This window comes from Castanea sativa, chromosome 8 (genome assembly GCF_040712315.1).
Source record: "Castanea sativa cultivar Marrone di Chiusa Pesio chromosome 8, ASM4071231v1".
Classification (NCBI taxonomy): Eukaryota; Viridiplantae; Streptophyta; class Magnoliopsida; order Fagales; family Fagaceae; genus Castanea; species Castanea sativa.
In genome coordinates, this window is record NC_134020.1 from 17,639,508 (window position 1) to 17,711,596 (window position 72,089).

The 72,089-nt window shown below is 35.8% G+C and overlaps 4 protein-coding genes and 1 pseudogene across 5 annotated transcripts; all 5 read right to left on the reverse strand.

Moving 5' to 3' along the window:
* Positions 1-12,736: 12,736 nt before the first annotated feature.
* LOC142607075 (zinc finger protein GIS3) lies at positions 12,737-13,770 on the reverse strand. Its single transcript, XM_075778492.1, has one exon. The coding sequence runs from the start codon at positions 13,670-13,672 to the stop codon at positions 12,935-12,937; it is 738 nt and encodes a 245-aa protein (XP_075634607.1). The 5' UTR covers positions 13,673-13,770; the 3' UTR covers positions 12,737-12,934.
* Positions 13,771-24,013: 10,243 nt separating this feature from the next.
* Positions 24,014-31,458, reverse strand: LOC142607660 (chaperone protein dnaJ 15). Of its 2 annotated transcripts, XM_075779228.1 has the most exons (12): positions 31,348-31,458; positions 30,858-31,064; positions 29,802-29,925; positions 28,219-28,301; positions 28,031-28,142; positions 27,853-27,957; positions 27,656-27,709; positions 25,709-25,798; positions 25,475-25,583; positions 25,221-25,369; positions 25,079-25,132; positions 24,014-24,580 (listed from the first exon to the last, which is right to left on the reverse strand). In XM_075779228.1, exons 2-12 carry the CDS (start codon positions 30,986-30,988, stop codon positions 24,344-24,346), a joined length of 1,248 nt encoding a protein of 415 aa, XP_075635343.1. In that variant the 5' UTR covers positions 30,989-31,064; positions 31,348-31,458; the 3' UTR covers positions 24,014-24,343. The 2 variants fall into 2 exon arrangements, with proteins under 2 accessions (XP_075635343.1, XP_075635341.1); XM_075779226.1 differs by having other exon boundaries at positions 30,858-31,422.
* Positions 31,459-37,925: 6,467 nt separating this feature from the next.
* On the reverse strand, positions 37,926-52,145 carry LOC142605943 (topless-related protein 3-like). The gene is made up of 8 exons (XM_075777370.1): positions 52,035-52,145; positions 51,662-51,838; positions 51,393-51,521; positions 51,205-51,300; positions 40,454-40,636; positions 38,845-38,906; positions 38,638-38,728; positions 37,926-37,988 (listed from the first exon to the last, which is right to left on the reverse strand). Exons 3-8 carry the CDS (start codon positions 51,435-51,437, stop codon positions 37,926-37,928), a joined length of 540 nt encoding a protein of 179 aa, XP_075633485.1. The 5' UTR covers positions 51,438-51,521; positions 51,662-51,838; positions 52,035-52,145.
* A 1,327-nt stretch (positions 52,146-53,472) lies between these two features.
* Positions 53,473-56,593, reverse strand: LOC142608098 (ABC transporter A family member 7-like; annotated as a pseudogene).
* A 3,128-nt stretch (positions 56,594-59,721) lies between these two features.
* Positions 59,722-60,270, reverse strand: LOC142605944 (serine/threonine-protein phosphatase 7 long form homolog). The gene has a single exon (XM_075777371.1). It carries the CDS (start codon positions 60,268-60,270, stop codon positions 59,722-59,724), a length of 549 nt encoding a protein of 182 aa, XP_075633486.1.
* Positions 60,271-72,089: the final 11,819 nt, after the last annotated feature.

Genomic DNA, 72,089 nt, shown 5'->3' on the forward strand with positions numbered 1-72,089 from the left:
AGTTCCTGATTGATCAATTCCAACCTGTAAGTGCTACTAAGTACCAATGTGCTATATATATGCCTATATTAGTGCCAAAGCAAAGACCCTATCAAAATCCCTTGTAGGGACCATAGGAAATATTGTCTGTCCTCTTCATTAATTGTAGAGTTGTAAAAAGCTATTGTTATTGAGCCCTATAGCACACAAAGATTAGTACTGTAGTGCATATATGAGATTGAGATTGAGATTGAGATTGAGAGGATACAAAAGCAAAACAGCCATGCTCTTCTTTGTGAGTACTTTCCGACTCTATAAAAAGGCATTTTGGGATATATGAATTGCGGAACTTCACGTCCTTTGTTGTGTTGATGTCAAGGTAAATTGATCAAGCTCTTAAAAGAGAAGAGTGAAAGAGCCTAGCCCTAAAGATGCGATACTAAAAATGCTTTCACTTTTTGGTACTCGATCGTAGCTCTTTTATTCCTCCTATGTTGTTGTTTGTACGTACCAGCTAGCGAAGAATATATATGCAAAATTGTATGGCACGTCACAGCAGTAGGAAAAGCTCTTTGTTGTGAGTGACACGACACACTGCAATCCCGAGTGTACTTGCTACTCCTTTTCCTTTGGTAGGATTTCATGTCAATATATTTAGCTATCTTTTGGCCTAGGACTCTATAACGATACCGTTCTCAAGCATATTTGAATTGATGCCAAATGACACCGGTCACCATATGTAAGAACAATATATCAAATCATCCAAAAGTTTCTCTACTATTTTACCGATCGAGTTGTTGATATAATTTATTTTAATAAAAGTAATTTTTAGCAATCCATTTTATACAAATAAGGTTGTTCTAATCACAATTTATCATTTTTAACTTTTAACTTTTTATATCAAATAAATTAGCACCTTAAATTTTGTAGAAAATATAGTGACCCCAGCATAACTCTTGTGAAAATTATGTATCCATCTATTCATGACTTGATTATTAATTAAGAAGAGCTATAATTATTAGTTAAGAAGAGCTAGATTACATATTTATGTATGTAAAAGATTATTTACATTCTAGATTATGACAAACTAATAAAAAAAATTAGATAATTACCTATGTTTGAAGGTATTTATTACCAACAATTTTGTAACTCAATTGATATTTTTTAATTTTTTCAACGAAAATATTAAATGTTTATAGCTTCTTGGTGATTCTACCGTTTGATCTTTAAAAAAAAACATAGGTGAGTGCTTATCTTTATGTAGATAGTGACTGACAGTTTCGTTTTGCTAAATTCTGGCTATTGCCATCTAGGTTTTTACCACTTTAATCACTTCAACATATGATGCACCATACATGAAACATAATCACATGATAACAGTAGCACATAGCAACAAAAAATAAAAAATAAGGGTTAGGCAAGAACACTTTAAATTGCACTTCCAAGAAAACATAGCAGCAAGGAAGATAATTATTATGTAGTCCAACAAAGTGAGCGTGGATAATTAAGCATCATATAATGTCTTAGCTTGTAAAAGAACTAAGACATCGCTAGCATTATTTTTGGGGTGAACCACTTGAATCTGTTTAATCCTAAATCCCTAATACTACACACGAAAATGGTACTCTCCGCACGTGTGTTTATAATTAATTGCTAGTTCCAACTATTTCCTACCTATAATTGATCATAACCTTTTACATGGAACATCGATATTTAATGTGTTCAGATGCTAAAATTACCAGCAAATTTATAACCAAAAAAAAAAAAAAAACCTTATAAACTGATGAGATAACAAATGTATATACTTGATATCACATTTTAAAATTTTAAAAATAAAAAATAAAATAAAATAAAAACGTACCTAGTATACAATTCTTCTACTTTTGTGAAGCTTATATAATAACATTTGTTGATCCTAACATCGCTCTAAGATTTCCCAAAAAATAAAAACATCATCGCTCTAAGAGCAACACATAATTATTACATAGTACACATGACGTGATAATAAGTGAGTGCAAAGGCCACGAACTTTTAAAATGGGTAAACCACTTGCATCTATATATAAGTACAGATCCCAATACTAGTAACAGATGATACTTCATCTCTGGTTTCACTAAATTCCAATAGCATCTGTTCAAAGAGAGTATTCATGACACTCAAAATTTTTGTTTGTAGTTTGTACTAATTAATATATGGAATGTGCTTCTTTAATCATTATATATGGCAAAAAACTAATTGCACGCTAACATGTGCACAGGTACATCGATCCCCATATGGTTTAAAATATAAACATGAGATCATTAACTTTTCAGTAAGCCACTTGCATCTATTTTAAAAATTTTAATTCCAATACCTGTAACAATACTCTATGGTTTTATTAAATTCCAAATATTCCATTATTATTATTATTATTATTATTATTATTATTATTATTATTATTATAAACAGTATCAGCATTGATTAACAATTAGACTGCCTCCCATCAAAAAAAAAAAAACAAAATTAGACTGCCTTTATTAGAGGGAGGCGACGTCTAAAACATTTTTACAACATTTTGACAACAAATCGCAGACGGTTAATTGTTATTAGTTCAAATTTGAACCTAATACTAAGATTACTTTTTTGCCCAAATAATAATAACCAGTAACAACCTGCAACTTAAGATTTGTTGTAAAAATGTTGTGAAAATATTATGTACATATCATTTCTCTATTAACATATATATAGCACACCTTAATTATCTCCTACCAATCAAACTCTGGATTTGAGGGAAGGAAAATAAAGTAGAAAATGTTACAAATATAATAAGGTCGCTAGCTTCCAGTTGTAACATCATCCACCTTTTTCATTGCAAGTCGTAGCACATAATTTGGGCAAAAGCCTAGCTACGCAATTAAAGATGAGACTCAATTGGTTGTGTTATGCTTCAAAGTAAATTTTTTAACATCAAATCCGATTGCATATCTTTTAGTAAGGCCAACCTTTAACCAATCAGAAGGGATATATATTTATATATTATAACAAAATCAGAGATTAAAGAAAAATTAAAAAGAGAAACTGACTGCCTCAATGAGAAAGCACAACATTCAATATATATATATATATATGGTCCCGATCGACCACTAAGGGGCAATTGATTAAGTTGTTCAATCATGTTTGAACTTTGAACACGCGAACTACTTAACTATATATATATGACCAAAATTTCATTGGGTCATGGTGACTAAGGAATGAAAGGATGGTTCAACCCTAATCACTTTGCTTTTAATTACTTTATGCAATTTTATTACATATACATATATATATATATATATATATATATATATATATATATATATATATATATATAAAGCTTCTTTTAGAGGATGATTTCCACTAGAGACCGAGTTTAAGATAGAGATTTGATTGGTTTTGGGAAGTGGATGTCCATATCAATTAATCGAATTCATGGGTCCAACTCACAGCTAATAATATTATAATTTAAAAAAAATTAAAATTTAAAAAAAAAAAAGTTGTGGGAATCAGTTTTGATTTTCTCGGTTCCTCCTTACCAACCGTCGAGAGTTATACTTTTCTTTATGTACTCTCATATGTCAAAAAGGCCCCAAAAGAAAGAAGAAAAAACAAACATATTCAAGTGCACAAGTTTTCAAATATATGATTATGTTCGCACACCCTACTTTGATGCTCTAGATCTCTCCTTCAATTAATGAAACAACAGTCATCAAACTCAAAATTTTAAAATGCATTTATCATTGTTTAAAAAGGAAAACCAAATGCATCTATCAATTTAAAAATCTTGTGTAAATATATATATATATATATATAGGATTGGTTTATCAGATTTTAAAAATAAACTGTTGTACTTAAAAACAGCAAATTTTTTTTTTTAAGTTAGTATATTAAACAAATAAATTAAATAAGCTGAAAATAGAAGTGTAACATACAAACTTTAGGTCGAATCCTAATCCCCTAGGCCTCATTAGCTAGCCAAAATCATTTTTTATTTTTTTTATTATTATTATTATATAGGGAAATGTTAACCAGCACCGCACAGCACCGTGCGGTGCTGGTTAATGTTTCCTCTTTTGTGTTTAACTTAAAAAGAGGAAAAAAAAGCAGTAAAAAAAATTCTTAAAAGAGATAAAAAAAAAATTGCCAAAAATTGAAAAATTGTTAAAAATTAAAAAAACTATACAAAAAATTACTCAAAATATGTTGTTAACGGGCAACTTACGGTGCACGTTAACACAACCCATATATATATATACAGAAAAATTAATTTAGGTTAGACCAATGATATGAGCAGGCCATCTGGCCAATGAAACAGCCAAAGCTCCCTTTTATGCTCATTTCCATGAAAAAATAAGTTGGTGCTTAAAGCACCGACTTTATGCAGTATTAGCATTTTAGCACTTCTAAACTCATCACTTTGCACCGAAAGAAGGAACCCTTTTTTTTTTATAATTTTTTGACCATTTTGATGAGTTTATATATATATTGGTGGGAATAATTCTAGAATTATGCAATTTGGTGCTTGCTTGGCATGCATTAAATACATATATCTTGTTTTCATGGCTACACGTAAGCTTTGTTTAACCCACAAGAATGAGTTTAGTTGCTGATTTGTAAGAAGCACGTTTGTAAGATTAATTGTTCTCCCCATTATATCCCCCAACAAAATCTCTCAAAATCATTCGTGTTTGGACAGCAACCAACTCTTTTTTTAAACATTAACATCAACCCTCTTAATTATAGGAGACAATGAAAGCTTTTTCTTCTTCTTCTTCTTCTTTTTTTTTTTTTTTTTTTAATGTTTGACTTAACACTACATATATGTCACCTCATCCAATCAAATTACTGAGTTTAAACTGTTGGGCAAGACTGGTCTGCATGTGATTGGCCCCACATTCCTATCACCTCCAACTCCAACTCCAATATGTTAATGTTTGGGTGAAAAGAAGGCACCAACAAACTATCAAGGGGGTTAGTTGGAGTTATTGAGGACTAGAAACCTTGCAATGATGTCTCACCTTACTAGAATGGAAAAGTATATATAAATAATAATAATAATAATAATAATAATATCTTTTTCTTGCATCTAGAATTATTTTATATACTTTTTTTCTCCTTTCTTTTATAATTAATTTCTCTTCTAAAAATCAAGGCAAATATCATTTGAATTTTACTATCGTTTTGTCACCAAGTAAAACATTTAAAGAGACTTATACCAAAAGATAAAAATCATTGCAATCCTTACTAATTAAATGCTTAACTATTCATTTCATTTATTGAAAGAAAAGGAAGAAAAAATTACTTAGCAAGTTGAAGAAGCCAAACCAAAGGACTAGCTACCACATTGTCAAGGCATTATTAACCTAAGTAATTTTTTTCTGTCATCTTGGTTTTATACCTCATTCTCATGTCCAAGTCTTTACCCTATACTTATTACATTTGTTTATAGTCTATAACATTGAGATTGAATAACGAATGCACTCAAATCTTTTTTGAAAGTAATTGTTTACAAAGTCTAGATAAAAGGAATAAGTGATAGTAATTAAATAAAATGCTAAATATTTTACACTTTATTATATATAAAAAAAAAATCTATAAACTGACATGATAATTAATGCTCAATGACCATAATATATATATATTTTTTTTTTTTAAATTTTAAAATCGGCACAATAATGTTCAATATTTTTATAGTAAAATTTGTAATATGAGTAACATTTAACATTCTTTTCAACAAATTTTTTCAATGGAGAAGAGGAAAATATTGAAGGAAATTACATAAACCACATATATGGCACGTAATTAAGTTAAACTGTAATTTTGTGATTTTCATTTCTATTTTATATGAGCTTTCAAAAACTAACATATTAGACCCACAATTCGTTGAAGACTTTAAAGTTTGAACACAGAGGAACCTAAAAACTTAAAAATAACCATGAGGATTTGCCATAGAAATTGGTCAAAGTAAAAAGATATTTTGGAAACTTTGGGCGGAAATGAACGTGTTATTGCGATTTTATACTCTTTGGATTTATTTATTATTTATTTTTCTTTAAAGTTAGTATCCAATTTGTTTTAAGATGGGTGATTGAGACAACGAGATAATCACAAAAATAGAATAAATCTACCTCAAAAAAAAATTAAGAAATCCTAAATTGTATTATCGCAAAAATAGGATTTTGTTTTAGGTTTATGTTAAGCACAAAATTAAGTTAAAAATAGGAAAAATGATAAAAAAAAAAAAATATATATATATATATATATATATATATGTACACACATATATGCACACCAAAAAAAAATCTTAAAACTAACGAGACATTGTTCTAACTTTTAATCCAAAAATTATACTAGAAAAGGAAATTATCATAAAAATTAAACTTGAATCAATAAAGTAGTGTAGATCCTAGAAGTATGGCTATAATTTTTTGTTATCCTTATATTGATTCCTTTCATGTCGTCAAATTTCGTTCCCTTTTTTTTTATCACTGACTTCGAGGATTTTGAACTCAGTCTATAACTTATTGTCATTACACTTCAGTTTTCTTTTGTGGTAAAGTAGCAAATGTATTTTTAGTTTTTACCTTCTAAACTTCTTGGGTCTGTGACTTAATAAGATTCCTTTATTGAGAGAAAGTTATCAGTTATGAAAAGTCACCCCAAATTAACCAGAATTAGTCCTACCCAATACCCCCAGATTTCATGCCTTAAGCAAGGTTATTAAATTTGATTCATCAATATTTATTTTATTGCAGAAAGTGTACGTTCGGAACGATTTTTGCAGTTTCGTCTAGCTACCTTCACATCAAATCCTTTTTCTTTTTTTTTTAAGAAAAAATATTTGTCACATGCTACTTGCATTTTCTCCCTGGTATTACGGCACCTTCCAGCTTAAAAATAAAGATATAATTATATTGCAAGGCTTCTTCTTGTAATCGACATCGTATTAGAAAAGTTAACACTTAACAAACAGTATACAACTGGGATTGGCTAAATGATCTTCATTATTTAAAAAGTAACAGGATCTTCATTTTGTTTCCGTGGCCCGATTAAAATATCAAATCCATCACATTACAGATACTAAAAATTAAATGAGAACTGTATAGTAAATAATTTTTTTTTTTTTAAAGCAGTTTAACGAATGAAAATTAGCCACATGTATGTCGTTATACAAGTTTCTGTTCGTTGTCCCAAAAAAAAAAAAAGTTTGCCATGTTGAAAAATATTTTAACATTTAATTTCAATTCAGCAGGATTATATCACCAAATGGCGATGTCTTATGGTACAACAATTTCTATCTTGACTAATACCGCTCATATGATAAACTTTAATTAATTGTTGTTTGGTGTTGACAGGAAATAATTTAATAACATATAAAAAAATAATTGAATTTCTATAACTTTTTTTAGTGATGAAGAGGAGCCAAACCCCATATTACTTGTCATATGTACAACTTTATATCTCTAGGATAATTAAGCGCCAATCCCTTGTAAGCTGACTAATCCTCATAATCATCAAAGAACTTAGACTGTACTTATGTTATATATTTTATGAAAATTTTAATGGGATTGAGATGGTATTAGAACTAGGTTTGGTAGAATATTTGCTTCTTTCTTGAGGCATGTTCCCCATCATCAAGGGATGATTACCATCAATGTTTTTATATTCATTATATATATATAGCCTAGTTAATTTATTTCCCATGTTTCACTATATATTCTTGAAAAAACCTCATGACCAAAGAGATGAGTTAATTCTCTTCATAGATTCGAGCCAGAGGAGTAGGTGATCCTTCTTGTCCTACTCATATCCATCATTCAAAAGAACCAAGCATCATGCATGCATGTTATGTTTCCTTTGGTGAGTGACAATTTATTGTGCTTAGAGCACTGGCATTGGGAGTGTAAAATGACTAAAACCCCTCAAGTTGCTATTTTACAATTCAAACCGTTAAAAGCATACCACAACCAAGTTGCTAGATGCAAAAAATTATACCCACTAGCTACAAAAAAAAAATATTAATCTTGTAATTATGTGTGAAGAGAAAAAGAGAGTAGGAGGAAAGAGGGAGGGATCGAAGAACGCTTTTTATTATTTTATTAGGTAATTTGTATTATTTTATTAGATTGTATACAAAAATAAAAACTGAAATGTAAGATGAGTTGCAAAATGGATTGATAAAGTAGATAAAATAGTGTTTAAAGATGTAAAATAAGATTTTTTTTTTTTTTTTGTATTCCCCAATATTAATACTCTTATAGCTTAAACTAGACATCGATGGAGGCCCCCTTGAAGTTTTAATTAATATTTTGTCCTAAGCTAGTCATGGGAATGGGCCTCTAGACTCTAGTTGCCTAGATGGGGATGGCGATGGCGATGGCGATGGAAATGGAGAAACCCACCTTGTCTCGCCTAATTGCTAAAAATCCAATGGCTAAAGCTAAAGACAAGATCACAATAATAGTGTCTCCACAACTTGACATTTTTAGGGGTAATAACTACATAGTGTTTTTTTTTTTTTTTTGCTGAATATGACTACATAGTGTTAATGATGATAATTTTTGCTCTTAAATATATCACTTTTATATCATCTATATCAAACAACACCTAAAATAAATATGTAAAGTACAATGTTCTTTGTTGGATGACAGTACTACTATCTAGTTTATAATTTCTTATATATGCATAGATATAATTAAGAATCACTACAATTATATATATATATATATATATATATATATATATATATATAAAAGTATAATTAAGAATCACCACAATCATATACCTTTTTGAATTTTTACCAACTTAAAAAAAAAACCATTATTTCATTTTTTTTTTTTAAGAACTTTATAAGGATATTGTGGGGGGTAGGAGGACCAAGGGTAAAGTAGATTTCAAAGAGTGCACCTATTCAAGGAGAGTAAGAGAATCAGGACAACTATTATTCTTTAAAGGCCCGAGGACAGGGGAGGAGCAGGGACTGAAATAGGGTTGGTGGGAGGAAGCTTCTTAAAAGAGATACCTTCCACCTCCGCATTGAATACTCTGCACCAACCTCATCAGCTGCATTAATGTGAAAATGACCCCTAACCCTAAATAATAACTTCATAGCTAGCAATTTCATCTATCACCTTCAGAAGGGTCTTAATGGGACAAGTATTTTAAGAAATGCCCTGAAACGTACAGTAGCAGGGTTGGGATGTAAAAGAATGAACTATAAAAAGAAGAAGACCCTCCAAAAAAAGGGGATGGATAATTTCTAAGTGAAAAAGAGGCTAGTAAAGAAAATACAAGATCACATTGTCAAAAACCTGAACTAATCTTACATACAAGAGACTAATCCTTGGACTTTTCCGAGGAGGAGGTTAACCTTAATTGTTGTTCCAGTTACACTTATTTGCTACTTTGGACTCTTCAGTCTGAGACCTAACCATAACCTTATCTTGCAACTGATACATATTCTTACTCTCTTACAAACTCTGTTGTTCGGGCTAAATTTGAAGGGTAAGGTACCACTGTTCTAAGTGGACTTGGACCCTTACTTTCAAAAACCTTACAAATATCATTATTTAGAGTGTAATTTTTTTTGGTTCCATTTTAATACCCAAAAAAAAAATGTAATTTATCGAACTAGTTACAAATTCTTAGTTCTTAACATTTTTTTATTATCCTAAAAAAACTTTTTTTTTTTTTTTTTTTTTTTGTAATGTATACAATTAATGAATTTAGATCATGTTTTTTCTTTTTTCTTTTTTTTTTTTTGAAGAATTTATGAAAATTTATTGGTTATGAATCTATTTAAAAGACGATTAATTTTAAGGAACACATTTTTTTATGGAGGAATCTATTACATACATTTACAGTATTACATAGAAGGATAATAAATTTTCCCGATTAAGAAAAAAAGGTTAATAAATTATATATGATTCTTATTATATTTCCTAAATTTAGATTTATGAGTTTACATGTGAAGAGAATTGACACAAAATTAAAATATAATTGGAATGATACTTGGCACAAAATTTAAGTGTATTTAATATTTAAAAATACTTTGCTAAAATTAGAATGTAATTAGAAAGATCCACAATTAAAATTTGTTATTTATTTTACATTTTAAGTGGATAAAATGGATTCTAACTTAAAAGTCTCTCTGTTAGAATTACTACAAAATGTAATTTGGCCAATTAAAAACGAACTATTATTGTAAAATAATCCTTTTGACATTGTCATCAGATATTTCATTTTGATGATATATTATTCTTCAATATATATATATATATATATATATATATATATATTATATATAATAGGTAAAGCTGAGAGAAAATCCAATTAAATTTCAAATTAGAGTTTAATTTTGTGCCGTGTGTCTCATCTAATTTTAATTTTAATTAGAGTTTAATTTTGTGCCACATGTCCCATCTAATCTAAGTTTTTTAATTTTTATACTAAATGAGTTAATTTAGTGTAGAAAACAAAGAATCCAATATAAATAAACCATAAAAAACCTAATCATATAACTAAAAACAATTCAAATTTATAAGTCATTTATGTAATATACCATGAATATGTAATATATATATATATATATATATATATAAAAACCAAAGTTTAAAGAAAATTCAAGTAGAATCAAAATTAAAATTTTCTTTTGTTAGCTTTCCATACAAATTAAATTGTTTAAATTTTTGTTTTTTTTTTTTCTGAACTAAAGCATGTTTTTTTATACAGTTTCTATTTAGATATTTTTTATGTGAATATATGGAACGTAACAAATTGTAGTTGTGCTGAACGATCCCATGCATCTATCCTCTTTCAGTTTAGGAAATACTATTTAACTAGTTTATTATTTTAGTTTGTGTTGTATTTAGTAGAATTTCACAGACAACAACTATGAATTGATATTGTATATATAGTACCCAATAATGATTTTCAAAATCATATACGTAATAGTAATGTAATAAAAAACTTGACATAATCAATATCATAAAAATTGTGAGGAAAAACAATTTTAGTACCTCCAAATGTTATGGTCAAACTATGTTTTATATGTTTAATAACCCAAACCAACATCAACAGCACAACTACAATTCATCATTCTCGTTACATACTAGTATAGATGAATGGTTAAGACTTAATATTATATGAGTATGATACAAAAAATATAATAAAAAAAAGTTTGTGTACCATTGGAAAACCCTTTGACTTGCTTTTGCAATTTCCATGATACGTTTCAAGTTTCAACTAAATTCTCTAGAATCATGGGATATATCTGTAGATAAATGAGTCTATGATTAAATAAAATAGATAATACAAGTTAATATTCGTTAGAAAGACATCAATGGATATTCTTGTTCTAACATGCAGCTGTTAAGCTACGAAGAAAAGAAATGCCAGTGGGTTCCAGTTAGCTTAACTGGTAAAGTCTCTGATGGTTGAATAAGAGATTTGAGGTTCAATCTCCGCCTACACCAAAAACCGATTAGTGTATTGGTCTGATAATAAAGAGATATCATCAAAAGAAGACGTCATAGGTTGAAACTCTCTCTCTCAAAAAAAAAAAATGCCAATTCATTAAATGAAGTTTATATTGCGTCAAAAAGTTTAGTAGGCAATGAAATGCTTTTAGTATGCCTCGAACGTCGACTTTTTGAAGAACATCTCACTCCAATTTTCCACGGGTAGAAGACTCACTTCAACAAATACAGAATTTAGTTCATTAATGTGAGATTAATTAATATTGTAAATCTCAAATTACAGAATTTTAGAACCATTTACAACATCCAGAAAAACTTAGCAAACATTATCAAATATTCCTTTTTATTCATTGTACTTTTTCCGATCTAAAAGGGAAGCTAAAATCTCACATGTATAAATTCCCTTTGTTTTTCTTCTTTTCCAAGTATCTGTCTTTTCTTCTTCTTTAATTTTCTTTTTTCCTTTTCTTTTATAGCAACCAAATGGCGTATTAGACTATTAATTTATAACAAATTTGTGAGACAATTATAAACATTTAGCTCTCATTTCTACCTTGAGTTCCATTAGCTCAACTAGTAAATTTTTTAAATAGTTGAATAAGAAATCTAGGGCTTCATCCCCGCCTACACCAAAAACTTATTGATGTATGATGATAAAGAGCTATCATTAAGAGCAAATGCCATAAGTTGAACTCTCTCAAAAAAAAAAAAAAAAAAAAAAAAAGATCTCCTTTCTACCAATTAAGAAATTAATGCATCAATAGTCTAGACTGTATAGAGACTACATAGGCTATCTCTAATGAGTTAAGTTGTAGCTTAATCTCAATTTCTCCAAAAAAATTATGTGGTTTCAAAAGATGGGAAATACTAAACACTGTGCATAAAATCATAAAAATTAACATCTTCCTTTTGTTCATTTTGTTTATATAGTTTACTTTTTGGGATTCTTTACAAATAATGTAATTAATTAAGTAAATTAATTAGAGTAATTATTTATCTTTCTCTAAGTGTAAATTTGAAAAATTCAACTTTCAAAATTAAATTCTATTGAATGGCATCAATGCCATTGGATTATTGTAATGTATTTTTGTGAATTTGTCATATACGTCATCTCTTTCATAACACGTAAGTCCCACAACTGTGTAAAATTTACATGTTCTAAGAGGGATGATACGCACACAAAATGCATAACATAATTAGTGTGAGGGTAAGTTTATAAGAAATAAAGAATTCAAAAGAAAAGAATGATAAAAATTAAAAGAAAACTGCAAAAAGTATGGTTAATGATCAATGTGCTATCCAAATCACTTCCTTAAGAGAAAAAATAAATAAATAAATAATTGTGGAAAAATGTACAAGATCCGATTTGAGATGATAAACATGAAGCTTGTGAGTGGAGCCAAACCCAAACCACTCGGTAAACCTTAAATCATCTATTCAAGTCAAGGCAAGCCGAGCCGAGCCTAAGGTGCAGCCGGAGCAAGGCTGAGATGCAAGTCCAAGCCCAATGCTTCATCAAAACTGGGCCCACCATCGCCTTTGGAGAACCTACTCAACGATGGCCCATCAACCCTATTATGGGCCCGGGCCTGTACTACCTGAGAGCCCATAGAAAATGCAGACGAATCCCCTACACCACCACCATACGAAAACATCCCTGCTCCTCCTCTACCACTCGTACTATTACTACTATTACTACTAGAAATAACACTAACAGCACCATTACCATTATTTGTGAACACGCTCCCATGCGACACGTGGAAGGGCGGTGCGGCGCGTGGGACATACACCCATGAAGGCTGAGCTGAGCCACCCGGGACTACGACGGAGCCAGGCGGAGCGAGGAGGTGAGGTGGCGGAGCGAAAGCTGAGATGATGGGGTTGCGGACGTAGGCAACGGCGGCGTTTCGAGTGGCTTGTAACTGGGCACGTTTGAGTTGTTGCCTCTCTTTTTTGTGAGCGTTTTGGTGCCCACCAAGTGCTTGTGAATTTGCGAACTCTCGGCAACAGTACTGGCACTCGTATTTCCGGTCACCAGAGGGAGGGAAAGAGCTTGATTCCGATGACCCAGATGGGGATTTGGTGGATTCTACGGGGTCTTCATCTTCTTGGACGTTGATACCAAAGAGTTTTAAGCGTGTGGTGCTGGTGGTGGTGTTAGTGTTATTGCTTGGTTTTGTTTGGTAGTCTAGCTCTGCCATGTGTGTAACAAAGAGAGAGAGAGAGAGAGAGAGGGAGAAAGAGAGAGAGATGGAAAATGAGGATGTTAAGAGAGTTGTTGCATGTGTGGGGTATATATACAAGATAAAAAGGTTTTGATAATGTGTACACAGTGTAGAGGCAAGAAAGAGAGATAGAAAGAGAGAGATGGTTGCGGACATCCCAAGGAGAAGAAAGTGTGTAATTTTGGGAACACGACCCGAGAACACTCGGGGGGACCCTTTGAAGAATATTATACTTGATTTGCCGATTCTTTCTTTCCATTTTCTCTTTTTGTTTAGGGTTAAATTGCCAGATTACCCTCTTCTTGATTTTTAATTTTGGTCTTAAATATTTGGTTGAAAAACTATTTGATCATAATTATACATTGATCGGTAAACGTATTGTTTATTAATGAAGTGGGTAATGGGGATGGAATGTGATGCATGTGATGAGAGTATAGTACGGGTCGAGGTATAAAATGATTGGATTTGTCTACTCGAGTCAAAGCTGCTTCTGGTTTTTTTTTTCCCCTTTCTTTTGTGTTTCTGACCAATCACAACATATATAGTATTACTTCAAAATTCAGTGAACTTCGACAGTTTGGCAGCATCAAAATTCATATGAACCGTTGAATTGGCGTTACTAACTTGGTAATACCCCCTCCGTGGGTCTAATTGTACCATTCCATACCCACTTCTTTGTTTTTTTTTTGGTAAGTATACATAACATACAATGCTTATCACCTATGCAAAGCAGTATCATTTTTTAACTGACAACAGTGAGAGGGAGAGGTTGATTCGATTGGAGGGTTTTTTTTCCTTTCTCTGCCTTGTCCACTAAGTTGGGGAACTTGATGAAATTAGGTCAGAAAAAACAATGGATGTTATGGGCCACTTGCCGTTTTCTTACTTTAATTTTATTTTGGTCCCTCTTTTTGGAGGAATAGGCCACTAGCTTCAGTCATGGATGATACAAATTTTGGTAAGATGATCTATCAGAAGTTTAGAAAATTTCTTGGTTCAAATAAAAAACTCGAACCTAGAATAATCTGCTCTACTCAACTCAATTGATGTTGGCAAAAAAAAGAAGAGAAAACTCAGTTGATCACACCTCCTAGCCAGTGCATGCAGGACACGTAGCTCTTTTATAATGCTGCTCTTGCCAGGCTTGAGGCTTCTCCAAAATATTGCTTCAGAGCCAACCTTCCATTAAGTTTTTAATGAAAAATTCTAATGACACAATTTTTATGTCATAACTTTTGCTATAATTTTGATACGATTGATTAGGAATGACTGAGAAAATTTGGTAGGTTTATTTGAAAGTATTATTCACTACTTGTCAACACTTTGGTAGCCTGGTAACAAAGGCGGGCCAACATGCCTCCGGTTTAAGTCTTCTCACAGCTAGCAACGTCTTGTAACTTTGGCTGCTTACTTAGCTCATCAATGGTATGGCTTTTTAGTCCGGAAACAATTAAGGTATTACTACAGTCACATTCAAATAAAAAATTACACTAATTGTCCCTTTTAGCATTTATTTTTACCAAAAAAAAAATTATTCATTTCTCACGGTCATTTCAAGATGTGGTTTTATTTATTTATTTTTTTTTAGAATGTGGTTTGATTTTAAAAGATCTGGTTATTACACATTTATCGAAAATAGGGTAATTTTGTAATCTCACACGGGGTAACCTCAGACATATAGTGGAACAAACTCCAATGAGACACAGTGAAACTCCCATAATCTCTGTTCCCACTGCAGCTACTAGAAAATGTCCAAAAACTTCACAGTTGAGTTCTCTCGCATTCCCTGTTGTAATTTTATTTTCCATTTTTAGTCTCCACTCACTCACTCTCACTCACACACTCTCTCTCTCTCGGCTCAATCTTAGGAGCCGACACCGGTACCCACTAACCACACTACTATTCTCACTCTCACACTCTCTCTCAATCACAAATAAAGTCAAAGCATCCATGCATGCAGCACTTTCATAGTATCCATTTCCAGGGTCCTCTCTCTCTCTCTCTCTCTCTCTCTATATATATATATATAAACTGAGAGTAAGTGAGAGAGATAGAGAACTCAGATCTAACACCGTCTGTCCCACTATTAATCACTTCTGCATGGCCCATGTGTCACCATCGTATTTATCTTGCATATCTTGAAGTAGATACGCATGTTTCAGTGTTTCACATTACAACACACCCTTTCACTCTTTCTACTATATAAATGATGGCAGTTTTGTTAATAAAGTCAACAAGGGAAGCTAGATCGGCCATAAAAGACAACTAATATTTAAGTTATTTATACTAGCTTGTTTGAAAGGGTATCATATATATATAATTTTCATTCTTATGTATGTTTGAAATGAATGTTCAGGTGTGTTTACAACTTACAATTTGGACCCCACCATTACGTGTTGATGATGATGAATAATTGTTTAGGATGTTTGCGTGATTGACGTTGAAATCTATATTTCTATATTGGTTTTCTTTCTTTAGGAGAGATCTCTCCGAATCTTACTAACTACGAGAGAGAGAGAGCTTTGTCTTTGTAATCTCCCACTTAAAGAGCATAATAATATGAATTGTTGTTATTTCAAAAGCTCTTTCCAAAGTCTTCATCACAACTCCAAACATGACCCACCTTGTCCCCTCTTTCTCATGTGTCTTCTATTCGAACTCTTCTTATTACTTAGTCAAATTTTCCCATATAATCAAATTCCCATCATCCCCCTTATCTGGATCATCTTTGGATTGGAGGTGAATGCTTTTACCATTTTCGACCGTTAGATCGGATAATTAATCATCAATACCACCATCAACAGGTGCAGTTCATTTTTATATACTTTTTTTATTTTTATATATTTTATAAATGCAGTAATATTTAAAATCTCTATCGTTTATTTCATAATAAATTAATAATTATTCATTACCATCAAGTTAATACATTGGTATTTTTTCAGTTTAAATATTATAGGATTTAAAATTTATCAATAACATTACTATTAAGTCAAAATATCTTCTTTTTCTTTTTGTGAAATAAAGTTTATAAATTGAGTTAACTAGAACTCACACACACACATATATATAGATATCAATGAAGCTTAATATAACATGTAAAATTAGATGTCAACTTGCCGATCAAATGTCAATTTTTATATATAAATATATATATATTTTTTTTTTATCTTTTATAGATTCAATAGGATTTAAAACTTATGGGATCTATCTCATGATAATTACTCATTACTATTAAGTCTAGGCTTCAGTTGCATCTTTTTTCTTTTTTTTTTCTTTTTTTTGTATAGATATAATTGGATTTAAAACTTGCACCACAATAGCTAAGTAGATTACTAGAACTCACATATAAGTTATCCTTTTTTCTTTTTTTTTTGAGAAGAATATAATTTATCAATATATTAAGCTATATAATTGGTAAAACCAGATGTCAACTTGCGGATCATGGCGGCCAGCGGGTGATGCAAGCTTATAGATATTATACTTTTTTTTTTCTATATTTCACTAAAATTTTCAAATCATCAAAATTTGTTTAAGCAGGTAAGAAATGGGATGGTTGTGATGACCCATTCATCTATAATTAATGTGGGACCCAAATTTTTAAGTCCCTAACATGGGATTATTGGTGGTCTGAAATCATAATAATGCACATAGATTTAGGACTTAGATTAGGATCTCCATTAATTAGTATTGAAAAATGTTTACTACAAAACCTAACCACCTTTTTGCTTTTTGTTGTGGATCCAATGATTTTGCTAGCTCTTTGGGTCTTTCTCACTCCTGAGATGAGAAGGTTAGGGGGAAAAAAAAAGCCCAGTGTTGGGGCCATTCTCACGCCACATGGGGATCAAGTAGTTGGTCTTAGCTCAGAAAGAAATTAAAACGCATTGAAGTGACCTTCTCAAAATTAATGTGTGTAGTCATAGTGTCATACTCGTAAAGGTTAAAGAGTTGCTATAGGGGTTGTTGGGAACAGAGGTGGCCAAATAAATCTAGTTCTAATTTTTGGCTTCATTATATGTATATATGAATTGTCTTTCATCCAAGGCTTTTAATGTAAAAAAAAAAAAAAAAAAAGGCTAATGTCAAGAAATTTTTCACTATATATATATATTATATATATATATATATATATATATATATATATATATATATATATATATATATATCTCATTACTTTTTATCTAATTAATTATACCTCAAATGTGAATTTTCTTTGATTCAAAGGGATCAGAAAAAGTGAGGGGTCAAACTCGAATTAGAGTTTAAACTTATTAAAAAGTATTTTATTTATTAATTTTCTAGTTTGAAAAGTCCTTAGGTTTTAAAGCAGTACAGCTGAGCTGAGTAAGTTAGAAGTTGAAACATATATGCTGGGTAGAAGAGGAATAGAGTGGGAGCAGTGTGTTATCAATTTGTTTGAGAGTGGATGAACATAGATGATAGATAGGGGTCAAGGTTTTCTTGCGAAACACATGTGAGGAGGGTTCATCTAATTGGTCCCTCACTGTTTGAACAAAACTCATGTAGGTCCCGCGCACATTTGAGGCACATTGGGACCACATGTACCAGTTTTGAGGCAAATTGGACCCTACATTGAAAACCTATCTCTCTTTCTCACACTTACAAAAAAGAAAAGAAAGAATTGAATTGATGTATATAGTATAGGGTGGTGAGGGAATTGTCCAATCACACTTGCCCAATCTTGTTGATTAATAAAAACAACTGTCTTCTTATTAAGAATGGATTTTTTTTTTTTAAGCTTCTTTGCAAACTTTGTAATGTTTTCCACCATCTAATATAATACACTTTTAGGAGCCTTAATCATGCTTTTCTTTCTTTTGTTGTTGATTGAAGTGATGCCGATATTATCGTTTTAAGATCGCCCAAATCGTGAGGATGGCCCACTAAGTTGTGCTTATCAAGGAAATTTAGCCAATGATACAAAAAATTTATTATATATTAACTATAGATTATTTGAGACATGATCCTATCATATTAGAACTCCATTAACTTTCTAATCATCCTTGTTTCTTTTTGCAACCATTACTTTGGAAGGATCCAAAAAGGATAAAAAGATAACCCTCAATGTGACTTAATTTTCAAGTTGAAATCCCTTTTATAGATATGTTCAAAGCATTTATAAACAATCCCAAAAAATGTGGGTCTGACTCAATTAGCCCCTCCATGTATTCCAAGTGACACTACCTACTCCTTTTAAAATAAAAAGGTGGAGGTTGGGTGGAGTTAGCTTTAAGTCATGTGAATTGTGAAGTGACTCTCTCTCTCTCTCTCTCTCTCTCTCTCTCACCCCTGCAAGTAAATTTAATTATATAGCATCAAATAATATTAATCTAACACAAAGAGAGAGAGAGAGAGAGAGAGAGAGAGAGAGCGCTAAGCTTAGATTACATCTAGAATGTCTACAATAAAATAAGGCATATATAGCTATGAATTCCATCCAATTTTAAAATACACAAATGGAAGTACCCGTGAATGTGGTCTTGGTCAATCAATAAGACAAACTAAATGTGCTTTGGCTTTGCTAATAAAGTGAGACACTCGGACGGCTACATAAACACCCACATTACATCTAACCCAAAGCCACACATAGTTGGGGAACACCTGCACATGATATGACAAAAACATTAAATTTTTATTTTGCTTACTACACTATCAGCCCTCTCTAAGCTCTAGTTGCACAACTTCTCATGCCACATGGGTTATAGCCAATTAATCTATCCATATCAACCAAATATATTCTCCTTTCTAATTTTTGCCAGTTACCTTGAGAAGAGATGTTTGAATTGTTCACTTGCAACCCCAAAAATAGATACTAAAAATAAAAAAATTAAAAAAAAATTTCTTACAATAAGTGGGATAAGATTAAGAAAGATTCAATTTAGATTTTTATAATAAATAAATAAATAAATAAAGGTATTGGAATTACAGAAACAAAATAAGAGTGTAATTTGGTGGACATACATAGAACTAGCTAGAGGAACATAATCAATTTATAAGTCGGCCTTTATATTTTTAAGCTCTATGTGGAATTTCCATAAACTTTATGATCTTTTTCGTGGATGTCTGTTACTCTAGATTTTATTTCTCCTAATAACATGCCTCACATGAAGGATGCAAGGACATTATGTCCTTTTTACTTCGAAGAAAAAAACTAAAAAACAAAAACGGAAGGGGCTTCACTTTTGCTACATTTCGAGGCAATAAACCTACCACTTGGGACGGGGCTGCCTGCAAAGTCAGCTTCCACATGTAGAAACAGTGGCATGGTAGACATAAACCCATTGAAAGTGAACCAAGGAATCTAACTTAAACGCAATATATATATATATATATATATATATATATATATAGAAGGAAAAAAAAAAAACAGTATTTATATGCATGTGGGACTTGGTCTTATAAGGAAGAGAGTTAGGCATTTCCTTAATCTACATCATGTGCTTATTTTAACAAAGAACCTTAGATAAACAAATCCCAGAATTCTGGAGGAATTTGTCCCTTGGAAAAGTCCAAGTAGATACAAAATGGTCTTAACCATAAACAATAATGGGTTCAGATTCAACACAAGTCAAGACAAGTTGTTTTGATTTTAAATGCAGTTCAACTAAGTTGTATGTGTCTATCAAGCTATCTACTTGTTTTTTTATAATTTGCCCAAGGTGGCTAAATTAGTCCCCAAACGGATAACCTAAGACTGTTTTCAAGTCTATTATTAGAATTTATTATTGTTGCGTTTAATCTATTGTGTTGGTATCATTTATAAGAAACAATGTCTTGTATCAATGTTTAAACAATTTGGTGGTTACAGCAATGTCTACCATAGACAACTTGTTTATGAGTTACTAAAATTGGCCACTTGATGTATAGAGTTTTAAATTTGATAGAACTAATCATATTGTTGTAATTTGTATATCCTGTAATGCATGACCCAATTAAGAAAATGGTAGCAACAATAGCAACGGTATCAGTCATAATTTTATATGCACATCTTATAAAACTTGACTCTTACAAGCGTATAAATCACATGCTTATTAGAGACTCACACAAGATATACCATTTCAACCTGGAGGATGTGTGGTTGTCACATAGAACAAGCGGACCATGATAATTGGTCAAAAGCGACAATCAAACTGAGATTAACAGTGATCAATTTGGAAATTCTCAAATAAATATTGAAAAATGGGTGGTCTTGGCCGTTGGATCCTGCCAAATTCTTCATCAATATCCTAGCCCTAGGACCCACTTCAAATGGTGGGTCCAAATTGCTTTCACATATTAAAATTTCTTAATTGAAATATCATTAGAATTAATTTTATATTGGGAAACTGCTAATAATACAAGCCTTTTATAATATTTACACTTGAACATGATTGAGGTAGTTGAACGTCTAGTCAGTGATCATTAAAATTTAAATTCATAGGTAGAGACAAATTGTTTAGTACATATGCCAAAATCAAGTTGGATTATATAATGTTCCATGTGCACGTTTCACTGGAAAATTTTAAGATATTCCACCTGTCCAACCACGGAGAAGAGAGATCCCTTTGATGAATTATTATTATTATTATTGGTTTTGACAGGACATAATAATTCTTTACGTGTCTAAATTTTATTAGGAATTAAAATATCCTTCTGTGAAGTGAAAGGTTTATGGATCTCCTTTCAAATTACTTAATTAGCAAGAGAAAAAAAAAAAGATACAATTTTTTTCAAAAACAAAGTTTTTTTTTTTTACTATATATAATTATATATCATTTACACAGGCATTTGCAAATGCAATGTATTAGATGGGCTCTAAAATAAATCTAATTTGAAAACAGTAACAAGCACGACTTTAGAGTGAAATCTACAATTTAATTTAATAAAATAGAACCCTTTTCTTTCAAGTTTCAATATGACAAGGAATACATTTATTGAGAACCACCAAATTTATATGGCCGAAAAGAAGTGAACCGCTAAACCAAAACCATATGCGAGGACTTTTATTCATAATCATTCGACGACACATGGAAATGATTTTCAAGGAAAAGGCATCAAGAAGAAAGTGACTTGAGCTTGACTTTCATGAACATTGCAATGAAATACTTCCATCATCAATATTCAATAGTCAATAGCGTCTTAATGCACCATGTGGTAATGACTGAATTAACATATTATTTAATTTGTAATTTCATATATCAACACTTTAAGCAACTCGATCACAAAGGCTCCAGTAACATAATGGTAAGTTTTCAGCATACTATCTTCACCCCCTAAAATACGTAACCTCATATAACAATCTTTCAATATTTTAAAGCTTTTTGCCATGGGCTTGACTTTGGGAAAAAAGAATCTGTTATTAATAATTTTCCATCATCAAACATATGACATAGATACAAACCTTACATTTGATTTGAACACAAGACACCAACAAAAAGAACCGGCTAAATATGCCGCCTTAGAGTTCGTTGAATTAAATTCATATTCATCCCCCAAAAAGTTTAGAAAAAAAACGCCTGCTACAGAACATTCAACTTGGGTTACTTAAGAGTTGCAATCATATAACCAAATGTAAAAGTGATAATACTTTTTGACATTCAATCTTACTCTATTCTTCTACAACGTACACAACTCTTCTAGTAGTGCCTTGGTAGTTTTATAAAACTATATATAGTTGATATATAACAAAAGTCATAAATGTTAAGAGGTTAATTGTTTAATAGTACTATCTCGTTCTTCAATGATAGAGAACTTGAGTAATCAAAATCCCCCTCCTTGCTATAGAGAGAGAAAAAAAAAAAAAAAAATATATATATATATATATATATATATATATATATATATATATATATATATATATATATCATAAACACTTATGCCTCTTTAATCCATTTCATTTTAGTTTATTTTTCCCCTCATAAATATTCAAAAAATCCATTAAAGATTAATTAAGATAATTTTCAAGTTTCGATAACCAAAATAAGTAAATGTTAAGGTAATTTGCATAATTCCCCCTATAATGTGGGGATGGTTTAAATTAAAAGCCTTAAATTTGAAGAAGTTTCAATTAAAACGATGATATTTTAAAAACTTTCAATTTATTCGCTCAGTGAGCCACTATTGAAAAAAGTAGAAAAATTTTAAATGACTTGTAATTATAACCAGTCTAAACACCAAAAATATTTTGATGTGAATCACAGTATTTTAGCACCAAAAGAATCTTACAAAATGGCTTAAAAAGATCCCAGCAGATAAATACAATTGGATTACTGCTGATTGTTTTTTTCCCCTACTAAAACACTACCTGGTAACCTGGTTATGTGACAAATTTTTAAGTACTCCAATAAGTCACAAATACAACTTAATTTTTTAGTTACTTTTATTTAATATTTAACTGTAACTCAATGATGAATTGCTTTTGCAAAAAAAAGTAAATAAATAAATAAATAACGAAACAAATTGAAACAACCTAAGAATCGAGAAATTATTAAGTCCACTAGAAAGACTGCGAACGTAGTCCTTCCTGACCTCCCGACCAATAAAATGTTGTCATTTATGCAAATGTGACATCATTTGATAATTTTTATTTTTTATTCCTTATGCTGATTAAGAAGCTCACACATACATTCGCATAGATGATATCATCTCGTTGATCAGAGAAGACCATATTAGCAATCCTCCTGGTATAAATAATAATTTATCCTAAGAATCAGAATGCTAATTAATGGCTTATTTAGACTAGAAAATAGAGTAAAGTTGGCCAAAAATTAAACTACAATTTCTAATCAACTCTACTTTACTCTCCCTCTCGCTCCTTTAATCCAAAGGAACCATAAAAGTTCTAAAATTTTAAGGATTAGTTTAAGATAAGAGTATAGGATGAATAATGTAATTTACCCTAAATGCTAGGATAATTATCACAGACGTGACAACTCATTGGTTCCCCCCACCCCCCCGCGGCAGGTACATAGAAGGACAACTCATTTGTTGGTACTGGTCTCCACGACGATGTAGAGATGACGCTTCTAATTGCGACTGCCCATATTAGCAAGTCATGTACCGCCTATTGGATCAGGTCCATCGGGACAGTCCGTAATTATAGTTCCAAAATTTCCTAATTTCACATCCAATTATTTATAGAGCATATTCTAAAAATTGGGTGATATTTCGGAAGTGTCTATACTCTATAGAAGAATTATTTTCGTTTGTTTTTTTTTTTTGTTGTTTCATAAATGTGCTTTTCTTTCAACAAAACCGCAAATACTTGTCAGGTTGAGATTTAAAACATCAGCAGTAAAACTAGTGAAGAATTCATTCTTACAACAAAACCAAACAAATGAACCTATAATTTCAATATCAAAATTAATATGTTCAGAATGCTACATGAACTTGGATGAGTATCTCACTTAATGGCATCATGAGTAGTACAAAGATATTAATACACATACCTTTAAATTTCACATGTTTTTACAGAACCTAAAACCCAATGATGAGTAACCTCGGTGGAAGCTAGATGACAGAAAAATTGGGCATAGCATACAAGGAAAGCCTTTGTATGCGGCACCCCAAAGGCCCAAACATTTGAATGTATGGATGGATTTTCAAACACATATAATACCAAAGAGAAAAAATAACCCAAACACCTTCTCAACCAAGCTTTTTATCAGCTCCTTTCAGGTTAAGATTAAACCATTTCTTTTTACCTGACTTATCCTTGCCATCAGAGCTTCCATCATCCACTGGACTCTCAGCCTTTGAATCTTCACCCGCAATTTTGCTACCACTCCCATTACTTAAACCACTGCCACTCCCACCACTATTGACTACCTTGGTTACAGTGAATGAACAATGAATATTGTCTCGCTGTTTCAGTAGGTCATCCACCTGAGTTGCAAAATCCGAATGAGGTCCAATGAAGAAATAAGAGAAACACCATGTAGTGTGACTTGAGTAACATTGGTACCAATGGTAAAGCATCATTTCAACCATTTAATTACTAACACCAAAAATACGGGAGCAAAGATGGAGAAATAAGAAAAACACACAGCTTATTCCATTATTTGGAACTTAATCATTAAAATTGTAACTTAATATTGGAAATATATATATGTGTGTGTGTGTGAAACGGAAAGTTTCAAAATTTGAGCTAGATTGCAGTGCAGGTTAATGAAAATATAAAATAAACAATAGACGTGTCAATATCAAATATGAACATAATAAATTTCCTGCCTCATTAACCCTTAGAATAAAGAAGTCTTATTATTCTCCTACCATGCTGAACTTGCACATGTGCATTTTGTGTGTGTGTATGTGTGTGATAGAGCACTCACAACACCCTTTGTGAAAAGGGAATTATGAGGATAATAAGAAGGTATAACTTACAGACTGCTTTTCCTGACTGTATCTGTTGGTCACTTCTTGAAAGCGCGCCAATGCCTACAAAATATTACATCAAAATTGTAAGCTGTATCACCAACTACCTACTATTCAAAATAATGACCAGAACAGGCAGAAGCATCTCCACCTTTCTGTATTCTGTCTCAAATTGCCGTAGCTCATTTCTCTTTCTTAAAATCTGAGCCTCAATCTCCTTCAGCTTCTCTGTTGTGTCCTCATATGTCTTTGCACAAAGAGCCTCAATTGTATAGGTAGCAGTCTTAAAAAAATTATCTCCTGAACAGATCACAGAGTAAGTCATGTAACAAATTGGACCCACAAGTTCTAATACACAACTAGCCTATAATAAAAAGATGAAGGAACAATATAATCAGTTCACACCATAAACAGCGAATATATGAGTGCCGGATTTTAGTTCTGAGACCTCACAAGGTTGAAGACCTTCCAACCTTTTAAAGAAAGCAGCTTCAGGGTCCTTAGCCATTGCTAGCTGCAACAGCAGAATGATTGATATCAATACTTCAGAAATGATAAGATGGAAACTTTTTACCCACATCCCAACCCACTCAAAATAATGATGATGACAATGATAAAGAGATTGCAGTAAATGCTTACAGCATTCACAGTTGAATCCATTCTGTACACTTGAAAATGTAAGAAATACATCCCCGCAGATGTCACCTTACCAGTCTTCTCACTGTCTTCCTGTACAAACAGATACAGTATCCCATGTTAATTCTAGTCATGCACATAGTCCAATTGCACAGGTGTTAAAGCATTCCATTGTAATTGATAAAACAGAACCGGAAAGTAACAGGTACCTGAACAACAAACTAGGGAATTTATGGAAAACTTGAAGGTAATCAATCATAAAAATAGCAAAAATACAATAAACTTCCAGGATCAGGAAGCATAAGCACTATAATCTAATAAAAGTCAAATTAAAAGCCTGAAAGAAAGTTTCCCCTAAAAAATTTTCACTAGACAATTTCCAAATAAAAAAGGAACCAAAATGCAATCTCAGAAAGTGTTATTCTCCATACACACACACACACACACACACACACACACACACACATAAATCCTATAATCAAAAATTCAATGAGCTCCACTGCAAGTAACATCTCCTTCCTTCCCTCGTAAGAGTAAGATGGAGAGTGAAGTCATGGATTCTACCTAACAAAAGAGAGTTTTTGAAAATCCATATTATGGGATGCTACTTTTCCATGAAATGCACTAAGAAAAGCACTTTCCCTGGGTGGCTAACAGGTTTAAGGTGTACTGAGAACATTTAAACTATGTACCTAAATGTGTGTTTGAGTGTGTCATTAGTTCCCTACTAACTTGACACAGAATAAGAACATCTACATTGTAGACCACTCACTCTATCATTTGCTACGAGTGTAGATAGGTGGAAGCTTTTACACCACTCAGCAGCAATTTGCTTCTGTTTTTCGTTGTGGGGGAAGGTGGGAAGTATCTATCATTTATTATCTCTATTTGACTCCAACATTAGAGTGACAGAAACTTGATCAACACAATTATTTGATTTTTTTTTTTTCAAAACCCACTTCCAATTCCAATCATCAACTTGATTTTATTGCAATTCACCATTCAGCTATCACGAAAAAGAATAAAACAGTACCTAACTATTAGACAGAACGCTTTTCTATTCATAAATACTGGTGTCCTCCAAATTCAGCCCTCACTCTCTCAAACACCACCTAAATTACAGTTACCAAACCAATATATCTCTAGTACTTCATAAATGAAACCTTTGACTATCTTTAATAAAGGCTATTGAGGAGTACATCAGAATTTGTACACCTAATAAATGACACTGAGCCCAAAGGCCCTAAGACAGAAGTTTTAACTTCTTTCACTTGACTTCTCTGGAGTCCAAAATTAATTTCAAACTTGTAACCCTTAAAAACCAAAACATATAGTATGTCAGATATCCTACTCCACCAAAATTCACAGCTCTGTCAACACTAAGATTCTCTTTGATACTTCTACACAAACAAGAAAAGGAGCCCAAAAACAAGTGCAGATCAGTTATAGTATTGAAAACTTTTGCTTTTCTGCAATTAGGATAATCTGTAACGTGAGCAGAATGCAGGCACATGCTCATCCAAAACACCTGAAGACATTTAAAATAATATCAATGAACTCGACCTCCTGGAAATTCTGCAATAGTATAAACTGTAACATGGGCTAGATGCAGGCATATTCCAAACCAAAACACCTTAAGGCATTCAAAAGAATATTACTGAATTCAAGTTCTGCCGCAACAGGCCATGTAGCATCAAGTGAGTACTGAAAATATCTCTATACTACATACTACTGGTCTAAACTAGCGTGTTTTTTTAACATGCTACCAGCCTGCAACACCAATATAGCAACAGAATTCGTAAAACTACATTTATGAAAGAAAATTTGTGTGCACTTCAACAATTTTCCCAAGAAAGAAGACAGATCAGTCACAACTTATACAGTAAATGGGACAAGCCATGAGATTAACAGAAAACTGGATTGATGAAGCACCAGATAAAATGTACATACCTGTAACGCCAAACCATAACCTAAATTCCCCCCATCTTGTTCAAAATAGAGTAACTGGAAAATCAAGTTCTAACGTTAAAATTTGAAAAAATAACACTCTGAAGTAAAAGCGTACATGCACACGCAGAGGTAAAGATGCGTCATAGGCATAGTCATCCCAAATTGCACAATAGACCTTACTGAGAATCATTTCATACCTTGAATTTGCTCTGTGCGGTTGAAGTAACTCTTACTACAATCCCTGCCTCGGCTTGTTGCTCATTAATTGTAACACCAAAGAAGTGGGCACACTGCTTTTCTACCTGCAGTAGAATGTAAAATAAGTAATATGACACCAAAGAGTATAGGTCATTAGGACAGAAACCAAGTAAGCACCTTTCCACTAACTGATGTGCCAATTGGAAGAGGTCTGATTGTAACAGTACCATTCAGAGCTTCTTCAAGAACATTAGCGGAAATTGTAGTCTTAATTGGGACACCCAGCTTGCTATAAACAAACAAAATGAGGGGTTATAAAAGCTCAAGGACACTGATAGCTCCTAATCTACCATGTAAGATACCACCTGAATAAAGCCGCAAACATTGTATTGACGGTACCAAGATTAGATAAGTCAATTTCCATGTCCATGCCTTCAGTGTCAAGAGCCTGAACAATTTATTATAAGATTCCAGTACCATTAAAATCTGATAAACCACCAAAAAGGATTTTAGTGGGGAATTGAAAGACAAGGGAAAGTGGAATGATGCAATTGAAAGAACAGAACTTCCAGCTTAAATGCATCTTTAGATACAAAATAAGTATCTATACGCTATTATAGAGAGAAGCCAAGTAGACAAATGAAACAAATATATGGAATTACTGAATCCTAATAAAAGTAGAAAACATTGACAAGCTTACATGCCCTGAAATACCCAAACAAGACAGATAAAATGAAAGAAATTACTTTTATCAGTGAAGGCATGTCAGTAATCAGCAGCATTTTAACTTCCTAAAAAACTGAAACACTACCAAAACATGTATGCAGATTTTGAAATTTACGACGTTCAACCTGCGCCTGTGTCAACATATGACATTTATGTCGGCACCCACAATAATAAACCTTTATCAAGAAATGTTTCTCTAGTTATTGGCTATGGATACCCCCAAATCCTTTCAATCCCATACCAATGTGAGTGATATCCTAAAAAGCACGGACACAGGTACAGATATGACACAGCGACACAAATTTTTTTTAAAAAAATAGGACACGGGTACGGCACGACACGTTTATTAAATAACTATTATAAATATTTTTATTTTTATTTTCTATATATAATTAAGCATTTATTTTTCGTATAATGTTAAACTAATATATATTAAATTAAGAGAAATAATGGATAATAAAGCAAATCCATGACTATTAAAGGATGTTTAAAAATTAGAATACAAACCAAGAATAAACATATTTATTAATTTTCAAGTGCACTATTACTAAAGAGCATGAATGCTCTCTTTGTTTTGTGAAAGAGTATTTGATTCCTCTTGTTCTAGTATCCCAGCTGTGTCCTGCAAATTTTTTTTTTTTTTATTTTAAAAAGGACATGGCTGGGACACGCATGCAAAAGTGTCGGAGGCATGTCAAGTGACCGACACGGGTACAATATGGGTATGTCACTCCAAATAAAGTGTCCGTGCTTCCTAGGTGATATCCTAATGAACTTCTCTCTGTCATGATCGTGGATCAAATATCAATTATAAAAAACACATTCTTGCCACTTATTTTGTTCACTAACTTTCAATTTGCAAGTTTCAGTGCCAGCATATTGAAAATATGTAATCTCTATACATAAATCTATCTTGTTAGCTTTAATATATGCAATAGTTCATTGTTTTACTTCAATAAAAAAAAGTATCACACTTCTATCAGTTTAAGAAACAGAAGATCTCAATGATATAAGGGGACTTCTAAAAATACAGAAGAAAAAAAAAACAAAGAAAGATTGGATAGTATAAGTATTCATTAAGACAAAGACTAAATTTAAAATGTTTCTTGAATTTGTTACAGTTGATGTTACTCCTTCCTGCTATTATTTTCATACACATGCATAGACACCACAAAACTTCACATAACTGGACACAGAATAAGAAGAGTGGGAAGAAAAGCACCTCAAATCCTGAAGTGTCATATTGCCTTCTCTTCTCTGGGTCAGATAAGATGCTATAAGAATATGCAACCTCCTTGAAGAGTTCTGAAGCTTCAGGATTGCTGGCATTCTTGTCAGGATGATACCTGTTCAATATTGGGTTCCAAAATCACATTGTTTACAAAAGATCTATTGGATAAGCATCACCATCATCAGTGAAAAAGTGATTGCACAAACTTAAGTGAGTATGAATGAGATAAACCACATTCAACAGATAAATAGTGATAGAACTATAGTTAAATGACTATTTTCACCATTTCCTAGTAACTTGAGTTTTTGGGACAATTGGTAATTTAACAAATATATTTAACAAATAGCATTGAAAACTATCCTTTTGTTATACATTTCTCTCTTTTTTTCCCCCCCTTCTTTACTCTACCCAAGCACAACTGAATAGTAAGGGAGCATTACTTATTAAAAAAAGGATAATATGGGACTGTTTTCTCTTTTCATTGAATTTCAAATGGCACCACACATTTCACAAGCCTTTTTGAAGTTATGAATCCATTATCTTCAACTACACATCATCAGCTAGCAACAGAACTGATGGTACAGGATTACTTTAAGGATTCCATAATAAAACTTCAACTTCAACTTGTGACTAATAGCTGCATTGTGCCATAGAATATCACGCAGTTTAGTTCACGAATTGCTCCCTAACATTATAATTAGAAGTACCTAGATATCTCAAACAAGTAAATTCAATCTCAATCCCATGTTTTCTTCCCCCAAAAGAATTAACAAGAAACAACCAACCAACCAACCAACCTTCAAGAATCACAGAAACCAGTTGTAATCAGATTCTATAAGATTTCACAAATCAAATCAACAATCTTGTTCTTGCACGATAATAACCTAACTTTGAGCTAGAAATTAAGCTCCCAAAGCAATTTTGTTTCAATTAAAATGTCCCTAAACACATACCAGGCTTAACCAACCACAATTCAAAACACCCATTAAAGAAAAACTCAAAAAAAAAAAACTAAAAAAATGAAAAATTGGAAGAAATGAGACATACTTGAGAGCGAGTCTCCGATACGCGGTTTTGATTTCTTGATCGGTGGAATCTCTGGAAACGGACAGTACCTCATAAGGATCTCTGCGATTTGCTGGGGCAGAAGTTCCTTCCATCTTGGAGCCCATTCCCATTCCCCAACTCTCTCTCTCTCCAAAATCTGGAAATTTCCTATCTTATTTCTCGGTTCGTCCAATCATGGAATGAAATCTAAAACATACCCACAATATAAATAGCAATAATTACGAATCCAAAACCTAGAAAAAGAGGTCAAAATTTGATTTCTTTTTTTTCTTTTTTCTTTTTTTGAATTTCCAACAAAATACACGCAATTCAAAGCATTATCGGATCGCTAATATTTTCTCGGGAATCGAATTTAGAAACACGACCCAACAACAATTGAATATCTATGAGCAAGTATCAAGGATCTAATCGAAGAAGAAAGAATGAAAAATGAAGGAGAGAGAGAGAGAGCTAGGGTTTTCGAATTTACAGAATGTAGAAGGTGTGGAAATGAACTGATTTCTCTGTCTTCTTTGTAAGTTCGGTTCGTCACTTTTTTTCTCTTTCTTTTTTTAATATTTTTTTTTTCAAAGGCTCTCCTCGGGCGTTTTTTCAGAAATAACTAAAACATTCAAACTATATCGTTAGTAAACAAAGGTTTGAAACAAATTTGGTTTCTAACAAATCGAGTTAATTGGACTCGATTTTTGGCTTATAAATCAAGTACATTGTACTCGATTTTTCCATCGCGGCACGGGCTGAGCTGGACAAGGAGTCCACATAGGCACAAAAATCGAGTTCAATGAACTCGATTTTTGGCCATAAAAATCGAGTTCAATGAAATCGATTTCCAATTTCCACATCTTACCATGTGATGAAGGTCACGGGCGCACGTGATCACTTTAAAGTAAATCGAGTCTACTGGACTCGATTTTTGTTCTCCACCGGTTTTCGGGCACGTGGACATAACTCGAGTAAAGGAGACTCGATTTATTTGCTTCTAAAAATCGAGTCTACTAAACTCGATTTCTGTGAATGGTCCCCAGCCCATCCACGTGTCATGTGGGTCCCAACTGGGACCTTTTTCCCCCTTACCCGGCTCACACCTCTTATGCTCTCACATTTTCCCTTCTACTCTCACAGCAGCATCACTCACACAACTTACCTCATCACTCACACAACTTGCCTCTCATCACTCACACAACAACAATCACACTCAACTTTCATCAACTCTCAGGTAATATTTTTACAATATTGATAATATTTTTTGTTAGTTAAATATAGTGGTTATTTGCTAGGTTATTTTGTTAAGAAACAATTAGAACATATTAGGAAAATTTTTGTTTTTTTGTTTGTTAGTGTAAATATTGTGATTAATTTATTTGTTAGTATATTGTGGGTAGTTTGTTAGTATATTGTGATTATTTGTTAGTTTTTTTTAATTATTATTATGATTAATTATTGAAAATACTTAGTACTAAATATTGTGATTAATGTTATTACAACATATTTGGAAATATATATTTTTTTTTTGTTAGTGTAAATATTGTGATTAAATTATTTGCTAAGTTTTTTTTAGAAAATTAATGTGATTAATTATTGGGAATTTTTAGTACCAAATATTGTGATTAATTATGTTATTACAACATATTGGGAATATTTGCTTATTTTTTGTTAGTGTAAATATTGTGATTAAATTATTTTCTAGGTTTTTTTTAAAAATTAATATTGTGATTAATTATTGGGAATATTTAGTATTGGGGAAATATTGAGTACCAAATATTGTGATTAATTATTTTATTAGATATTGAGAATATTTTTTTTGTTAGTGTAAATATTGTGATTAAATATGCTAGGTTTTTTTAAAAAATTAATATTGGGAATATTTAGTACTAAATATTGTGATCAATTGTTAGGAATATTTAGTACTTTTAGGTTTTTGTCATTGGTATGAAATGGATTATGAGTTTGATACCTAAGACGCCCATTACAGTCTTTTTAGTATAAATTATTTCAAGATATAGTTGTTTCAGATTTGTAACAAAGATTTCAATGGGTAACTAGTTGCTATAATATTTTTGTTCATCATATCTTATTTGAATGGGTTTTGAAAGTCATGCCTCTAGAATGATTTGGATGTGAGTATATGCAAATTTGGTTGAGGTTAGTATTGTTGGCATGTCATACCCAAAGTTTTGTGATTGATGTTGATTGAGAGTTATAAATTTGTCACTAACACAATTGCACTTGATGATCTATAGGTTGATAATGATCTATATAAATATATACTACGGTGGATCCCTTAGCAATGCCAACCCTTATGACGGATTTCCGTTTCAAGGTTCGGGTATCCAGTGCTGTTATATGATGATACGCCATAAGTTAAAGACCTTGAGTGATTTGAAGATAAAAATTATGGAAGAGCTGCAACTGAACCCTGCTTTGCATGACATACATATTACTTTCCGTTTTCCACATGAAGTCCTCAATCAATGCATTAATTACAGATATATGGCGATAACAGAAGACAAACATGTGAAGTTCATGTTTCACAGGATGCGTCAATGGGAATAAGTAGCAAATTTTGAGTTGTACGTCACTTTGGAGCCGCGTGCAGAAGTCGGCGCAGAGGATATTGTACAAACAACTACATCTCTACAATTTGCAGTCCTAGATGATCAATGCACCACGTTGGGAGGCTATACACCCCCTTTTCAAGAGACACCAAGAACAGTTGAGAGCAAACCTGGCAATAGATATGAAGATCAATTTTGTACACATCGAGGTGAATCCTCTACAGTTCTAGTAGTTGAAGATGAAGACGAACACTGTGTTGGGGAAGATCTTGACGATAGAGATGAGTACGAAGAGAGGATTGAGTGAGGTGACTTTGATAAGGGTGTTGATGACCATGAAATTACTCTCAATCCTAATGTTGATGATATGGATGAATGTGATGAAGATAATGCAAACCCTACTGTTAGAGTTCAGCATGTTACAAATCCAACCCCTGTTTATGAACCTCCCGCCTTATCATTTTATGAAAATACTTGGGAAAATATGGTTGATCCTGAAATTGGTGAGCAAGTATTTGCTTCTTCTTGGAATGCGGACATGAATTTCTGTACGGGGTTGATTTTTGCGAATAAAGAAGCGGTGAAACGTGCATTAACAATTTATGCCGCAAAGCATAACAGAAACTTTATGACTAGTAGGTCGACCAAAAGTAGACTGTATGTGAAATGCATGGATGGGTCATGCAAGTGGTACGTTGGAGCAGTCATGAAGCCTAAACAGGGAACATGGATGGTCACATCTTATGAGGGTCCTCACAGTTGTATGACCCTTGGCATGGCTCTTGATGGTAGAATGATGGATTGTAATTTTCTTGCAGCAGAATTTATTCCAACGTTGCAAGAAAATCACACGGCAATAATTCAACACCTTAGAGATTACATCAAAGGGAAGTATTATGAACATAAGCTTTCTTACTATAAGATATGGGATGCGAAACAAAGGGCTATTGCAAAGATATTCGGCGATTGGGAAGAGTCTTACGAAAGGCTGAAAAAGTTGTTGTTGGCATACTTGGATCAAGAAGCTGGCACCCGGTACTGGTATCTCACTAAACCGAGGGAGGAAGGTGTTATAATATTGCGATATGTATTTTGGACTTTCGCTCCTTGCATTGAAGGATTCAGACATTGTAAGCCAGTAATCAGTATTGATGGGACCCATTTGTATGGTAAATATCGAGGGGTGTTGATGATTGCAATGGCCACCGATGCCAACAACAAGGTTTTGCCTTTCGCCTTTGCTGTTGTGGACAAAGAGTCAGGGCCTAGTTGGAGGTGGTTTTTAGAATGCGTCAGGTTTGCATTAGGGGATGTGATAGCAAATAAGGACATATGCATAATTTCTGACCGACATAAGGGTATTCGAAACGCAATTGCAAACTGGCCTAGAGATGATCATGGACGAGTACGAGTATACCACAGATATTGCCTTCGACATGTTGCTAGCAACTTCAACACGCATTTTCAGGACGCCACTTTAAAGTCATTGGCCTTGAAAGCGGGGTATGCTACTCAGGAAGCTAAATTTGAGTTGTACATGCAACCTATCAAGGAAGCCGAGATTGAGGCCCTTAGAAAGAAATCAGCCACTGAACAACAAGTAAGTGAACCTGACCCATCCATCATGCCATACACATATCTAATGAAAGAGGATATAGAGAAGTGGACCCAGCTACATGATGGTGGATACCGTTATGGGGCTATGACAACCAATGTCTCAGAGTGCTTCAATAGAGTACTCAAAGGTGCCCATGGCCTGCCCATTACTGCACTGGTTGAATTCACTTGGAGCAAACTTGTCGCGTATTTCCATGATCGACACAAAAAAATTACTCATGATCTCTTCGAGGGCAAGGTGTGGAGTAAATATGCCTTAGAAATTTTTGATGCAAATCTGAAAAAATCTAAAACACACCAAGTAAGGCCGTTTAATAATGTCCATGGTGTATATCAAGTAATGACTGCGTACAACATCCATAGCTCTGGAGGGGGACAACATAGTCATGAAATAAACATATTGGCCAGAACATGTGGTTGTGGAAAGTGGCAAAATCGAAAGATCCTTTGTTCACATGCGATTACAGTTCTTCAGTACTTGGGGCAAGATGCAAGTGCATATATTGACCCATGTTATAGTTTGGAGAATGCCATTTGCACCTACTTACACCAATTTGTGGTGCCAAAGTCAGAGTCATTGTGGAGGGATGTGGAAGGTCCAAAGTGGGTGCCTGACTCAGACCTGTTGCGGGCCAAAGGTCGACCTGTGAAGTCTAGGATACAGAATGAGATGGATGGGGTCCGGCGAAAAACCGGGAAGCCGAAGGCCAGATTCTGACTTGAGGGAGATTCAACAAAAGCAGAGCTGTGGACTGTGTCATCAACATGGGCATAACCGTAGAAGATGTCCGCTTTCCTGTGGGGCTTCGGCAAGCAATACTAACCCAACCTAGGTAAGTGATGCTTTTATATAAAATTTCATGATTGTATCAATTAAACAAGTTACGTAGATTAGTACCGTTGTTTTGGCTGTTGGTATCTAACGACAATCTTTCAATTTTTCTCAGGTATGCAGATACTCGATTTTGGAATGGCATTGTAGATGTAAATTGTGGTTCTTTTTATTGTGTATTCGAACTTACTACTGGGTTGTATCGGCACAATTATTATTTTCTTTTATCACTGAATGCACTTGTAATCGAAGAATTCTGTATCCAATGTACCCATTTTCTTCCTCATCTGTATAGCTTTGGATTCTTTTACCACCTTATTTTCGTCAAGTCTTGTCTTATTTTTACTCTGCATGACATTGTTCACTTACTTTTTATAGTTTTTAGTCTTGTTAAGTTGATGGTGGCATTACTTGTGAGGAAGGAAAATAACCAATAAGGTGGTTTTCTAAAAGTTTTGCTTATACTTCAGTTAACATACTGAATAGAGAGAGCAAAATATCGTGTTTCTGCACTACAGGGAAAAAAAAAGTAAGAAAAATAAAGGAAGAAAAAAAAGGAAAAAAAAAGCAAGCAAAAAAAAAGGTCAGAAAAAAAAGTAAGCAAAAGAAAGGAAAAAAAAAGTAAGAATATAAAAGGTAAGAAAAAAAAGTAAGCAAAAGAAAGGAAAAAAAAAGTAAGCAAAAAGAAAGGAAAAAAAAAAGGTAAGAAAAAAAAGTAAGCAAAAGAAAGGAAAAAAAAAAAGTAAGCAAAAAGAAAGGAAAAAAAAAACAGCAAGAAAAAAAAAACCAAGCAAAAAAAGGATACGAAAAAAAGTAAGAAGGAAAAAAAAAAAAAAAAAAAAACGTAAAAATCAACTTCATAGGGGTCGACTTTGTCCCAACTCTCTGCCTGGAAACTCGAATTTTCGGTACTCGAGTACTCAATGTAGAACTCGAGTTCAATGAACTCGATTTATAAGGCGACATAAAACGAGTTCAATGAACTCGATTTATAAGGCCACATAAATCAAGTTCAATGAACTCAATTTATAGGTTTTTTTTTTTTTTTTTTCCCCTTCTGGTGGTTTCCTGTCAAGCCCTACGTGTCAACCTCACAAAAAAATCTTGCCCCATTCAGTCCTCACTCCTCATGATTTTATTAAATAATGACATGATTTATAAATGAGATTGACTTGTCCAAAAGGCCGTATTAGAAGTTCCCGCAAGTTATGAGTACTCATTTGCTAAAATAGGTGGACATAAGTATTGTTGAGATTGTCAGTTCAACATACACACAAAATTCCTTCACACCACATGGACTCATTTTGCACTTTACACATTGCCAATAAAAGTATCTTAAGTTCTACTTGTTAATGATTGTTGTGGGCACCAAAAATTAAATACAAATAACAGTTAACAGTTTGGCCAATAAGAATATACTCAAAAAAGTCAGATTAAGCAAGCAGGTTACAACATGTTGAAATGAAATAATAACAAAAATCGAATTTTCAAAAAAATTTCTTTTACACCATGCAATTTAGTAGCCAACTCTTTCAAATCTTTCACTTCCTCCACAAGCTTGAAAGGTGTAGACTCTATAGAAAACAAGCATAGAAGACAACTCCATCTGTGAAGGTGGGAATGGATAATATCGCTCTACCATAAAGATCAGAGTTTTTTCTCTCGGGAAGCAAGCATAGAAGAAACTGTGGACCACCAGGAAGTTTTGATTGTATATCCTCAAACATCTTCTCCACTGTAGCCATGGGTGGAGCGCGTCTCTTCCATAGATTTTCTTGAAACACATCGACTAGAGCATTTATTTGCTACAAGAACATAAGAAAGATAACTATCAATTATCAGACAAGGCATTATAGCATTCATATTAGGAACATATACTTACAATTCCTTTCAGATCTCCATATTTAATTAGATCATGTACAAGACTTTGTCTATCACAACACGCTGAGAAGTTCACTACAGCCTAGCGTTCAATCTTTGTTGGCTGCACTACTTTCTACATGGAATGTTGAAAATACCGTAAGAATATATGTTATCAAAATCTTAAATAGTAACAAAAAAAGGAAATACCTTATTGTTGAAATTCCATCGACCAACTTTCTTAGCCTATCAAATTGAAATCATCACTGAGGTAAATCTTATTGAGGATTTGACAGAAGCATCAATTTCTTGTTGCCTTCTTTTTTCCTCAATTGTTGTTGTATGGGAGAAGCATCAATGTAATTCTCAAAAAGGGACATTTGTTATAAAATTATTATGTAATTTATATAAAAGAAACTATAAAGCACAAAACGAAAATGTGGATTTTCAGATTGGATGAAGTTTTATACACAAAGTTTGTAGATTATCAAATAGTTGAGCCAAAATAAGATTAAAAGTGAGGTCCATTTATAAAATTAAGAAATTTGAAGCTGGAGTATTATCATGGAGCAAGATTTATCATAAAGAAAATTATTTATAAAAACAAAACAAACAAAAAAAAAAGGACAAAGTTTGTGGTAAAATTTCATATGAAGTAGAAATAGAGATTAATATGAATTGAAGATAATACCAAAATAATGATGAAGAGAAAAAGAATAATAAAAAATCCAAGAGAGTTTTCTAATAAATTTACTGGGTGCTAATAAGGAGTCCACCTCCTTATTAGTATTGTAAATACTAAATTATTGTCCAACTTAAATCTAAAGAACAAATGAAACAAATTTCAAAAGATCATAAGAACCCCAATTCATATGAGGAAGAAAATGATGCTCACAATGTCTTTCAAAAGAGATCGGTCATTATCTGTAACAAATGTTGTTCCTTCCCTACCAGCTCTTGCTGTACGACCAACACGATGAATATAGCTGCATAAAGGACCCCAAAAAACAAAAAACAAAAGATTTCATCAGCATGCAAATTGTGAGCCTCATGCCATCATATGCATATCACCATATGGCAACATCGAGAAAGTTTAATCTACCTTTTATATTCCCGAGGACATTCATAATTAATAACTGTTTGAACACCTATGATATCAAGTCCCTGCAAAAGACGATCAGAACATATAGTCAACTAACAAAACAATTTAATATTATCCAGATTTGTTGTACCACTGGAATCTTCTATTGATGCCTAAAAAAAGCATGAGAAAAGAAAAAGGAAAGAAGAAATGCAAAGGACTTAGAAATTCATCCATTAACTTAAGAACAAAGTTTGGCTATAACCTAGTTTAAAGTAAAGGTGGCAGCATTATAAAGTGGCACTTGTGATGTTGGATAGGAGGATAGTGAACAGTGAGCAGTGAACTTGTGAACCCTCTTCACATGATAAGATCCATATAGGTGTAGCCATAGGTGTCAGCAAAAAGGACCATAAACTAGAAAGATGCTATTTATGACATCTACAGTGGGGTTGTTTGGTGGAACTCTCAGACAACTTGTCCTTTTAACTGCATGCCTTTTACACCTTTTTCTCGGGCACACAAGGACATGCTATAATTACAACTCATATTGGATTCGAAGGAAAGTTGATGACAACTGCAGTAGATATTGTTCTTTAGAATATTAACCATTCTATACATGGAATAAATTTAGGTAGCTTTAACCACTCTAACCGAAAAGAAATGCTTTCAACAATCTTAACCGAAAAAATAAATGCTCTAACCTCTCACCAAACACAGTCCTTTTACAGCAAACTAGCTAGTAACTCCATTCTGGGTTCACTTAAGACTTGAATCCTAAATACCACTATCATTCCAACTTCGCTGCCCTCCAATCTTAACTTCTTTCACCAATCCTGAGATCATATTTTGTAACATTAAGTTATGGATGACAAATATGTGAGAGGTTATCAAAATGTAAACCCCATACTATGTAGGCTTCTTTTATAAGTAGGTTTTTTGGTCAAGGGAAGGAGAAAATTCGAACTAGTGACCTCCACCTAATAAGGCGTGATCTCCAGCCAAATGTGCCACCTCTTGAGGTTTGTTTAGACTCACATATGGGATCCTCAAGAATTTGGAAGAACCTTTTGGTTTCTGATATAAACAAAAAATTTCAGCCTATGAAAAACCCTTCGCCCTCTGAATTTTGTAAGAGACCCTGGCTATCAATACTGGCGTCTATAAAAATTTAGCCCACTACTGAGAAGATAGGAAGAAAGACTTATCTAAAAAAAAAAAATTATTTGAAAAAGACATTTAAATTTCCTATCAATTAAATCTAACACAATCCAAGCCCTGACAACCTAGCATCCATGAATCTGAAGTACAATAAATTAGCCATTGTACATTGAGTATTAATTCCCTAAAGAGGTAAAATATAAAAAACCAAGCAATTTGAGTGTTTAGGTATTCCGATCTCCCAAAGATACACAACCAACAAAAGCAAATTTCTAAATAAAATAGAAGAAGCAGAGAATTAACTAAACCTTTCAAGAAATTAATAAATGTCACTACTGTCAGAGAATAATATCTAATATTCACAAATTTAACTAGCTGTAAAATTTCATATGAACTAGAAATAATTTTAGTGAGTTCATTGCCCAATCACCCATAAAAATAGATTGTTATTCTAAATGACAGCTTTTACCTGCCGAATTCGTTCCATTTTGGAAGCATCATAGACTGCTGGCTGAGTCTCATGGCACACCAACATGCGGACTTGATCACAGTGGAACTGCACACGAGTGTCACCAACAGGCACCCTTCCAGCAGGTAGTTGAATTGTAATTGATTTCCTCTTCTCCCAAGATTCAAAGTTCCAAAAGCAAATCTACAAAAAAATAATTCATTGAAATAGTACCAACAATAAAAGGGGTGGAACATATCAAAAGGCATAAGGACCACTGGTGAAATTTATTTTCCCACCAGCAAGATCTTTAGAAAAGAAATAAGAAAAAAAATATTCTATAAAGGTTGCGTTTGGATTGTGTCTACACCACAGCATTTTGCGTTTTGCGATTTCTTTTTTTTTTTTACCAGCACCTCTTGCACTGTTCATGGGACATGAACAGTGCATTAAGACAAATGCACAGTATTTTCAGCGTGAACAGTAACAGAGAAATTATTTTTTCATCAAAAGTTTTCAGTTTTCAACAAAAAAAGCGGTATCCAAACACATCTAAAGACTTGCACTGAAATAAGCTCATGGAGATGCAAGAAATATTTGAACAATCTAAATCTTAGATGTCTCAGAGAATGTATTGATAATCAGAGTTGATGAGGCCGAAAATATCACCAGTGAGTTGCAAGCACTCCTCAAACCGAAACAATACCTGCAAAAAGAAAATAATAGACCTAAGAGAGAGCACCGGTGTGGTGCCGGCCAAAAACCCTCCGAAGGTCAAGTTAGAATCTTGTTTCCTCAACCCTATACAACTTCCCCCTCAAGTTCCTTTCCACATAGGAGTCTTTTCAAACGTGTGTCGCAAGAAGTCCAAGTGCGCACGCTTGCGTGGGGATAAAGCAAAAGTTGATTTAAGACATATTAAATGACATGCAACCAGAATCCATAATTAATCCATATATGACGGATACTCAGTGAATTGAACCGTCATAGTCGCGTCACCTACGGTGTCTATCCGTCTTCAAACTCTCCGTCCCTTCAAGTTTTAATGGAAACATCCGTCTCCTATTTTTATCCCCTTCAGTTGCCCCCTTCAGTCCTTGGATCCGTCTTTTAAACCTAACGAATTCATGGACTGACTTACAAAGCAATGTATTGAGATAGGACGGTCTTAGTATTCAATGACGAATGACACGTGGCCTGCATTCCTGACGAAGAACACGTGGTCTTTGTGGATTGGCTGTTTCCCCAAAACGAGGCGTCGCTTCGTATTCCGCGCCCTTTGTTCTATAAAAGCCAGACATTTCTCCCTTCATTTTCGCTTCTTATCAAAAATTTGTGAGCAGAGCGCAACCGTCACATCTATCGTGCCTTCCTGTCCTTCAGCAGATTCATCCGTCGTTCCTCGCTAGAAACCATCTCGACCCGATATGTATTCCAAGCTTTTCTCCGTCTTTCTTTTAATTTCATTATTTCACATACATACGCTTTCTTTAGATCCGTCAGTCTCTTAGATTATATCATCATAAATGTAGGTAATGTCTAGTGCGTCAAGTAACCAGTCGTGTGTCCGCGAGGGGGCGGGCTACGATGAAAGGTTTCCGTCAGGTCCAAGAGATCCTGACACTTCAAGTGAAGAGAGGAATCCGTCCAGTACCTCTTCTTCCCTTGATGGTGGTCTGGAGACGGAGAGTTCAGAGTCGTCCAGTAGTAGCTTGGACGGTGTGGATCCACCCGTCCAGTTAGTAATTGGCCCAGGCGGCCTTAGAGAGTTCGTCATGCTGCCTCTTTGGACGGTAAATGATTTTAGGTCATCTATGACTGAATCTCATCTCAACACACTTAGGACCAAGTACCAAATACCTGACAACATCCGTCTAAGTCTTCCCGAAAAATCCGAAAAATGTTACTATTGGGGGGTAGACGGTATTGGGGTCTACAAGCAAGCTTTAAAGGCGGGGCTCAGATTTCCATTAAGTTCTCTTCACCGTCACCTTCTTCAGTACCTTGGCCTGTCCGTCACCCAAATCTCCCCAAACGCCTGGAGGGTGTTCATTGGGGTTGAAGTTTTGTATGGGGCAATGTCTGACGGTGCTCGAAGGTTGACGGTGGAAGAATTCTTCCATTGTTATCGTCCAACAGAGATCGTCAAGTCCAAGGGGATGTATAGTTTTGTGGCTAGAAGACCATTATTGAGGCTCGTCAGTGATACTCCAGACTCAAACAGAGACTGGAAGAGTCGTTATTTCTTTTTGGAAGGGGACGATTGGATGTGTCGTCCAGGAGATAAAACTTACATGCCCGTCGACACAACATGGGGCATTATGCCTCCGTCGGGTATGTATTCCTTTTGTTTCCGTCCAGTTAATCTTTGAAAGTTGGTTTATTATTATTATTATTTATAGGTCTAACCGTCTTTCGTTGCAGCTCGGGACCGTCCACAAGTTAACTTGGAGCAGTGGAGTTTTCTAGAGAAAATTTTTAACAAGACAAAATTGCAAGAGAGGACTTGGGCTCAACTCGTCACACTTGATACTCTACACTGGTATTGTGACGGTCCTGATCCTTCACCCTCCGCCCGTCGTTACGACACAAGAGTCAGAAAACGTAAGTTAGCCGTATTTATATCCGTCTCCTTTCAGCATCGTCATTTTGCTTTTATTTATACCCGTCTTTGATTTGCAGAAATGGACGCTGCCAAGAGGAGAGCCTTCATCAAGCAGCAGGCAGCCAAGAAAAAGTTAGAAGGTGGCCAAGCTAAAGGGTCGGTTCCATCCCTTCCGTCTAAACATACTCAGCAAGAGAAGGTGGACCGTCCTCCTAAGAAGCAGAGGACCACACTAGAGCCCGTCGTGGTGTTGGAGGCTGAGAAGGCACCCGTCAGGCATGGAAAAGGCAAAGGTTTGATGAAGGGTCCAGCTCCCACCGGAGAGAAAGTGCCCGTCCTTTTCCGAGAGGACTCAAGCTATGCCCTAGGCAAACTTTCGTCCATCCTGACGGCTGACGACTATGAAGACCTCGGCAACCATGCGACGGAGGCTATGGGAGAGACGGGGCTCTTCAATATTGCACAGGTATTTTTGTGAATCCATCTTACTTTGTTTTTTCACGCCTATCCGTCATTTTCATGGTGTTGTACTTTGTTTCAGGCCATGCTGATGATGAAAGGACTGATGGGTCGTTGCGTCAATCACGAGACGGTAATGGACCGTCTAAGGAAGAAAAATAAGACGATGGAGGATGAGCTTCATGAGCTAAAGACCTACAAGATCAATGTGGACAGGAAGCTCAAACGCTCGGAGCAGGTCAGAGGCGAGGTGGAGAAGGAGAACGAGCACTTGCGCGAGATTTTAAAGGACAAGGAGAAAAAGTTGACGGACACAAAGGCTAAACTTCAAGATGCAAAGGAGATAGCCGTCCTGGAATATCGCGACTCCGAACTCCTTCTGACCGAGCTTGGGAGCTCCTTTGCAGACGGATTCGACGATGCCATCCGTCAGGTTAAGTCGTCATATCCAGACCTGGATGTATCCCATATTTCAATTGATGCTCAAGGGCAGACACTTGCACAGTCCGTCCGTTCAGAAAGTACAGACGAAGTGTTTGCCGTCACTGCTCCAGCTGACGAAGGTGAAGCTCTTCCTCCTAATCAGCCAAGCGACGGTCCATTGGTCGGGAACTCTTCTCCAAAGAATGATTAGGATACTTTTTCTTTTTTGTAAAAATTCCTACCGTTGTAAGGGAACTTTGTTGAACCGTCATTTGTAATTATTAAATTTAACTTATCAAATCTTTTATTGCCTATTGCTTGCTTATTATCCGTCGTATATTGTATGCTTGTTTATCTCATTCATACAACCCGTCTACAAAGAAAATCTTAGGCGTCCGTCCTGGACTTTCAAAGGTATTTTTAAGACCCGCCCACTTGGTGAACTAGATTTTCTATCCCTTTGGAATGATCCGTCCAATTTATGGACTTGTAGATTCTTACCTTCGAGGTGATCCGTCCACGTTGTGGACTTGTATATTTACATCCCTTTGGGATGATCCGTCCACTTTGTGGACTTGTAGAATTTCATCCTTTGGATGATCCGTCCACTTTGTGGACCTAGGTTTTTATCCGTTTGGGATGATCCGTCCACTTTGTGGACGTGTATATTTACATCCCTTTGGGATGATCCGTCCACTTTGTGGACTTTGTATAATTTCATCCTTTGGATGATCCGTCCACTTTGTGGACCTAGGTTTTTATCCGTTTGGGATGATCCGTCCACTTTGTGGACGTGTATATTTACATCCCTTTGGGATGATCCGTCCACTTTGTGGACTTTGTAGAATTTCATCCTCTGGATGATCCGTCCACTTTGTGGACCTAGGTTTTTATCCGTTTGGGATGATCCGTCCACTTTGTGGACGTGTATATTTACATCCTTTGGGATGATCCGTCCACTTTGTGGACTTGTAGGTTTCTCATCCTTTGGATGATCCGTCCACTTTTGGACTTGTAGGTTTTCCATCCTTTGGATGATCCGTCCACTTTATGGACTTGTAGAATTTTCAACAGCATGCATTCCGTATTTTCTAAATAAAAATTCCTCTCATAAGTTCAACAAACCAAATCGTCAATGGAAACGAAAACTTGAGTTAAAAAGTAAAAGCTATGACTGTCTAAAAATTAAACTGAAAATAAGGCAGTAGGTATTGTCTTATGACTGCTGCACTACTGGTAGTACTTCTTCAGGTGCTCCGTGTTCCAGGGATGGCCCAACTTCCTTCCGTCTAATGTCTCCAGGTAGTACGTTCCTTTCCTGTGCCATGAGATGATTCTGTATGGGCCTTTTCAGTTAGGACCCAGCTTTCCTAGGGATGTATCCTTCGTAGCGCCAAGCACTTTTCGTAACACTAGATCTCCAACCTTGAAGTCTCGGTGCCGGACCTTGGAGTTGTAGTGTTTCGCCATCATGTCTTGGTACCGCGCCAGTCTCTGGGCTGCTGCTGCCCTGACTTCATCGACAAGGTCAAGCTCTAGACGTAATGCTTCAATATTCTTGCTCTCGTCATAGCTTTCCACGCGGTAGCTCGTCAATCCCACTTCTGTCGGTATGAGGGCCTCAGCACCAAACGCCAATCGAAACGGTGTCTCTCCCGTTGACGTTCTTGCCGTTGTTCTGTACGCCCATAGGACACTTGGTAGTTCGTCCGGCCATATGCCTTTTGCCCCCTCGAGCCGGGTCTTGATAATCTTTAACAAGGACCGATTCGTGACTTCAACTTGTCCGTTGGCCTGTGGGTGGGCGGGTGACGAGTAGTGATTCTTGATTCCCAGCTGAGAACAAAAATCTTGGAATGCATCGTTGTCGAATTGCTTCCCATTGTCTGAAACGAGTACTCTCGGGATCCCATATCGGCAAATAATACTTCTCCACACAAAGTTGCGAATGTTTTTCTCTGTGATAGTAGCGAGAGCTTCTGCTTCCACCCACTTGGTGAAGTAGTCGATTCCAACCACCAAGAACTTCAGTTGTCTTGCCGCTATTGGAAATGGACCCATGATGTCTAACCCCCATTGCGCGAACGGCCATGGGGCCGTCATGGGTGTGAGTTCCTCCGTTGGCTGTCTAATAAGATTGCCAAACCGTTGACACTTATCGCAGGCTCTAACGTACATATGGGCATCCTTCTGCATTGTCGGCCAGTAGTATCCTGCTCGGAGTAACTTGTGCACCAGAGACCTTGATCCTGAGTGGTTTCCAAAAATTCCTTCGTGAACTTCCCTCATCACGTAGTCTGCTTCGTCATGGCCAAGGCATCTTAGATACGGTCGAGAGAATCCTCTTTTGTAGAGGATGTCTTTAATCAGTATGAATCGGGCAGCCCTAACCTTCAATTTCCTTGCGTCTACCTTGCTGTCTGGCAGCTTGCCGTCCTTGAGGTACGCCATGATTGGAACCATCCAATCGTCCTTAGTGCTTAATTCCTGCATTCGAACGTTATCTAGTAGTGATGAACGTTGGACGAAGGACAATACCTGTTCTGGAGCGATCATGGGTTCGGCTGAAGCAGCCTTGGCGAGTCGGTCCGCCTCTTGATTCTCTTCTCTTGGGATCTGAGCTATCGTGAATTGGAGGTCGCTCGTTAGACCATTCACTTCTCCGAGGTACCTTCTCATTCGCTCATTCCTACAATCATAGCTCCCATTAACTTGGCTGGCTATAATTTGAGAATCGGAGTAGACTACTGCCTTCCTAGCCCCAGCCGCTATCGCAAGTTCCAGTCCTGCCACCAGGGCCTCATACTCCGCTTCGTTATTTGTAGTGGGGAACTCCAGACGGATCATGCATTCAACCTTATCTCCTTCCGGGGTGTGGAGTACAACTCCGACTCCTACTGCATGCTTATTGGAGGATCCGTCTATGTGAATTCTCCATGTGGGTGTCTCTTCTACCCCCTGCTCGTCAAGTATAGTGAATTCCGCGATGAAGTCTGCCAGTATTTGTCCTTTCACAGCTGTTCGTGGCTGGTATTGGATGTCGTACTCACTCAGCTCGATAGCCCACAAAGCCATCCGTCCGGCAGTTTTAGGATTGTTCATTGCTCTTCGCAAGGGCTGATCCGTCATGACTATTATTGTATATGCTTGAAAATAGGGCTTCAGTTTTCGAGCTGCAGTTACGAGTGCGAAGGCGAGTTTCTCCATCAGTAGGTATCTCTCCTCTACGCCTCTTAGCGCCCGGCTTACAAAGTACACGGGCTTTTGTATCTTCCCTTCCTCTCGGATGAGAGCTGCACTTACCACTGCTGATGAGACGGCGAGGTACAGGAACAATTCCTCCCCCGGCGTGGACGGACTAAGCAATGGCGGGGCAGAGAGATATGCTTTTAACTCTTCAAATGCCCTTTGGCATTCGTCCGTCCATTCGAAAGACCTCCTTAGTGTTCTGAAGAATGGTAGACACTTGTCCGTTGCTCTTGATACGAACCTGTTTAGGGCTGCTATCTTTCCTGTCAAGCTTTGCACTTCCTTCACCGTCCTCGGAGGAGAGAGCTCCATAATTGCTTTCACTTTCTCAGGGTTGACCTCGATGCCCCGCTGGGACACCATGAATCCTAGGAATTTTCCAGCGGTCACCCCAAATGCGCATTTGCTTGGATTCAGCTTCATTTTATACGTGCGAAGAGTGTCGAAAGTCTCCTGGAGGTCCCTCAGATGATCTGACACTTTTGCGCTTTTCACCAACATATCATCTACGTAGACTTGGACGTTCCGGCCAATTTGGTGCGCGAACATTTTGTTCATTAATCGCTGGTATGTGGCTCCTGCATTCTTGAGCCCGAATGGCATCACTTTGTAGCAAAAAAGCCCCTGGCTTGTCACAAATGATGTTTTCTCTTGATCTGTTTTCTCCAACTTAATCTGATTATACCCTGAGAAGGCATCCATGAAGCTCAACAACTCATGTCTTGCGGTGGAGTCCACTAAGGCGTCAATGCGTGGGAGCGGGTAACTGTCTTTAGGGCACGCTCTATTCAGATCCGTGAAGTCAACACACATTCTCCACTTCCCATTTGGCTTTTTGACCATTACCACATTTGCCAGCCAGTCTGGGTAGTACATCTCTCGTATGAAGTTCGCTTCCCGTAGCTTCTGCACTTCCTCTGCTGCGGCTCAATCCCTTTCGGGGGCAAACACGCACTTCTTTTGTCGAACTGGAGAGAATGAAGGTGACACGTTCAATTTATGGACTATGACTGACGGATCTATCCCTGGCATGTCATCATGGCTCCATGCAAACACGTCTTGGTTCTCTTTGAGGAACAGTAGGAGCGCATGTCGAACCATTTGGTCGACCGAGGTTCCTATCCTGGTGGTCCGGTCGAGCCTTGAATCGTCCAGTTGTACCTCTTCCAATTTCTCCACGGGTTTTGCCACTGCTCTCTGTTCTTCGATGTTCATTGCCTGTACATGGTCATCCATCTCCATCATGGCCACGTAACATTCCCGTGCAGCCACCTGATTTACGGCCAGTTCTCCAACTTCATGCTCAGTGGGAAACTTGATCATCAGATGGTAGGTAGAAGTGACGGCCTTCCATGCGTTGAGAGTGGGTTGTCCGAGTATGGCATTATACGCTGAGGAGCAATCAACCACTAGAAAGGAAACATCCTTGGTTATTTGCTGCGAGTAATCTCCTACTGTCACCGCCAATGTGACAGATCCTAAAGGATGGACCCGGGTTCCCCCAAAGCCAACGAAGGGTGTGCATGCCGGGATCAGGCGCTCTTTTGCAATCCCCATTTGCTGGAACGCGGGGTAGTAAAGGATGTCTGCTGAGCTCCCGTTGTCCACTAGAACTCGGTGGACGTTGAAGTCTCCTACCTGTATACTAACCACAAGCGCGTCGTCATGGGGGTGGTGAAGACGCCGGGCCTCTTCTTCAGAAAACTCGATACTGGAGCCGTTCCGTCGTATTCCTTCTAGTGAAGAGCCCGTCGACTGGACACTTTGCTCCATCCGTAAATAGGTCTTTCTGGCCTTTTTAGACGACCCCGTTAAAGTACTGCCCCCTATTATCATCCGTATGTCTGCTACCGGTGGTCTGGGACGTTCGTTTTCCCGTTTAGGATTCTGCTCTTGGGGTTGATCCGTTCTCTCCTTCCTCACGAACCTCTGCAACCTTCCTTGCCTGATCAGGGCTTCGATCTGTTGCTTCAGGTCATAACAGTCCGTCATATCATGGCCGTGGTCACGATGAAAACGGCAGTATCTATCTCGTGGCCTCTTGTTTGGATCTCCCTTCAACTTGCCCGGGAACGTCAAGGTTCCTTCATCTTTGATTTGCATTAACACCTGGTCAATTGGGGCTGTGAGGGGGTAAAACTTGTAAACCTCCCCGAAGGTGGTTTGGATCTCCGGTCTTCTCGTCGATCTCTGGTTCTTGCCATTTTTCGTCCATTATCTGGTTTCATATCTTCCTGTCTTTCCCTTTTTCTTGGCTTATGGTCGTCTCTGGCCAGCAAGGCGTCCTCCGCGTTCATATACTTTGTCGCCCTGTAATATACATCGGATATAGTCTTTGGGTCATTCTTGCATAGAGAGAACAAGAACTTACCCTTTTGTAACCCGTTCGTGAATGTTGCCACAAGTATCTTGTCATCTGCCTCGTCTATCGAGAGGGATTCCTTGTTAAAGCGGGCTATATAAGACCTTAATGTCTCGTCTTCTCGCTGCTTAATACCCAGTATACATGCAATAGACCTCTTGTGTCGATGACTTCCAATAAAATGTGACACGAACTGTGCGCCTAGTTCCTTGAAGGTGCCGATGGAATTTGGTGTCAGCCTACTGTACCAATCCCTCGCAGGCCCTTTTAAGGTAGTGAGAAAAGCCCTGCACATGATTTCATCCGGTACATCCTGAAGATGCATTAGGGTTCTGAAAGACTCCAGGTGATCCAACGGGTCTTTAGATCCGTCGTAGTTTTCCACATGGGGCATGCGAAACTTTGGAGGAACGGGGCATGAATTTACCAACGCTGTGAAAGGTGAATCCGTTCTGTGGACTAGGTCGTCCAGGTTGCTGGATACCCATCCTCTAAGGGCGTTCATCATCACATCCATGCGTTCCTTCATCTCCTGCATCTCGGCTGTGATATGAGGTGGCAGGGAGTCCGAGGCAGATGGCGGGTTTGTCTCCGGTCTCTCCGGCCTTGTCAGTGCGGTACTACCTTCAGGCCTGACGACATTCCTCCCCTCCGGGCTCGCGACTTCCTGGTCCTCCCCTGGTGCACTTTGGTGCGCAGTCATCTGCCGTAGTTGCTCTTCTAAATCGTGATTCTGTTTAGTGACGTGCTCAACAGTAGCAGCAAGCGTCTGAACTTGCCTTTCTAGCGCTGTAGCATGCGGTTCTTCGCCTTGATTGTTGAATGTCGCCATTGATCTGGTAAGTACCATGCAACTTTTTGTCCTTGGAATAGAGCAAAGTATGAATTAGTTTTCCCTTTACTCTGGAGTTCCCACAGACGGCGCCAACTGATGAGGCCGAAAATATCACCAGTGAGTTGCAAGCACTCCTCAAACCGAAACAATACCTACAAAAAGAAAATAATAGACCTAAGAGAGAGCACCGGTGTGGTGCCGGCCAAAAACCCTCCGAAGGTCAAGTTAGAATCTTGTTTCTTCAACCCTAGAATGCCAGAGTTAAGAATATTGTGCGTACCTTCATATCTAGGGTTTCTGGAGTATTTATATTGGGTAGAATTGTCTTTCTCTTAGGATACAACTTCCCCCTCAAGTTCCTTTCCATATAGGAGTCTTTTCAAACGTGTGTCGCAAGAAGTCCAAGTGCGCACGCTTGCGTGGGGATAAAGCAAAAGTTGATTTAAGACATATTAAATGACATGCAACCAGAATCCATAATTAATCCATATATGACGGATACTCAGCGAATTGAACCGTCATAGTCGCGTCACCTACGGTGTCTATCCGTCTTCAAACTCTCCGTCCCTTCAAGTTCTATGGAAACATCCGTCTCCTATTTTTATCCTCTTCAAGAGTAGTCTAAGAATATCAAGATGTATCCAGGACAAAAGAAAGTTAGAAGAAAAAAAGAACCATGTCTCTAAGCACAAACAGACATTTATTGATCTACACAGCTTGGTCTTATTGTTTCAAGACACATCAGACCTCACCCCCATTTGCAAGCAACAAAAATCATAAACAACAAAAGTAAAATTGATAAAGACGGAATAAAACAGAAGAATCACAGTGCAACATACCTGGGCATCAGCACCTGTTGAAACCAGGACATTAAGGTTGGAGGAAAAAGCTAAACCAGTAATACGCTTCTGGTGACCTTTCAATTTTGTTTTGACCTAACAGGAAGAGCAGTCAACTTGTAACTGATGATCAACACAGCAATTCAGATCCACGACATGAGACATAAGATGATGCTTAAATTAATTACCTCATCCACCCTAACATTGTAAATGTGAATGGTCGAGTCTTCCATACCAATAGCTAAGATGTTATTATCTTAAGGATGAAAAGCAAGGAAGGTTGAGGCTGGTGGAGGTGCCATAAAAGTAGTCATTACCTGCAAATCAACAAAAGCAAATTTCAAGTTCCAACCCAAATAAATACCGAGTGAATGCTAACAAAATCCACAACACCTACAGATCGCACAAAAGATCACAGTATTACATGCATAATTGTGTCATATTACAATTAATTTACCTTAAAAGTCATCATATTGAACAGTGAAACTTTTCCCCCACAGGCAGACATTACGTAGGAATCATTCTTTGAGAGTGCTATGCACGGAACTGCCTCTTCATAATTCTCTGGGACATCATTAGTCATAACAAGACCGGTGTTTGGTAGCCAATGTTGTGGAACAATGCTGGCAGTGGCCTACAAATCCAAAGAGTCAGAAAGATTTTCATGGTAATTTGCCATAAGTATACTGCATAAATTATGCAAATATAATCATATAATACATATATAAATGTACAGTGTTCCTTTCACAGCTTAACAGGAAAATATATGCAATCATGCATCATTTACATTTTCATCTATGTTTAGATATTTGTAAGCATATGTCCATCACCTTTCCACTTGGGTTTTGTTCATTACGGCTCCACTTCCATAGCTTCTGGACTCCATTAAAACCAAGTGCAAGAATGCCAAAACCAGAATTTGTATAAAGAAGTCGAGCAACATAAAAACAAATGAGGCCTTTTTTAAATTACAAACTTCATAGCATGAGATCTATTATATCAAGATATGAAATTAAAATCAATATAAAAGTTAGAAATAAAAGAATAACTAACCTTGTTATCAGGATCTGTACTATCTGGCATGGTAACTGCTCGACACTGAACAGGTTCAACAATTTCAACAAACTCCCAAGCTTTGGTTTTATCAGATACATCATCTAAACTTTTTTGCCTTTCTACGCTTCTACTGATCGGATCTACTCCATTCTACAACAAACAATGATCAGATTTAATGCAAATACAACAAAATTATTCAAAATCCTAGAAGACAACTTTATTAAAATGGCAACTTTCAACTATGGCTATCACAGAGCTAAGATGATAGGGCTCCCGTGTGATAAATGATTTTATTATTTTGTGTAACGGTTGCATGCAATATCTCTCTTACATGAGGGTGGACTCCACAATTGTGGGACTCCACCCATTTGGGAGAGATGTTGCATGAAACGGTTATACATAATACCATCTCGTGTTAATGGCAACCTTTTTATTAAAAAATGGGGCTTATTAACCCCTTTTGAGTCAATGGAGAAACTCATGTCCCTCGACTTAGCTCTTATCCTTTTCTTTTGTTAGTTCTCTTCCCATGCAAGATACTCAAAGATGTTCTGCTTACCATAACTTTGCACAAATGTATGGAGTCACTGCTACTCTACTAAGAGAAAATAAGAAAATGACACCAATTCAAAATATGTAACTTAATTGAATGATTATATGTGTTATGTAAACACAAGTTCTTGTTTCTGTGTAAAAAATATAGAAGATGTCAGAAGTTGTTGTTCAGTATGTTGTACAAAGAAGTTCGCCTGAAGTTTGCCAGGCAGTTAGGTCAACCAAGATCATCAATATGGACTTCTGGAGCATAGCTTCTGACCTTGGCCTGACAGTTGGGTCAACTGAACTTTACGGAAAGTCACCGACCTAAGTTACCTTTGTTAATTTGGAATTGTTTGCATAACCAAGGACTACTTATAATTTGACTAATTAACAACTCGGCTTAATATTGGTTAATCCACATAGTAGGGGTATAAACAAACTTTCAATCTTACTGTTTACGGCATTGAAATGCCACTTTGATTGCAGGGAGAACCCTTTACAATGAAAGGACAAGAAATATAAGTGCAAACAAACAAAACAAAGAGGTGAACGGCAGAGAAAATGCTTAATTGCCATAATAATAACTACATTTAAACGATTAGGGATAGTAATGGTTTGAAAATAAGATTGGTATCAAAGTAAATTGCAGGAATCATTGAATGTATCTAACAGTCATGTCAGGGCGTTGGATTGACGGGCCTCACGTGAAACCTTGATGAAAACATCCTCCATATTGGTGTCAGCCAAACCCCAAGCAAAAACAGTGAACTTTCTCTTTGCAGTCTCCACTACTTGGAATACATCCGCAATTCTAATCTCACTTTTCGGTATCTCAAACTTCTGGGTTCCAGATAATTGGTATACCTTGTTGGCACTTGGTGCAAGATGTTGCACCATGTTCTCCACTTCTTCTTCTTGATCCGAAGATGTTGTAATTGTAAACACATAAGACCCTCCATATCTAGCCTTCAGCTGTCAAACACCGTATGAAGAATTAACTTATTCAATTGCATTTTTATGGGAGAATTCTTTTAAAAAAGAAAAAAAGAAGACAGTTAAATAGTCTTAGGCTGGTGGGATGTTAGTGCCCTTGAACTTTGACAAAGATGGTTCACACCATAGCAAGATACTCAAAGTCAAGATGATATAGGAAAGAGCAAGCTAAATTGCATCGGAGCTCCAAAAGTGTCAAGAATCAATTTGAATGGGGGAAATGATGAGGCTGTTAACAAGCCTAAACAGTAAAGATTTTTGTTATCTAAGAATAGACTTAGGATCAAATCCTGCCTAGAAAATAGGGATTAAGAGATGGGAGATGGCCACCTCCCATGATTAGTGTTGACTGCTGAGTGCCCAAGGGGAGGTAAATGCAACATGTTGGTGTTGTAAAAACATCAAGCTTGATACAGGAATTTTGTGTCTTATAGTAATTTGACTGTTGGTGCTGATATTCAACATATTCATGAAAGAATAAATATAGGTGACAATGGGTATTGAGTACTTCAATACAAATCAAATTAATTGAGGACTTTTACTCAGTAGTGTATATGCAGTTAGCTTGCATGCTTTCCAATGCTTCTCAGTTGCTAAAGCTATCATGCATTCTTACGTTCTTATCATATGCATCTTCCTATCTAATATGGAAGTTAGATAACTAAAGATCAACAACAGGAAAATCCATTAAGGACCACTAACTCAATAATTTTAAATCTCTATGAATTAGTTATATTATTGAGGTACCTCTTTTGGGTTTCCTATGCACTGCAAGCTACCGTCCACAAGGAATCCTAACCGATCACAGAGGAACTCTGCCTCTTCCATTGAATGAGCTGAAACCATGTATACAAGCTTCATCAGTGTAAGTATGAGGGAAAATAACAAAGCAAAGGACCATATAGTAGGGCAAGGAGAAAAATAGGATTTTTATTTTTATTTTAATTATCATCTACAAGCCTATAAAACTGCAGTTCCATTGTCTATATGATCCAACACCAGCAATAATTGTTTTGTATTATTGGTGGGAGAGAGAAAGAGAGAGAACTTGTTAAAATAATATTCCGATGTTGCTTTGCATTCTTCACAACATTCCATAAGTTATTCTTTGAAGCTGGATCTAATCCAGTACTTGGTTCATCCATGTACACAACCTTGCAGAATTCCAAGGATTACATCATAAACAACATAAGATAAATATCCAAAAAGGTATTAAGCAACACAGTAAATTGAAACAGAAATTAAAACATACTCTGGGATCCCCAAAATGAAATGGCCACACTTAGCCTCCTCTTCATGCCACCACTGTATTTTCCAGCTTGTTTGTTGGCTACTCCACCATGAAATAGGTTGAGACTCTTAAGAGATTCTTCTACTGCCTGAAGATAGAGCAAAGGAATGGACCAGTGAACAGTGAACATGTCATGCGGAAGGCGATCAGCAAATTAAAGCATTGTAGCAGCTTTATCACAGTATTCTCTCTCACAGGCACAAAACTAAGCTATCCATATACTGGACCCGGATATATACACAGTGCACAAAATTACCTTCGTTTGATGTCATGGTTGTCAGACACTAACAAATTAATACTTGGCATAGCACCAATAGTATCCCCCATCTTTCCTTTCCACCTTTTGAATAATTCTAATATTCACATTCTAAATTTATAGCTTAACTAGTGCAATTATCATATATCAAGTCACTTTTCCTACCTTAAGAATTTATAAGTAATAATAGTCAGTCAAAATATATGGGGCTGCACTCAAATTCCAATATGCCCTCCAACAAGGATCTGTGGCTCTCAAATACAAATGAACCTTCATTCAACAAAATTGAGAGTAAAAGCAACATTGACTTACTTGTGTTAATGCAGAACCTTTAAGGTTCTTAAGTTTCCCATAAAATAGTAAATGCTCTCTCCCTGTTAGTGTTTCCCAAAGCAAGCTGTTATTCGAGGAAAAAAAAATTATAAGAAAATAAACAAGCTTACAATTTCAAAGAAAAGGAAGTAGAATGGAAGAAAAAAAAAGAAAAAGAAAAAAGGTTTCCTTGACACAACAGGGGGATGATCTAGCTTACTCATGCTGTGGGCATACACCCATGTTGGTGTCTATTTCATTCATTTGAGTCCGTATATCAAGACCTTGAACAAATGCAGTGCCAGTGGTTGGCTTTGTAAGTCCAATCATCTGTCAACAGATATGTATTAACTCCTAAATATTGCATAAAGTACAAAAAATGATTTAAGAAAGTAAAAAAGATGATTTAATTTCCCTAACAGAAGTGATTAAAATCCAAAGAGTGTCCAATCACAGTTTAATTAAATTTTATTGCTACTTCCTGGTTAGTCAAGGTAAACTATATATCTTTAATCTATCCACAACATTAAATAATTTCAGGTTAGGATGCAATAAAGTTAAATGCTTCAAATTGAGCACCATTGAAAGCATTTTCTATTTGCTCCCACCATCAGCAAAACACGTATGCAAATTCCCAAAAGTTTATTTCATTTGAAGAGACAAAGAACCTGTATACTGACCATATTGATAAAAGAGGTTTTGCCTGCACCATTGGGACCAAGCATACCAAAACATTCTCCTCTAGGCACAGCAAGATATAGTCCTTGCACTGCGAGTTCTTCAAGGTTTCCATCACTTTCTGGGTATATCTTTTGCAAGTTATCACAAACAATGGCATGGCTTGTGCTTGATTCATGTAGCAATTGGTCAACCTTCTCCCTCTGGAAATAGATAAATTTTGAATTATCATTTATGTGTATAAAAGAGTTATGTCACTTCATTGAGTAAGATGGATTTCACAACAATTTGAGGGACTGTATAAAATACACTTCCCATAACTTCTATTCTGCAACAATCATCTGTATCACACAGTTTGAACTAGGGAGGCATGGGGGTAGGGGAAGGAAAAAAAATGAAGAGAACAAAATTCTGATTGAGGCATAGAAAAAAAGAAAAAGAAATGTAATCATGAGGTTGAATTGACAAACAACCTAGAATTTTTTAATATTTCGACATAATATCTAAAAAAATGTATACAACACCTTGCAGATAAAGCACAGGATTAGAAAAAACTATATTCTATTTATATGGGCTTTATGTATATGTACCGAGTGCTACTAAAGTTTCTTCAAAACTCTCTACTGGTGGTGGTGGTTCAGTTAACAATTTGTTAAGAATTTCCAACTAGCTTTTCATTCATAAATCAACATGAATAGTCACGCTATCTTTCACATAAAGAAAATATTCATTTGCACTCTACAATGGTCATGAAAACCTGCATTGGCCGTGAACTTTGCCTTATAGTCTGTACATGAATACAGTGACTTGACACACACACAGTTCCATTTTCTCAGGTTGCGAATCCCAAATAAATAAGTTCCCAGTTGTCAATTGAAAGACCACCATATGTTGGGTCCATTTTTAGTCAAGCATACCTCAAATCAGCAAGTTGATAACATTAGCTTTCAAGATGAGTCAAATTCTTCTTAAATTTTTGGAAGATAGAAAATGACCAGTTGGTTTTAGTAAAATTTTAGTATGCAATATGCCAAGCAAGATTTTCAAAAGGCACACAAAAGGAACTGTATGAAGGTCAAGTACATTTACATGAATCTGAAAATACTAAATTCATGGACAAAGTTGGCTCAAAATTAAAAAATAACCTTGTAGGACCCAACATATCCCGCTTTCACCAAAATCTCTAATAGATCATAATACTTGTCCACTTCCTGACAAAATAACACCAGACACGCTGAGAAGTCCATAAGTTTACTATAAACTCCAATTTTTATGAATCACATTACTAACACACACACAAATAATAATTAAGAACTAAGCCTTACTTGCAAACAGATTATATACATGCTGAATTGAACACCATTTGTAGGCAGATGGGGTCCTGACCCTATAGCACTTGACGCTTATGCTGTCTTGTATAATGTTTAGTACGTGGGGGAGGGGGTACCGCATCTCCTTGGTCAGGCTCCTTGCATTGCTGCAAAGACAAAGTTACAAAGAAACAAAGGATCAAATGAATTTTAATACCAACCATAACAGCAGTCACGAAAATATTCAAAGCTAGTAAATAACCAATCATACCGTGGGTGTGTCCTGCTTTGTGACCACCTGTCCCACAAGGAGGTGCTTTTCTTGTGCGTTTAGGCCGACCTTGTGGGGGTGAGTGTAACCCAACTACTTGCTCAGTCTCGACATGCACAGCTGGCTGATTTGCTTGACTCCCAACAACTGAAGATACTACAACTGTAGGGGAGGATGGTGTAGCGGACGAAATGTGAGTGAGGCTCATAGTCGTAGGAGCTGTATGCAGTCCAGGAGTGGGCATGAATGACATGGAGTCACTATGGGGTGGTACATGGTGTATATGACCAATGCTGTATGAGGGAGATTTAGTGTGCATGACAGGAGGGGTGTCATTGAAATCAATGCCAAGATCAAAGGATGGTGGAGTAAGGGATAGATGAGCGGGGTCTGAAAATGTACATAGGGTGGGTGAAGGGATCTCGGGGTGAGAAGATGCATGTGCAGTGGGTACAGGGATCTGTAGGTCAGGAAATGCGAGAGTAGTACGAGGAGGGATCCCTGGGGAAGGAGATGCATGTGGGGGTGGAGGGAACTCTGGGGCAGGAGAAGCATGTGGGGGTGGAGGGGGTTGATTTTGCCGTTGATGGGGTGCAGCACACTGGCCATGGCTATGGCTGGCAGGAGTTGAGCTCGTGCTTGGTCGTGCATTCTGTTCTGGCAGTTCTGGATTTGTTGTATCGGCATCTTCCAAGGGAAGATGGGCAGCTAGACGGTGAAGGCGATCCACTTCCTTCAGCATAGCTGTAATCAGCTTGTGCTCAAGACTGTCTACTACATAACGCATCAATATCTGCTTGTGCATGGCGACCTGCAATTTTTGTAATACGATTAGTACACCTAACGCAAAAATGGTAACACGCAACAAAATTTGGAAAGAAAGGTCAAAGCGATTACCGTAATAAGAAGTGAGGCGCTAGTGTGGTCGACAAACCTCCATGTGACTTTACCATACCAGCCGAAGTATGGATGAACACTCGACATAGCACCCTCTAGTCGCGCTCCATTACATAGTTTTTGTGCTCTTGTATTCCATACTTGGATGTGGCTAAAATGTCTGACTCTCCAATCCACTTCAATCTTCCCCCTTAGGTCTATCTTATGAAGGGCATCGTCAGTATCAACATCTTCGGGAATTTCTTGTACCATCCCAAACTGACGAAGAACACGATCCGGGGTATGTTTCTCTACTAGCCAGAAACATACAAGTGGCATCCTCGCCATCCACATATCCCATCCTGCTACACAAAATGCAGGCAGTTGGCCTAATTCAGCTTCATATGGTTGCCACACCACCTGTTGTAGTAATAAAAAAGCGCAGCACATTATGCAATGTCAAGTTATTTTCAACTGACATATTTTACAGTTATAACAGTATACAGTATTCATAAACATTACAAGAAACACAATTTGGGTACCTGGTTAGGATACATAGAATCTAGAAGCTGACGGTACCGAACTAAACAGATTTCAGGGGGGCTATTCTTCGTGCTCACGACCCAAACCAACCAACAATGAAGAAAGAGGGAATCAATATCTACCAATTATGCAATGTAATAAAAAAAGAAAAAGGATATGTATGCTGATGGAAGCTTAAAGCATCATATTGTTTATTTTTCCTTGAAATACTACTAGTACACTACATAAGCATCCTTAGTTGTAGAAAAATACTTGAATAATGCTAAGTTCAATTATTTTGTAATGCTAAGTTCAAAAACTTAAGTAGTTCTCATAATGCTAAGTTCAATGTGTCATATCGTTTAAAATGATGGATCCAAAAAAAATAGAGATAATCGGTCAAGGAAGAGACTTACTTAATAGACAACGGCGAAGATGGTAATGGTGGGCCATATGCACCATCTGGTGGAAGGTCCATCCTTGGGCACAAAAAAGGGAATCTGGACCATGCCCAATACTGAACGAGTATCAAGGCCCCACTAATCTGACTAGCCTTTTTGTCGATTGCCCTGCATAACTCTCTGTACAACCATGCAAGGCAAGCGCTCCCCCAACTGTACCAAGGTGGATTGTGGAGGTCCCTCAACATCTGCAACCACATCGTATGCACCCTATCGCTAGACTTGTCAGCAAAAATTGTGTCTCCTAGGAGTGCTAGAATATAACACCGTGCATACTGATGCACAACAACCTCTTCTGCACCATTGGGTAACCCTTGGTCAATTTTTTCAAGTAGCTTTTTGATTTGGATCCTCTGTCCTTTAAGCACCACAGAATTAGTAACAATTCCAAGCATTTGCTCACATTCAACAGCCCACGTCAAGGCACAACTTCCAACAATTGCCTTACCATCGATTGGAATCCCCAACAGGATCTCCACGTCTTGTAATGTGATCGTCATCTCACCATGTGGAAGGTGGAAGGTGTGGGTTTCAGGCCGCCATCGCTCAACAAAGGCCGTTATCAAGTTATGATCAAGCTCTCTAAATGGGGTCCTATACAGCCCCTCTAATCCAATTCTCTTGACAATGTCGAGGACGCGATCATCCACCATCGGGCTTCGTTTTCGAAACTCCTCATTACGACCACGACATTTCAATACCCCTGAATCTTGCACATGATAGAACCATGGTGATGAGATGCAATATGCCAACTTATTTAACGAAGCGTTTGTAGTCTCCTTATTTTTTTTATACAAAAACCAAAAATACAAAAGCTATATATCAAGATTAAGGTTATGCTCAAGAAGAATTACATCAACAAAATCAAGATTATAGCCTAAAACAAAAATGATAGAGGTAGATAATTATTAAGCGACCATTTTGCAAGAGCATAAGCAATCTAACTCAATCCAACTAATGGGCATGACTATGCATTCAAAGCTAGTGATACCATTGATAAACTTAGGATTTTAGAAATGAAAAAAAAAATCAACATAATGTAAAAAGATAAGAAAAGAATATAGAAATTCAGCAGGTCGTCGATTTTAATTTTACCTTGCCTTCCCAAACAGCAAACGATCGATATTCTGTTAGAAACCTTAACACCGAAGGAACCCTGGGACCAGGACCGAACTCATTAACCACCTCAGCAACGGTAGCCATACTACACAAATTTTAGGGAGTCAAGAGTAATATAAGCCTATGTTCAAGATAAATTAGCAAGGATCTCAATGTATAGCCTAATTTATTGCACAATTCTCCAAATACCACTATGCACACATATAAAGATAATTTTCAAACATATTTGTTCTCTAACATCGTTTTCAAACTAATTACGAAACTAACATCTCAAGTTTCTTAAACTCGATTTCACTGTAGCAACTTAAGTATCAGAAACTTGAGTTCCATGTGAACTTGACTCTTTAACACTCGATTTCTCTTAAACAAAAACATAACCAAAAGGAGAAATTGGCATAAGACACCCATTTTCAAACATATTCGTTAGTTAACATCGTTTTCAAAGTAATTAGCAAACTAACATTTCGAGTTTCTTAAACTCGATCAACTATCAAAACAATAACACGAAGCAACTATCCATTAATATATTACCAATTGCACAGGTAGTACATTTAACTTTTTAAATTTGAGTTAGAGTGGAAACATGAGTGACTACTATGCCAAGCATGTGAAGTGTCCTGGGGTGATCATGAAGCATACATATTATAAATGAGTTTCTAGATGTCCTTTTCTTAGCTTATGACTATGAATGAGTATTCACCACCCAGACTTGGCTTGATGATTGTAATCAGTGGCTTAAGGCTTAGTACATATTGTCCAAATCTTGCAAGAAAAAAAAAGACAAAAGAAATATAACAAAGCCTCCTGGGCATGAGGATAAGTGCATTCATTTCAAGTTTCAAACTGATATATATATATATATATATATATATATATATATATATATATATATATATATATATATATATATATATATAACAAAATCATTTCAAATTCAAAAAGCTCAATTCGAATGAAATGCAAAAATTAAAAATTCCACCTAGTCTAAAAATTAAGACAAGCTTGTACAAGCATTAAACCCAAACCCTAAAAAACTATAACAACAAAAACCTAACACACTCCAACTTGAATTCAACGACTCTAAACACTAAATTCCTATAATTCAGTGAAATAGGAACCTAACTCTTCAAACAAAAAGAAAATAAGGCAAAAATAAATAAAAACCTCTCAAACTCCTTCAGTCGGGGAAGAGCTTGATGAACTAGGCGTGGAGGCGGACACCATCAGAGGATCATAGCCAGATGTCGGAGTGAGTCGGAGTGTGAATGGATCAGCGTGGAGCAGTGGACATCGGCATATGTGGTGCGGGTTTGATGGTGATGCCGATGGGTTCACTGCGGTGGTGGTGGAGATGGTTTGGGTCTTTGGGTTGGATTTGGGTTGGGTTCACTGCGATGGTGGTGGGGATGGTTTGGGTCTTTGGGTCGGATTTGGGTGTGTGGAGAGACGGTGGGAGAGTGTTTGAGAGACGGTGTGGGTGTTTTTGAGAGACGGTGGGTGTTTTTGAGAGGCGGTGGTGTGACTGACAGAGATTTGACAGTGAGAGACGGTGGAGACTGAGAGAGATTTGACAGTGAGAGACGGTGGAGACTGAGAGAGATTTGAGAGTCAGACTGAGAGAGACGGTGAGAGTGTTTGAAATTGAGGGATTAATTGAAATTGAGCTTCAAAGAAATCGAGTTCAATGGACTCGATTTACTAATTTCCTAATTCGAGTCCAATGGACTTGATTTCTAGGTCGACGTGGACTCCCTGTCCACGTCAGCTGCTGCCAGATGAACAAATCGAGTACATTATACTTAATTCATAAGTCCAAAATCGAGTTCTCTGGACTCGATTTGTTAGAAACCAAATTTGTTTCAAACCTTCGTTTACTAATGATATAGTTTTGATTTTATAGTTATTTAAAAAAAAATTCCTCTCCTCGTTCTGATTGACATTACGCTATTTTCAGCTAACGGAAATTAGTCTAAAATTTTAAATTTTTATTTTTATTTTTTTGTTCTGACCATCTGGTGCACGTTAATGTACTCTCCATTTTGACAATTTCATAATTAGTAAATTTTGAAAGTTATTTAAATATATATATATATATATTTATTTATTTATTTATGGGACCTCATGGGGTTTGAGCCACTTGCGAGCCAACCCTCTTCTATGATTTTTTTTTTTTTTTATTATCAACTCTTGAGATTTAAGAATTATTCAAATTGACTCTTGTAACTGAATTCTATTACTTTTATTAATTATAATTGACAAAAAATATCACTTTTTGTGAATGTTTTATTTTTAAAATAATTTTTTTTATATAATAAGAGGATCACATGCATATCATATAATTAATTTTTATTCCTCAAAATTAAGATTAAATGGTTAATTTAGACAATTCTTAAATCTCAAAAGGCAGTAATATAAAATTGAAGGCACAATGGTCATTTTGCATTTACCCAGATTCAAGGGAATCTCTTTGCATTCTGCATTGCTTTTTTATTTTTTGCTTTGCTTTTTATTTTTTTATGTTGCATACTTATTTAACCCACATTACTTATATATTTTTTTGGAAAAAATAATAAATAAATAAATAGATAAAATTATTTACATATTGTAGAATCAAAAGAATTTATAATGCATATAAAACCAAAATGATTTGAATTTTTGTTGATCGCCTCATTAAGAATGACAACGGGTCAGGTTTAAAGCATGTTTCTTTATGCCCGAGCCCAACCCGCGAGCTCGCCCCCATTACCCAAACCTACCCCGTTTAATAAACGGGTTTTTTATAGACCCCAAACCCGCCTCGTCAAGCCCCCGCGAGCCTTGTCTCGTCATGCCCGATTCAAAATCACAAACACAAAACCTTACACAAACACAAACACAAACCCAAAAATCAAAAACACAAAACCTTACACAAACACAAACACAAACCTTACACAAACACAAACACAAACCCAGATCCAAAATCACAAACACAAAACCTTACACAAACACAAACACAAACCCAAAAATCAAAAACACAAATTTTTTTATTTATGATTTTCCCTTTCAAAATCACAAACACAACACACAAATCTTAACACAAACACAGACACAAAAAACACAAACACAAAACTTTCAGATTTAAGATTTTCCCTTTCAAAATCACAAACAGAAACCCAAATCCTAACACAAACACAAACAAAAAAATTTCAGATTATGATTTTCCCTTTCAAAAATACAAACACAAATCCTAACACAAACAAAGAAATTAAAGAGAGAGAGAGAGAGAGAGAGAGAGAGAGAGAGAGAGAGAAGAACATATCATTGAGAAACAAGAATGGCAACAAATCCAAAAAAAAAAATTGGTGGAGAACAAATCCAAATCATTGAGAGTGAGTTACGGTGAGTCAGTGATAGAGGGAGAGTTGGCGTCTACAGTGAGGTAATGGCGCAGGGAGGAGGGAAGTGGGAGTGATTTAGGGGGGCGGTGGTGAGGCCGTGAGTGTGATTGTGTGGGTCAATGAGAGTGACAATTTGAGGAGTTAAGGGGGGCGGCGGTGAGGCTGTGGTCATGTGGCTGTGTGGGTGAGAGTGACTAGAGATTGAGAGAGAGGGGGTGGCGGCTCAGATGAGATTAAGAGAATAAGATAGGATTAGGGTTTTCTGAATAAGGTTATATATATATTAGTTTAACAGGTCGGGTTTGAGGCGGGTATCACTAAAACCCAAACCTACTTCGGGTTTTATCTTAAAAACCTAGACTTGACCCTATTGTTTCGCGGATTGGGTATTCGTGAGTCGAGTAACAATTGTCATACCTACACCTTATATTATACTACATCAATAAATGAATAAATACACCTTTATTTTTCCTTTTCAACTAGTACTATACTTTTTTTCTTGGTGTTTTTATTTAGAGTTATACCAACCAAAGAGAACACATATTAAAGACATAACTATTATCATAAGTTGAAATCTATTCTCTAACACATTTTAGAAATACATATTTAAAAGATACGATGATTTGATAAATGACTTAGATGCCTTTTTCTTATATGTACATGCAATTATCTATACTCTATTAGTTTTGGGTGTTAATGTTTTGAATTTTAACAACTTGGTTGAAGCTTCCATTAAAACAATGTGTAAAATTGTGATTTTCAATTATATTTTTATTGGCTTTAATTCCGTGTCAAATTTGATTATATTTTATCAATCATTTCCCTGTGTGTTTATGGGATTCAATGTAATGGGTTAGTGAGTGAAATTGGTGAAGAATTGTAAGGAACATAGCAGCTTACGAGTGGACAACTTGCGAAAGGTCACATGAGAAGCACAAGCTAGAAGTTGAAAGGTCTAAGTGTGTGATGGCATCTCATGAGTGGCTCATGACTTGGACAACTCGCAAGTGGCTCGTGACTTGTACAACTCACTAGCTGACTCGCAAGATGCACGGCCAGCCTGTTTTATATGCTTTCCTCATTTTTTTACCAACACTATATAAACTCACATTACCCATGAGCCATAGGTTAGGTGGGGTTGGGTGTCTAACACCTTCCCATCCTTATACCTAAACTTCAAACACATGCTCTAATGAAAGACATTATATTTATGGTTCCTAGACCTAAACTAGATGGCGACTGCATTTACACCCCCTCCCATGGTCCACCCTAGGCCAAGGCATATTTATCCAAACGCGAGGATGACTTGTCACGAGTGCTCGCGCCAATAGTGGTAACTCCACTAGGGATAGAGAGTTTGATTCCAATGTGTTCCATTTCTTAATCTTGATAAAGGCTTATTTAACATTTTTTGCACACACTTTCACTTGGTTCTTTTATCCCTTTGCCATGGTTGGTGATGAGTGGGAAAGTGGAGGCTACATTCAAGCGAAGACTTTCTGAAGTTCATCCCACCAACTCACAATCTGTGTCATTGCCTATGATGGGCTTTAAGTACATTAACGGTTTGCCACCAATCCATTACGGTCCATTTAGGCCTAAGATTGGAATCATGGCCCACCTAGTTGTGAGTGACCTATTGATTTCTCAATTTAGTTGTAAGGAACTTACCCACACTTAGAAAGATCCTAGATCCTATCAAAAGAGGGTACCTTTTATATCTCTTGTTTATTCAACCATATATCTTGTGTTCACCTAATTCTAAAGGAAAAATAAAAGATGTAAAATTTGAAAGGATGGCCCAAAAGTTATGGCATACCCTAAGACTATGGGATGAAAAGAAAAAAAGTTCTCGAGTATAAGATGCTTATCCCAAATCCAAAGGTATATCTTAACTTGAAAGGTTCATAGGATCATAGCCTAGTTACCATCATGAGCCCAATTTCAAAGGCCTCTTGAAAAAGAAAGTCTTGGGCCTAAGGTAACAAATATGCTATAGACCTAGCATCCAAGATACTATAAAGTTGATATGAATCTCCCTAATCTTGGGCCTCTTTGTTACATGTAAAGTTTTAAAATGATAAGAGTATCATAGGCTTTGAGAGGAAGGCCACAATATATTCTAGCTAGAAGGCTGCTTCAAAAAAAAAAATTCGATAATGAATATAAGAAAAGGAGAGCCCAGAGGTGATGAATACATTGTTGGCCCATATTTGAGACAAGTGGTTGAAAATCTCTAAGCACATTCTAATAAAAGCCCGTGAGTGTAAGTTGAAAGCTTTATTGTAAACAAACCAAGCCCTATGAAGCAATAAGCAAGGCTCATGAGAAGAAATGAAGTGATTTTGTAATTGGGCCTTCATTAAAATGGACTTTAGGAATGACAACAAGTTGGGTTTGGGACAAATTTTTTTATGCCCGAACCCATCCTATGGGCCCACTCTAGTTACCTGAACTTGGCCCATTTAATAAACGAGTTTTTTTTTTCAACCTCCAAACCTACCACATCGGACCCCGTCCAACCATTTCGAATTTGGGCCCAAATCGTGACCTAATAAAAAAATTTAGATTGAATCGAAGCCTATACTGCAACTCGAGCAAATATATATATATATATGCCCAAATTCAAGCCCTATACCGTGGCCAAAATGCCAAATCAATCCATATCATAGGACCACTACAAGCCTATTAATCATAAATTAATAAATCACTTGTTAATCATGAATCATAGCTAATATCATAAATCAATAAATCACCTAGCTTTTTTTTAGGGGAAATAAATCACCTAGCTAAGATCACCATTTAATCATAAATCAAACATAAAAATAAAAGTTACAAAATAAATTCCACAAGTTTAGGATAATTACAAACCAACAAGTTAATTTGACAAGTCCAAGAAATTAAAAAGCTACTAAATTAATCCAACAAGTCTAATCTTTCATAGCTGTGACACAACTTTCATCCACTTCATTACGCTCCACATCATCAAAATTTTTTTGAATTGTACAATCTCCTAGAATAGTTGAAGAACCTACTGTTGGTAAAATAGATGGAAAATACGTGTTTGTATTTCATACAAAACATGTGCAGCGAAAAATAAACGGATCTACTTCATTCGAAATTGATAACATGTACTATGTAAGTTTCAGAATTAGAGAACAAGAAAGCGTACCTTAATGCGGTGAAATTCAAAACCAAAGATCAGAAGCACTTGGGAATACTTTTAATCTTCATTTCAATTCCACTTAATATCCAAGATGTGTGGTCTCTCAATCAGTTTCCAAGGAGAGAATAAGAGAGTGTCCAACACTCACATACAAACCATTTCATACCTTGTATGAAAACACTTATGAAAAGGTCTCATTAAAACCTTAATCAAATTCTGTATGTTTCTCTCCTTATATATAACTGATTATCTAATTGGGTTAGCCTTTTGAGTCATTCCAATTGGGCTCTTGTGTGTGGCTTGGAGTGGGACCAAAAGGAGCCAATAAGACACTAGCTCCAATAGGCCTTGGGCTTTTTTGTCAACTCTTAACAAGTTCAAAGTTACCATTAATTATATTTAATACCACTATATAAATATAGTTGCACTCTAGACCTAATCTATAAATTATATCACAATACTTTATTACACATGCAATCCCTTCATAAAATATTCGTAATAATACAAAGTCATGAATATAAACTGCCACTTTGAAGATTACTACATCTTAATATTTGAGTACCCGGTTTAATCCTTTATGTTATTCATTATATATTTATGAAATCCAATTCATAAATATATACTTTAGTAACTCCTTACCAAAATGGTTGGGCCAAACTCTCTAAATAACCAAATCCATTAAACTTATCTCAAGGGAATATTTTGTATCTCTGTTAAGAGACTATGAATTTCATCTTGAGAATATATGTTCCATCAACACTAAATGTGGCTGCCCAACATACTGAGGTTTTGACCGTGACTAATAGATCTCACTTCAAATATATCAAAGTAACCTACATCTCATGATCAGGTTCATTATTCTCTCAGGATTAACAGTTCATGTAAATAGAAGTCGTGAGATTTATTATTCATTTGACAGTCGTTAGGAGAATAATAAATCTCACAGTGACCCAGTTCAATATGTCTTAACTCTTAAAACATATCAACATACCAACTAGAAATCTCAATTTCCATGATCAAGACAAATCATCTTAGTTGATATGTTATAATCTACGTAGATGAAACGCCTAATTTCATCACAGACTACGAACTACATTTTGAGTTTACAAGGAACTTGTGATTTATATCTTCTGTGACTAAATCACATTAATCACATACAATGCATCTCATGGACTAAGATAATGTCTCATAGACTAAGATAATGCATCTCAGGAAATACATTTATGTTATTCATAATATATTTATGAAATCCAATTCCATAAATATATACTTTAGTAACTCCTTACTAAAGTGGTTGGGCCCAACTCTCTGAATAACCAAACCCATTAAACTTATCTCAAGGGAATATTTTGTATCTCCGTTAAGAGACTATGAATTCCATCTTGAGAATATTTGTTCCATCAACACTAAATGTGGCTGTCCAACATACTGAGGTTTTGACCGTGACTAATAGATCTCACTCCTGATATATCAAAGCAACCTACATCTCATGATTAGGTCCATTATTCTCTCAGGATTAAGAGTTCATGTAAATAGAAATCGTGAGATTTATTATTCATTTGACAGTCGTTAGGAGAATAATAAATCTCACAGCGGTCCAGTTCAATATGTCTTAACTCTTAAAACATATCAACATACCAACTAGAAATCTCAATTTCCATGATCAAGACAAATCATCTTAGTTGATATGTTATAACCTTCGCAAATGAAACGTCCAATTTCATCACCGACTACGAACTACATTTTGAGTTTATAAGGAACTTATAATTTACATCTTCTGTGACTAAATTACATAAATCACCTACAATGCATCTCATGGGGTAAGGTAATGTCTCATTAGTTCATTTATAAACAGTCTCATATAATTAAAAAATTTAATTATTAATGTCATGCCAATAAATTGGATTTTTAGGGCATAAACCCCAACACCTACAACAACAATGAATTAAAAAAAATGGAGTAAACTTCATCAAATTATAACCAAAAAAAAAAACATATACATTCATTGGATTTTATCTCCAATACACACTATCACAGAACATAGAAACATAAAAACCTTAAACCATATAAATAGAATTGATCTATGTTCTTTTAATATCACCTAAGCATTCAAAAATTCCAACAAAATATAACAATCCCAAAAACATTTAAGCTGATTTCAAATCAAATATTTTTTTTTTTTAAAACGCAATATAATAATATCCAAACAGGAAAAAATCGCCAAATTCAGGCTAAACCAGCATATGGGTAAGCATAATAATATCATATAAACAACAAACAAGCAAAAACAATTCTCCTTTATTATTTTCTCAGCAACCAAAAAATAAGGGAAAATGAAAGCAATCAATCAGAGCATCAATCACAGGAAAATTAATGGGAAAATTAAAATAAAAAGCATCAAAGCATCGATCATGGGAAAATTAAAAATTTTATAAAAAAATCTAAAATTAAAGAGCATCAATCAACATCCAACCAAACGTATTTCTAGAATCAAAAAAAGAAAAGGAAAATAAAAGCATAATCGAACCTGTGGCTATGGAAAACGACAAACAACGACGATGCAGAGATGAGGGAGGGATGAACGGTGATGATGAAGGGATGCAGGGATGAGGGAACGAATGAGAGTGAGTGAGGGTGAGAGTGAGTGAGGCTGTGAGGGTGAAAGTGAGAGTGCATGACTACGTGAGGGGAGGTGACTGCGGCTGATGAGAGGAGAGGATAGTGAGAGTTAGGGTTAGGGGCTGGTATCACTAAAACCCACACCTGACCTGAACCCGCTTTGGGTTATATTTTTAAAACCCAAACCTGACCCTACTGTTTTGTGGGTTGGGTAAATCTGACCCATTAGGGTCAAGTCAGGTCGGGTACCCGTGGGTCAGGGTTTTATTTCCATCTCTAATGGACTTAAAGACTTTCTAAGAACATCTAAATAAAAGAACTTTTATTATGGGGCATGCGTCTGTGTTTTAATGGCTTCTCCCAAATTTTCCACGTGCCATGATGTCTAACCATACAACTCAAGAAAAGGTGGATCATTTGATAATTAAAGGAATGGTTTGCATGCTTTTCCCAATGCTGAAGCATGTTCCTAGTCCATGGACCTTCACAAGGACTCATGTCAACAACTTTTCTGAAGTAGAAAGCACGAGATCTTGGGAAGATCATGACTGGCTAGATTGAACTTCAACAGTTGGGACAACCCAAATCATCCCTGCTTGCATTTTAATTGAATGAGACTCCGGACCTCCCAACGAAGGACGGTACTTTGTCTTGGCCCAAGATGAAGACGATGCAGAAGAAGATGATGACGTGAAGATTGGTTATTGGAGTGAGAGTGATATGACTGGTCCGCCGAAAAGGAAGATGGTACCCTTTCCAATGAGAATGGAGTCTCATGGGATATAGCAGAGCCATAAGCGTGTGAGGTCCTTTGGAAGACAAAGATTGGTCTGCGGAGTTGAAGACTTTGTTCAAGGAGGAAGGTAAGAAAGAGAATGACAACGCTTAAAGATGAGGAAAGACAGAATTCATCATGCCTACTGATGGGCAACTTAGCAATTGGACTTGGGTTGGATTTTCGAATAGAATGGGAAAGGTACCTTGTAATGCAAGTTCCAATGTACTTTTCAACATTTTTAATATGAATTACGACTTGGCTTATTTTGATGTGTCTCATAATATTGAAATTCTACACTTAAATGATTCTAATGAATTTGAAAATGAAATTAATAAACAATTGGAAAAGAAAGTTGAACCTATGGAACAAACTTTTAAAACTCTTTATTTGGGCAATGATGAGAATCCACGATTAATTAAAATTGGCTCAACTCTAAATAAACAAGAAAGAAAATATCTCAAAGAACTTCTCACTAAATTCCAAGAAGTATTTGCATGGTCTTACGAAGATATGCCTGGCATTGATCCCGAGATAGCACAACATCATATTGATGCTCATTCTCACATGGTACCTGTTAGAAATTGGGTTGGTTTTGACCCAACCCATAAATCATGGCCCATGGATCGTCCATATGGGTTATCTGATAAGTGAGTTTAAATTTAAACTAACTGATATTGGTATGAGTTATCAATATCAGTAGTTGAGTAATTTAAACTTAACAGATATTGATATGAGTTATCAATATCAGTAGTGGAGTAATTTAAACTTAACAGATAAGATCTTTTAGGGATCACATATATCTGATAGTAAGTGAATCTCTACTAGTATTTAAAATACTCCTACATCAGTCAGATTAATAAGAGATACAGTGAGTGAACATACGTATAGTTTATGAGTGCTCTCTCAAAATAAGCCATCTCTCTGGAACACCATTTACTGTTCCCTAGAATTTGGAGTGTGGAAATTAGGAGAGACTCTAGTAGCCTTTCCTGTGACTTGGAGGTGTTCCACAAAGGAGATCATGAGGAGTTCGTAAAGCAAGTAAAGAACAAGATCCGACAATTTGGCGATTTGGTCCACCAAAAGTATGTGTTTATATGACCTCTAGTAAAGTATTTAACTATTCAACATTGGTATCAGAGCCCTTTTATGCTTGTTTTCACTCTTGAATGATGCCATGATCTCTAATGTATGTAATCCTATATGCAAGCTAAAATTAAAAGTTTAAGTAATTTTTAATTTTCAGATTTGTAATTTTTA

What these genes read in the sequence shown, in the direction of transcription:
- LOC142607075 (XM_075778492.1), bottom strand. Translation starts at nt 13,672, where the DNA reads ATGGCAGAGCTAGACTACCAAACAAAACCAAGCAATAACACTAACACC.
- LOC142607660 (XM_075779228.1), bottom strand. Translation starts at nt 30,988, where the DNA reads ATGGGAATGGGCTCCAAGATGGAAGGAACTTCTGCCCCAGCAAATCGC. An exon ending in CCGCACAGAGCAAATTCAAG is followed by an intron (nt 27,710 to 27,852) that starts GTATGAAATGAT and finishes TTGATTTTCCAG; the next exon opens with TTACTCTATTTTGAACAAGA. An exon ending in TGGATTCAACTGTGAATGCT is followed by an intron (nt 25,584 to 25,708) that starts GTAAGCATTTAC and finishes CTGCTGTTGCAG; the next exon opens with CTAGCAATGGCTAAGGACCC.
- LOC142605943 (XM_075777370.1), bottom strand. Translation starts at nt 51,437, where the DNA reads ATGGAAGACTCGACCATTCACATTTACAATGTTAGGGTGGATGAG. An exon ending in ACAATGTTAGGGTGGATGAG is followed by an intron (nt 51,301 to 51,392) that starts GTAATTAATTTA and finishes TCTTCCTGTTAG; the next exon opens with GTCAAAACAAAATTGAAAGG. An exon ending in CAACAGGTGCTGATGCCCAG is followed by an intron (nt 40,637 to 51,204) that starts GTATGTTGCACT and finishes ATTTTTTTGTAG; the next exon opens with ATTTGCTTTTGGAACTTTGA.
- LOC142605944 (XM_075777371.1), bottom strand. Translation starts at nt 60,270, where the DNA reads ATGACGATCACATTACAAGACGTGGAGATCCTGTTGGGGATTCCAATC.